Below are 72089 nucleotides of genomic sequence, written 5' to 3'. Positions count from 1 at the left end.
CTCGCGGCTGTACATAACACTTTCCACGTCTCAAATTTGAAGAAATGTTTTGCTAAAGAAAATCTCACTATTCCGTTGGACGAAATCCAAATCAATGAAAAACTTCAATTCATTGATGAACCCGTCGAAATAATGGATCGTGAGGTTAAGAGACTTAAACAAAACAAGATACCGATTGTTAAGGTTCGATGGAATGCTCGTAGAGGACCCGAGTTCACCTGGGAGCGTGAAGATCATATGAAGAAGAAATACCCACATTTATTTCCAGAAGATACGTCAACACCTCCAACTGCTTAAAATTTCGGGACGAAATTTATTTAACGGGTAGGTACTGTAGTGACCCGAACTTTTCCATGTTTTTATATATATTAAATGAAATTTTTATTTACATGATTAAGTGTTTCCAACATGTTAAGCAATCAAACTTGTTAAGACTTGATTAATTGAAATAGGTTTCATATCGACAATTGACCACCCAAGTTGACCGGTGATTCACGAACGTTAAAACTTGTAAAAACTATACGATGACATATATATGGTTATATATATAGTTAACATGATTTTATTATAAGTATGTATCTCATTAGGTATTTTAACAATGAGTTATATACATAAAAATGAGACTATTAATTTAAGAAACTCGAAAACGATATATATAACGATTATCGTTATAACAACGTCTTACTAGGTGCATATGAATCATATTAAGATATTGATACACTTGGTTAATTATATTAAATGATAAGTAAATATATTATAAAGTGTATTAACAATGAAATACATATGTAAAAATAAGACTACTAACTTAATGATTTCGAAACGAGACATATATGTAACGATTATCGTTGTAACGACATTTAACTATATATATCATACTAAGATATATTATATATCATAATATCATGATAATATAACAATTTAACATCTCATTTGTTATAATAAACAATGGGTTAACAACATTCAACAAGATCGTTAACCTAAAGGTTTCAAAACAGCATTTACATGTAACGACTAACGATGACTTAACGACTCAGTTAAAATGTATATATATGTAGTGTTTTAATATGTATTCATACACTTTTGAAAGACTTCAAGACACTTATCAAAATACTTCTACTTAACAAAAATGCTTACAATTACATCCTCGTTCAGTTTCATCAACAATTCTACTCTTATGCACCCGTATTCGTACTCGTACAATACACAGCTTTTAGATGTATGTACTATTGGTATATACACTCCAATGATCAGCTCTTAGCAGCCCATGTGAGTCACCTAACATATGTGGGAACCATCATTTGGCAACTAGCATGAAATATCTCATAAAATTACAAAAATATGAGTAATCATTCATGACTTATTTACATGAAAACAAAATCACATATCCATTATATCTAATCCATACACCAACGACCAAAAACACCTACAAACACTTTCATTCTTCAATTTTCTTCATCTAATTGATCTCTCTCAAGTTCTATCTTCAAGTTCTAAGTGTTCTTCATAAATTCCAAAAGTTCTAGTTTCATAAAATCAAGAATACTTCCAAGATTGCAAGTTTACTTCCAAGTTTTCTAAATCTATTCCAAGTAATCATCCAAGATCAAGAAACCTTTGTTACTTACAGTAGGTTATCTTTCTAATACAAGGTAATAATCATATTCAAACTTTAATTCAATTTCTATAACTATAACAATCTTATTTCGAGTGGAAATCTTACTTGAAATTGTTTTCGTGTCATGATTCTGCTTCAAGAACTTTCAAGCCATCTAAGGATCCTTTTGAAATGTCCCGTTCTTATTGATTAAAAACGTTCCATATTAATTGATTTCGTTGCGAGGTTTTGACCTCTATATGAGACGTTTTTCAAAGACTGCATTCATTTTTAAACAAACCATAACCTTTATTTCATCAATAAAGGTTTAAAAAGCTTTACGTAGATTATCAAATAATGATAATCTAATATATCCTGTTTACACACGACCATTACATAATGGTTTACAATTCAAATATGTTACAACAAAATAAGTTTCTTGAATGCAGTTTTTACACAATATCATACAAGCATGGACTCCAAATCTTGTCCTTATTTAAGTATGCGACAGCGGAAGCTCTTAATAATCACCTGAGAATAAACATGCTTAAAACGTCAACAAAAATGTTGGTGAGTTATAGGTTTAACCTATATATATCAAATCGTAACAATAGACCACAAGATTTCATATTTCAATACACATCCCATACATAGAGATAAAAATCATTCATATGGTGAACACCTGGTAACCGACAATAACAAGATGCATATATAAGAATATCCCCATCATTCCGGGACACCCTTCGGATATGATATAAATTTTGAAGTACTAAAGCATCCGGTACTTTGGATGGGGTTTGTTAGGCCCAATAGATCTATCTTTAGGATTCGCATCAATTAGGGTGTCTGTTCCCTAATTCTTAGATTACCAGACTTAATAAAAAGGGGCATATTCGATTTCGATAATTCAACCATAGAATGTAGTTTCACGTACTTGTGTCTATTTTGTAAATCATTTATAAAACCTGCATGTATTCTCATCCCAAAAATATTAGATTTTAAAAGTGGGACTATAACTCACTTTCACAGATTTTTACTTCGTCGGGAAGTAAGACTTGGCCACTGGTTGATTCACGAACCTATAACAATATATACATATATATCAAAGTATGTTCAAAATATATTTACAACACTTTTAATATATTTTGATGTTTTAAGTTTATTAAGTCAGCTGTCCTCGTTAGTAACCTACAACTAGTTGTCCACAGTTAGATGTACAGAAATAAATCGATAAATATTATCTTGAATCAATCCACGACCCAGTGTATACGTATCTCAGTATTGATCACAACTCAAACTATATATATTTTGGAATCAACCTCAACCCTGTATAGCTAACTCCAACATTCACATATAGAGTGTCTATGGTTGTTCCGAAATATATATAGATGTGTCGACATGATAGGTCGAAACATTGTATACGTGTCTATGGTATCTCAAGATTACATAATATATAATACAAGTTGATTAAGTTATGGTTGGAATAGATTTGTTACCAATTTTCACGTAGCTAAAATGAGTAAAATTATCCAATCTTGTTTTACCCATAACTTCTTCATTTTAAATCCGTTTTGAGTGAATCAAATTGCTATGGTTTCATATTGAACTCTATTTTATGAATCTAAACAAAAAAAGTATAGGTTTCTAGTCGGAAAAATAAGTTACAAGTCGTTTTTGTAAAGGTAGTCATTTCAGTCGAAAGAACGACGTCTAGATGACCATTTTAGAAAACATACTTCCACTTTGAGTTTAACCATAATTTTTGGATATAGTTTCATGTTCATAATAAAAATCATTTTCTCAGAATAACAACTTTTAAATCAAAGTTTATCATAGTTTTTAATTAACTAACCCAAAACAGCCCGCGGTGTTACTACGACGGCGTAAATCCGGTTTTACGGTGTTTTTCGTGTTTCCAGGTTTTAAATCATTAAGTTAGCATATCATATAGATATAGAACATGTGTTTAGTTGATTTTAAAAGTCAAGTTAGAAGGATTAACTTTTGTTTGCGAACAAGTTTAGAATTAACTAAACTATGTTCTAGTGATTACAAGTTTAAACCTTCAAATAAGATAGCTTTATATGTATGAATCGAATGATGTTATGAACATCATTACTACCTTAAGTTCCTTGGATGAACCTACTGGAAAAGATAAAAATGGATCTAGCTTCAATGGATCCTTGGATGGCTCAAAGTTCTTGAAGCAAAATCATGACACGAAAACAAGTTCAAGTAAGATCATCACTTGAAATAAGATTGTTATAGTTATAGAAATTGAACCAAAGTTTGAATATGATTATTACCTTGTATTAGAATGATAACCTACTGTAAGAAACAAAGATTTCTTGAGGTTGGATGATCACCTTACAAGATTGGAAGTGAGCTAGCAAACTTGAAAGTATTCTTGATTTTATGAAACTAGAACTTTTGGAATTTATGAAGAACACTTAGAACTTGAAGATAGAACTTGAGAGAGTTCAATTAGATGAAGAAAATTGAAGAATGAAAGTGTTTTTAGGTGTTTTTGGTCGTTGGTGTATGGATTGGATATAAAGGATATGTAATTTTGTTTTCATGTAAATAAGTCATGAATGATTACTCATATTTTTGTAATCTTATGAGATATTTCATGCTAGTTGCCAAATGATGGTTCCCACATGTGTTAGGTGACTCACATGGGCTGCTAAGAGCTGATCATTGGAGTGTATATACCAATAGTACATACATCTAAAAGCTGTGTATTGTACGAGTACGAATACGGGTGCATACGAGTAGAATTGTTGATGAAACTGAACGAGAATGTAATTGTAAGAATTTTTGTTAAGTAGAAGTATTTTGATAAGTGTATTGAAGTCTTTCAAAAGTGTATAAATACATATTAAAACACTACATGTATATACATTTTAACTGAGTTGTTAAGTCATCGTTAGTCGTTACATGTAAGTGTTGTTTTGAAACCTTTAGGTTAACGATCTTGTTAAATGTTGTTAACCCAATGTTTATAATAACAAAAGAGATTTTAAATTATTATATTATCATGATATTATGATGTACGAATATCTCTTAATATGATATATATACATTAAATGTCGTTACAACGATAAACGTTACATATATGTCTCGTTTCAAAATCATTAAGTTAGTAGTCTTGTTTTCACATATGTAGTTCATTGTTAATATAATTAATGATATGTTTACTTATCATAATATCATGTTAACTATATATATAACCATATATATGTCATCATATAGTTTTTTTTACAAGTTTTAACGTTCGTGAATCACCGGTCAACTTGGGTGGTCAATTGTCTATATGAAACCTATTTCAATTAATCAAGTCTTAACAAGTTTGATTGCTTAACATGTTGGAAACATTTAATCATGTAAACATCAATCTCAATTAATATATATAAACATGGAAAAGTTCGGGTCACTACAGTACCTACCCGTTAAATAAATTTCGTCCCGAAATTTTAAGCTGTTGAAGGTGTTGACGAATCTTCTGGAAATAGATGCGGGTATTTCTTCTTCATCTGATCTTCACGCTCCCAGGTGAACTCGGGTCCTCTACGAGCATTCCATCGAACCTTAACAATTGGTATCTTGTTTTGCTTAAGTCTTTTAACCTCACGATCCATTATTTCGACGGGTTCTTCGATGAATTGGAGTTTTTCGTTGATTTGGATTTCATCTAACGGAATAGTGAGATCTTCTTTAGCAAAACATTTCTTCAAATTTGAGACGTGGAAAGTGTTATGTATAGCCGCGAGTTGTTGAGGTAACTCAAGTCGGTAAGCTACTGGTCCGACACGATCAATAATCTTGAATGGTCCAATATACCTTGGATTTAATTTCCCTCGTTTACCAAATCGAACAACGCCTTTCCAAGGTGAAACTTTAAGCATGACCATCTCTCCAATTTCAAATTCTATATCTTTTCTTTTAATGTCAGCGTAGCTCTTTTGTCGACTTTGGGCGGTTTTCAACCGTTGTTGAATTTGCATGATCTTCTCGGTAGTTTCTTGTATAATCTCCGGACCCGTAATCTGTCTATCCCCCACCTCACTCCAACAAATCGGAGACCTGCACTTTCTACCATAAAGTGCTTCAAACAGCGCCATCTCAATGCTTGAATGGTAGCTGTTGTTGTAGGAAAATTCTGCTAACGGTAGATGTCGATCCCAACTGTTTCCGAAATCAATAACACATGCTCGTAGCATGTCTTCAAGCGTTTGTATCGTCCTTTCGCTCTGCCCATCAGTTTGTGGATGATAGGCAGTACTCATGTCTAGACGAGTTCCTAATGCTTGCTGTAATGTCTGCCAGAATCTTGAAATAAATCTGCCATCCCTATCAGAGATAATAGAGATTGGTATTCCATGTCTGGAGACGACTTCCTTCAAATACAGTCGTGCTAACTTCTCCATCTTGTCATCTTCTCTTATTGGTAGGAAGTGTGCTGATTTGGTGAGACGATCAACTATTACCCAAATAGTATCAAAACCACTTGCAGTCCTTGGCAATTTAGTGATGAAATCCATGGTAATGTTTTCCCATTTCCATTCCGGGATTTCGGGTTGTTGAAGTAGACCTGATGGTTTCTGATGCTCAGCTTTGACCTTAGAACACGTCAAACATTCTCCTACGTATTTAGCAACATCGGCTTTCATACCCGGCCACCAAAAATGTTTCTTGAGATCCTTGTACATCTTCCCCGTTCCAGGATGTATTGAGTATCTGGTTTTATGAGCTTCTCTAAGTACCATTTCTCTCATATCTCCAAATTTTGGTACCCAAATCCTTTCAGCCCTATACCGGGTTCCGTCTTCCCGAATATTAAGATGCTTCTCCGATCCTTTGGGTATTTCATCCTTTAAATTTCCCTCTTTTAAAACTCCTTGTTGCGCCTCCTTTATTTGAGTAGTAATGTTATTATGAATCATTATATTCATAGATTTTACTCGAATGGGTTCTCTATCCTTCCTGCTCAAGGCATCGGCTACCACATTTGCCTTCCCCGGGTGGTAACGAATCTCAAAATCGTAATCATTCAATAATTCAATCCACCTACGCTGCCTCATATTCAGTTGTTTCTGATTAAATATGTGTTGAAGGCTTTTGTGGTCGGTATATATAATACTTTTGACCCCATATAAGTAGTGCCTCCAAGTCTTTAATGCAAAAACAACCGCGCCTAATTCCAAATCATGCGTCGTATAATTTTGTTCGTGAATCTTCAATTGTCTAGACGCATAAGCAATCACCTTCGTTCGTTGCATTAATACACAACCGAGACCTTGCTTTGATGCGTCACAATAAATCACAAAATCATCATTCCCTTCAGGCAATGACAATATAGGTGCCGTAGTTAGCTTTTTCTTCAATAACTGAAACGCTTTCTCTTGTTCATCATTCCATTCAAATTTCTTCCCTTTATGCGTTAATGCAGTCAAGGGTTTTGCTATTCTGGAAAAGTCTTGGATGAACCTTCTGTAGTAACCAGCTAGTCCTAAAAACTGGCGTATGTGTTTCGGAGTTTTCGGGGTTTCCCACTTTTCAACAGTTTCTATCTCTGCTGGATCCACCTTAATACCTTCTTTGTTCACTATGTGACCGAGGAATTGAACTTCTTCCAACCAAAATGCGCACTTTGAAAACTTAGCGTACAATTCTTCCTTCCTCAATACTTCTAACACTTTTCTCAAATGTTCACCGTGTTCTTGGTCATTCTTTGAGTAAATAAGTATGTCATCAATGAAAACAATGACAAACTTGTCAAGGTATGGTCCACACACTCGGTTCATAAGGTCCATGAACACAGCTGGTGCATTAGTTAAACCAAACGGCATGACCATAAACTCGTAATGACCGTAACGTGTTCTGAAAGCAGTCTTTGGAATATCATCTTCTTTCACCCGCATTTGATGATACCCGGAACGTAAGTCAATCTTTGAATAAACAGACGAGCCTTGTAGTTGATCAAATAAGTCGTCGATTCTCGGTAGTGGGTAGCGGTTCTTGATGGTAAGTTTGTTCAACTCTCGGTAGTCGATACACAACCTGAATGTACCATCTTTCTTCTTGACAAACAAAATAGGAGCTCCCCACGGTGATGTGCTTGGTCGAATGAAACCACGCTCTAAAAGTTCTTGTAATTGGCTTTGCAGTTCTTTCATCTCGCTGGGTGCGAGTCTGTAAGGAGCACGAGCTATTGGTGCAGCTCCTGGTACAAGATCTATTTGAAATTCAACGGATCGACGTGGGGGTAATCCCGGTAATTCTTTCGGAAATACATCGGGAAATTCTTTTGCAATGGGAACATCATTGATGCTCTTTTCTTCAGTTTGTACTTTCTCGACGTGTGCTAGAACAGCATAGCAACCTTTTCTTATTAGTTTTTGTGCCTTCAAATTACTAATAAGATGTAGCTTCGTGTTGCCCTTTTCTCCGTACACCATTAAGGGTTTTCCTTTTTCTCGTATAATGCGAATTGCATTTTTGTAACAAACGATCTCCGCTTTCACTTCTTTCAACCAGTCCATACCGATTATCACATCAAAACTCCCTAACTCTACTGGTATCAAATCAATCTTAAATATTTCGCTAACCAGTTTAATTTCTCGATTCCGACATATATTATCTGCTGAAATTAATTTACCATTTGCTAATTCGAGTAAAAATTTACTATCCAAAGGCGTCAATGGACAACTTAATTTAGCACAAAAATCTCTACTCATATAGCTTCTATCCGCACCCGAATCAAATAAAACGTAAGCAGATTTATTGTCAATAAGAAACGTACCCGTAACAAGCTCCGGGTCTTCCTGTGCCTCTACCGCATTAATATTGAAAACTCTTCCACGACCTTGTCCATTCGTGTTCTCCTGGTTCGGGCAATTTCTAATAATGTGGCCTGGTTTTCCACATTTATAACAAACTACATTGGCATAACTTGCTCCGACACTACTTGCTCCGCCATTACTCGTTCCGACACCATTTGTTCCTTTCGTTCTATTAACCCCTGGTCCGTAGACCTCACACTTCGCCGCGCTATGACCATTTCTTTTACACTTGTTGCAAAATTTGGTGCAGAACCCCGAGTGATTCTTTTCACACCTTTGGCATAGCTGCTTCTGATTGTTGTTGTTGTTGCGGTTATTATTGTTGTTGGGATGATTGTTGTAGTTGTTGTTGTTGTTGTTGTTGTTGTTGTTGTTGTTGTTGGGCCGTTTGTTGTAGTTGCGATTGATGTTGCGATTGTTGGGATAATTGTTGCGATTATTGTTGTAATTGCTGTTGTTGTTGTATTGGTGATTTTTATCACCGTTTTCCTCCCACTTTCTTTTGACTTGCTTCACATTGGCCTCGTCAGCAGTCTGTTCTTTAATTCTTTCTTCAATCTGGTTCACTAGTTTGTGAGCCATTCTACATGCCTGTTGTATGGAGGCGGGCTCGTGTGAACTTATATCTTCTTGGATTCTTTCCGGTAATCCTTTCACAAACGCGTCGATCTTCTCTTCCTCATCTTCGAATGCTCCCGGACACAATAGGCACAATTCTATGAATCGTCTTTCGTACGTGGTAATATCAAATCCTTGGGTTCGTAACCCTCTAAGTTCTGTCTTGAGCTTATTGACCTCGGTTCTGGGACGGTACTTCTCGTTCATCAAGTGCTTGAATGCTGACCACGGTAGTGCGTACGCATCATCTTGTCCCACTTTCTCTAGATAGGTATTCCACCATGTTAACGCAGAACCTGTGAAGGTATGCGTAGCGTACTTCACTTTGTCCTCTTCAGTACACTTACTTATGGCAAACACTGATTCAACCTTCTCGGTCCACCATTTCAATCCGATCGGTCCTTCGGTTCCATCAAATTCCAAAGGTTTGCAGGCAGTGAATTCTTTGTAGGTGCACCCTACACGATTTCCTGTACTGCTAGATCCAAGGTTATTGTTGGTATGTAGCGCAGCCTGTACTGCGGCTATGTTTGAAGCTAGAAAAGTACGGAATTCCTCTTCATTCATATTCACGGTGTGTCGAGTAGTCGGTGCCATTTCCTTCAAAATAGTTAAATGGAACAAGTTAATCATACAGAATATTAAGAGTAGTTAATAGTATTTCGTAGCATAATATGAACTCATTTATAAAAGCTTTTTCTTCATATTAGCGTTTTATAAGTTTAAATTCGGGTAGTACCTACCCGTTAAGTTCATACTTAGTAGCTAATATACAATTCAACTACTACAATTCTATATGAAAAACTGATTATAATAATATTTCGCGTTCAAACTTTTATACAATATTTTACAAACTTACAATACCGCTTATTTTACATAAAGCATGAAATATAGCACACAATAACTTTGATACAAGATAGTTGTGAAGACAATTCTAGCTAGTACACAAGTCGTTCAGCAAAGGCAATAAATACACGTAATTCATACGTCCAGAAATAAGTCATGCATTCTGGTTTTACTAGGACTACTTCCCATCCTTGGTCTTGTGCAACATAACCGTTATGGCCGTTGATAAGACAGCGTGTTGTAACGTCATCAAAGGGACGAGGGTTACGTAATGTCCAACAGTCCCGTAATAATCTAAAAACCTCATTTCTTACCCCAATTACCGACTCCGTCACTTGTGGAAACGTTTTGTTTAATAGTTGTAGCCCGATGTTCTTGTTCTCACTTTGGTGAGAAGCGAACATTACTAATCCGTAAGCATAACATGCTTCTTTATGTTGCATGTTAGCCGCTTTTTCTAAATCACGAAGTCCAATATTCGGATATATTGAGTCAAAATAATTTCTTAACCCGTTGCGTAAAATAGCATTTGGGTTCCCCGCAATATATGCGTCAAAGTAAACACATCGTAACTTATGGGTTTCCCAATGTGATATCCCCCATCTTTCAAACGAAAGTCTCTTATAAACCAAGACATTCTTGGAACGTTCTTCGAATGTCTTACAAACTGATCTCGCCTTAAATAGTTGTGCCGAAGAATTCTGGCCGACTCTAGACAAGATTTCATCAATCATGTCTCCGGGTAGGTCTCTTAAAATATTGGGTTGTCTATCCATTTTGTGTTTTTAAACTGTAAAATAGACAAGAGTTAGATTCATAAAAAAATACTTATTAATACAAGCAATTTTTACATATATCATAAAGCATAAGAACACTATATTCCATATATTACACCACACGAATACAACTATCTTATTCCGACTCGCTCGTTTCTTCTTCTTCGGTTTTGGTTCGTTTTGCCAAGTTTCTAGGGATATATGATGTTCCCCTAATACGAGCCGTCGTTGTCCACATTGGTTTAGAAAAACCTGGTGGTTTAGAGGTTCCCGGGTCATTGTTACAACTTAAGGACTTCGGGGGTTGACGATACATATAAAGTTCATCGGGGTTGGAATTAGATTTCTCTATTTTTATGCCCTTTCCCTATATTATTTTCTTTTGCCTTTTTAAATTCAGTTGGGGTAATTTCTATAACATCATCGGAATTCTCGTCGAAATCCGATTCATCGGAGAATTGGTAATCCTCCCAATATTTTGCTTCCTTGGCGGAAACACCATTGACCATAATTAACTTTGGTCGGTTGGTTGAGGATTTTCTTTTACTTAACCGTTTTATTATTTCCCCCACCGGTTCTATTTCTTCATCCGGTTCCGATTCTTCTTCCGGTTCCGATTCTTCTTCCGGTTCCGACTCTTCTTCCGGTTCCTCTTCGGGAACTTGTGAATCAGTCCACAAATCATTCCAATTTACATTTGACTCTTCATTATTATTAGGTGAGTCAATGGGACTTGTTCTAGAGGTAGACATCTATCACATAATATCAAACACGTTAAGAGATTAATATATCACATAATATTCATATGTTAAAAATATATAGTTTCCAACAAAAATGTTAAGCAATCATTTTTAAAGAAAACACGGTCGAAGTCCAGACTCACTAATGCATCCTAACAAACTCGATAAGACACACTAATGCAAATTTTCTGGTTCTCTAAGACCAACGCTCGGATACCAACTGAAATGTCCCGTTCTTATTGATTAAAAACGTTCCATATTAATTGATTTCGTTGCGAGGTTTTGACCTCTATATGAGACGTTTTTCAAAGACTGCATTCATTTTTAAACAAACCATAACCTTTATTTCATCAATAAAGGTTTAAAAAGCTTTACGTAGATTATCAAATAATGATAATCTAATATATCCTGTTTACACACGACCATTACATAATGGTTTACAATACAAATATGTTACAACAAAATAAGTTTCTTGAATGCAGTTTTTACACAATATCATACAAGCATGGACTCCAAATCTTGTCCTTATTTAAGTATGCGACAGCGGAAGCTCTTAATAATCACCTGAGAATAAACATGCTTAAAACGTCAACAAAAATGTTGGTGAGTTATAGGTTTAACCTATATATATCAAATCGTAACAATAGACCACAAGATTTCATATTTCAATACACATCCCATACATAGAGATAAAAATCATTCATATGGTGAACACCTGGTAACCGACAATAACAAGATGCATATATAAGAATATCCCCATCATTCCGGGACACCCTTCGGATATGATATAAATTTCGAAGTACTAAAGCATCCGGTACTTTGGATGGGGTTTGTTAGGCCCAATAGATCTATCTTTAGGATTCGCGTCAATTAGGGTGTCTGTTCCCTAATTCTTAGATTACCAGACTTAATAAAAAGGGGCATATTCGATTTCGATAATTCAACCATAGAATGTAGTTTCACGTACTTGTGTCTATTTTGTAAATCATTTATAAAACCTGCATGTATTCTCATCCCAAAAATATTAGATTTTAAAAGTGGGACTATAACTCACTTTCACAGATTTTTACTTCGTCGGGAAGTAAGACTTGGCCACTGGTTGATTCACGAACCTATAACAATATATACATATATATCAAAGTATGTTCAAAATATATTTACAACACTTTTAATATATTTTGATGTTTTAAGTTTATTAAGTCAGCTGTCCTCGTTAGTAACCTACAACTAGTTGTCCACAGTTAGATGTACAGAAATAAATCGATAAATATTATCTTGAATCAATCCACGACCCAGTGTATACGTATCTCAGTATTGATCACAACTCAAACTATATATATTTTGGAATCAACCTCAACCCTGTATAGCTAACTCCAACATTCACATATAGAGTGTCTATGGTTGTTCCGAAATATATATAGATGTGTCGACATGATAGGTCGAAACATTGTATACGTGTCTATGGTATCTCAAGATTACATAATATATAATACAAGTTGATTAAGTTATGGTTGGAATAGATTTGTTACCAATTTTCACGTAGCTAAAATGAGTAAAATTATCCAATCTTGTTTTACCCATAACTTCTTCATTTTAAATCCGTTTTGAGTGAATCAAATTGCTATGGTTTCATATTGAACTCTATTTTATGAATCTAAACAAAAAAAGTATAGGTTTCTAGTCGGAAAAATAAGTTACAAGTCGTTTTTGTAAAGGTAGTCATTTCAGTCGAAAGAACGACGTCTAGATGACCATTTTAGAAAACATACTTCCACTTTGAGTTTAACCATAATTTTTGGATATAGTTTCATGTTCATAATAAAAATCATTTTCTCAGAATAACAACTTTTAAATCAAAGTTTATCATAGTTTTTAATTAACTAACCCAAAACAGCCCGCGGTGTTACTACGACGGCGTAAATCCGGTTTTACGGTGTTTTTCGTGTTTCCAGGTTTTAAATCATTAAGTTAGCATATCATATAGATATAGAACATGTGTTTAGTTGATTTTAAAAGTCAAGTTAGAAGGATTAACTTTTGTTTGCGAACAAGTTTAGAATTAACTAAACTATGTTCTAGTGATTACAAGTTTAAACCTTCAAATAAGATAGCTTTATATGTATGAATCGAATGATGTTATGAACATCATTACTACCTTAAGTTCCTTGGATGAACCTACTGGAAAAGATAAAAATGGATCTAGCTTCAATGGATCCTTGGATGGCTCAAAGTTCTTGAAGCAAAATCATGACACGAAAACAAGTTCAAGTAAGATCATCACTTGAAATAAGATTGTTATAGTTATAGAAATTGAACCAAAGTTTGAATATGATTATTACCTTGTATTAGAATGATAACCTACTGTAAGAAACAAAGATTTCTTGAGGTTGGATGATCACCTTACAAGATTGGAAGTGAGCTAGCAAACTTGAAAGTATTCTTGATTTTATGAAACTAGAACTTTTGGAATTTATGAAGAACACTTAGAACTTGAAGATAGAACTTGAGAGAGTTCAATTAGATGAAGAAAATTGAAGAATGAAAGTGTTTGTAGGTGTTTTTGGTCGTTGGTGTATGGATTGGATATAAAGGATATGTAATTTTGTTTTCATGTAAATAAGTCATGAATGATTACTCATATTTTTGTAATCTTATGAGATATTTCATGCTAGTTTCCAAATGATGGTTCCCACATGTGTTAGGTGACTCACATGGGCTGCTAAGAGCTGATCATTGGAGTGTATATACCAATAGTACATACATCTAAAAGCTGTGTATTGTACGAGTACGAATACGGGTGCATACGAGTAGAATTGTTGATGAAACTGAACGAGAATGTAATTGTAAGAATTTTTGTTAAGTAGAAGTATTTTGATAAGTGTATTGAAGTCTTTCAAAAGTGTATAAATACATATTAAAACACTACATGTATATACATTTTAACTGAGTTGTTAAGTCATCGTTAGTCGTTACATGTAAGTGTTGTTTTGAAACCTTTAGGTTAACGATCTTGTTAAATGTTGTTAACCCAATGTTTATAATAACAAAAGAGATTTTAAATTATTATATTATCATGATATTATGATGTACGAATATCTCTTAATATGATATATATACATTAAATGTCGTTACAACGATAAACGTTACATATATGTCTCGTTTCAAAATCATTAAGTTAGTAGTCTTGTTTTCACATATGTAGTTCATTGTTAATATAATTAATGATATGTTTACTTATCATAATATCATGTTAACTATATATATAACCATATATATGTCATCATATAGTTTTTTTTACAAGTTTTAACGTTCGTGAATCACCGGTCAACTTGGGTGGTCAATTGTCTATATGAAACCTATTTCAATTAATCAAGTCTTAACAAGTTTGATTGCTTAACATGTTGGAAACATTTAATCATGTAAACATCAATCTCAATTAATATATATAAACATGGAAAAGTTCGGGTCACTACACCTTTGAAGCTAGATCTATTTTTCTCATTTCCAGTAGGTTTATCCAAGAAACTTGAGGTAGTAATGATATTCATAACATCATTCGATTCATACATATAAAGCTATCTTATTCGAAGGTTTAAACTTGTAATCACTAGAACATAGTTTAGTTAATTCTAAACTTGTTCGCAAATAAAAGTTAATCCTTCTAACTTGACTTTTAAAATCAACTAAACACATGTTCTATATCTATATGATATGCTAACTTAATGATTTAAAACCTGGAAACACGAAAAACACCGTAAAACCGGATTTACGCCGTCGTAGTAACACCGCGGGCTGTTTTGGGTTAGTTAATTAAAAACTATGATAAACTTTGATTTAAAAGTTGTTATTCTAGGAAAATGATTTTTATTATGAACATGAAACTATATCCAAAAATTATGGTTAAACTCAAAGTGGAAGTATGTTTTCTAAAATAGTCATCTAGACGTCGTTCTTTCGACTTAAATGACTACCTTTACAAAAACGACTTGTAACTTATTTTTCTGACTGTAAACCTATACTTTTTCTGTTTAGATTCATAAAATAGAGTTCAATATGAAACCATAGCAATTTGATTCACTCAAAACGGATTTAAAATGAAGAAGTTATGGGTAAAACAAGATTGGATAATTTTTCTCATTTTAGCTACGTGAAAATTGGTAACAAATCTATTCCAACCATAACTTAATCAACTTGTATTGTATATTATGTAATCTTGAGATACCATAGACATGTATACAATGTTTCGACCTATCATGTCAACATATCTATATATATTTCAGAACAACCATAGACACTCTATATGTGAATGTTGGAGTTAGCTATACAGGGTTGAGGTTGATTCCAAAATATATATAGTTTGAGTTGTGATCAAAACTGAGATACGTATACACTAGGTCGTGGATTGATTCAAGATAATATTTATCGATTTATTTCTGTACATCTAACTGTGGACAACTAGTTGTAGGTTACTAACGAGGACAGCTGACTTAATAAACTTAAAATATTAAAATATATTAAAAGTGTTGTAAATATATTTTGAACATACTTTGATATATATGTATATATTGTTATAGGTTCGTGAATCAACCAGTGGCCAAGTCTTACTTCCCGACGAAGTAAAAATCTGTGAAAGTGAGTTATAGTCCTACTTTTAAAATCTAATATTTTTGGGATGAGAATACATGCAGGTTTTATAAATGATTTACAAAATAGACACAAGTACATGAAACTACATTATATGGTTGAATTATCGAAATCGAATATGCCCCTTTTTATTTAGTCTGGAAATCTAAGAATTAGGGAACAGACACCTTAATTGACGCGAATTCTAAAGATAGATCTATTGGGCCTAACAAACCCCATCCAAAGTACCAGATGCTTTAGTACTTCGAAATTTATATCATATCCGAAGGGTGTCCCGGAATGATGGGGATATTCTTATATATGCATCTTGTTAATGTCGGTTACCAGGTGTTCACCATATGAATGATTTTTATCTCTATGTATGGGATGTGTATTGAAATATGAAATCTTGTGGTCTATTGTTACGATTTGATATATATAGGTTAAACCTATAACTCACCAACATTTTTGTTGACGTTTAAAGCATGTTTATTCTCAGGTGAATACTAAGAGCTTCCGCTGTTGCATACTAAAATAAGGACAAGATTTGGAGTCCATGTTTGTATGATATTGTGTAAAAACTGCATTCAAGAAACTGATTTCGATGTAACATATTTGTATTGTAAACCATTATGTAATGGTCGTGTATAAACAGGATATTTTAGATTATCATTATTTGATAATCTACGCAAAGCTTTTTAAACCTTTATTTATGAAATAAAGGTTATGGTTTGTTTTAAAATGAATGCAGTCTTTGAAAAATGTCTCATATAGAGGTCAAAACCTCGCAACGAAATCAATTAATATGGAACGTTTTTAATCAATAAGAACGGGACATTTCACGCACCATGAGCGCCATCACCCAAGACACCATTTTTATTTTTCGGCGATTATGTAATGTCAAAAGTTTTAGAAATTATTCATCCCGATCCCGACCACAAATCAAGCGAGATTAATAAGATTGTAATTCATTATTTCTGTCTGAAGAAAATATATATTTATATATATGAGGATCGAAATAAAAATCATTTTCATATTAGCTATGACGTGTGAATTTATAATGGGTAGGTCATACCCGAGAAATATCTAAGTTCACATGAATATGTTACACTGTACATTCTTCAATTCTGATTCAGTAAGTCATTAACTATCCTACTTACATCCACCGATATATGTATCTGTTTACCGAAGAACAAATATTTCTTCAAATTTTGCCACTTGATTTCATCTTAAACAATCTTTTATATCTTGACGATTACAATCTGCTTTCAAGTCTTTCGAAATTCTTGAAACACCTCGGATTCATAACCAGTGATTCAGTTATGATGTTGATGAAGCAGCAAAACTGTAGATGGTCTTAATGACCAAAAGTTTGATGATAAAGAGTAGAGTGTTGGAAACACTCAATAGAAAATTGGTACTGGAAAACAGATTGAACAAACCATGAAAGAGACTGTGGAATAATTTTGTATCTGCTGAAACCTTTAAACGAATAATTTTGCTCCTATTTATTCTAAGTCATACGGAAGTTCTAATGAAACTTGAGAATGATAAGACTTGATCGACTTTACCATCACCATATGCCATATTACATGACTCTGTCATTCTATTTAACCTCTGAACATATCAAGAAAATATATTCATGATAGTTCTATCCTCCGTGATTTTGGTAATTTACCAAATCAAATCATGCCATTACCTTTCCTTTCTGCTTAGAACATTAGGTTCATTCGAAACTTCATATCTACGAATTCTGGACCATTATAGGTGAAAACGGATACTATGACGATGAACTGCGAATGTTTCTGCATCATCACCAGCTATTGATCCGTATTATTTGACCATGTATAGAAGAACAAGTTGAAGATCTTCTTGGATAAAAAGCATGAGCCTTCGAAAAATAGGTCATAATATAAAAGACAACAAACATGGAAGATCATAAACCATTTATATCAATATGTATTGAAAAACAGAGGAGTGGTAGAATTAAAAATACTGTCACCCCTAGAGCATTAGAGAAGAACAAATATTCTTCTGGTGGTAGACTAAAAAGAAGGATAACTGCGTACATGGTTGAAATGGTAACAAAGATCAAGAGTGGATGGAGCATTTTCACAAAATACTCGAAAACCAAAATTTAAAATAAGAAGATTGGAGTTGAGAAAATGAGGAAACAGGGACGTTTGATTTATATCAAAACTTTAAGTAATAGCAACACGTCAATCGATGCATATTGATGCATTAAATTGAAAAGGATCCTAATATCCTTAAAGATCTAAAGAGATTTTCAAAACCCTTAAATTTCAAAAATCACTCGTGAATATATTTAAAAGTCAAGGCGAACAATTATTATCTTATCACAATTATTGGTGACAACTTTTTTCCATACATTCCGCGTAATCTCTATAGTTTCATCCACAAATAATTTTTTTTAGCAACTTTACACTTAAACCTAACATCATCGCTCATTAAATCTCCTTAATAGCGACAAATTTAAATCTCACTCGATTTGTATGCATTACAAAACTGATGGGCATTTGAAAATCCTTTCCGTGTATCAATTTTGAAGAAATAATTACTCTTATTAAACTCTGTTATGGTTCTAGTAAAGAATTCAATTTCACACTAAATCTATTGATACAAGAATAATTTTTTTTCATTACCGACTACCATCAGCCAAATTTCGGGACGAAATTTTCTGTAACGGTTGGGTAATGTAACAACCCAACTTTTTCCATTAAATACTTAACGACTATTAGTTAAAGTTCTATAATTTTCTACGCCAATTTTTTTTTCTTTCTTTCTCTACACATTTTGATATGTGTTAATTTTCCCTAGAAAATTTTGAAGCCTAATAATAATTCGAAAACTAAATTATTGAGTTAATAATTCAAACTAATATTTAGCTTAATAATTCAAACCAATAATAAATTTTATTATTATTATTATTGTTATTATTATTATTATTATTATTATTATTATTATTATTATTATTATTATTATTATTATTATTATTCTTATTATTATATTATTATTATTATTATTATTATTACTACTACTTTAATTATTATTATTTTTTAGCAATAGCATTATGTACTTCTAAATAAATAAGGATAATTATATGTGGTGATTATAATAGTTTCATATTAATACTACCAAACTATATTAAAGCCACAACCTAATTTATATAATGCTAGTATTATTTAATGCACAAGACAAATTTTGAGTAGTTATGTAGTCTTAGGATATAAATTAGTCAAATTAAGTATGCTATATAACTATTAGTATTAATTAATAATTATACCATCCTTAATTAAAATATAGTACCATAAGTAATGAGTAAGTTGAAATGTCCCGTTCTTATTGATTAAAAACGTTCCATATTAATTGATTTCGTTGCGAGGTTTTGACCTCTATATGAGACGTTTTTCAAAGACTGCATTCATTTTTAAACAAACCATAACCTTTATTTCATCAATAAAGGTTTAAAAAGCTTTACGTAGATTATCAAATAATGATAATCTAAAATATCCTGTTTACACACGACCATTACATAATGGTTTACAATACAAATATGTTACAACAAAATAAGTTTCTTGAATGCAGTTTTTACACAATATCATACAAGCATGGACTCCAAATCTTGTCCTTATTTAAGTATGCGACAGCGGAAGCTCTTAATAATCACCTGAGAATAAACATGCTTAAAACGTCAACAAAAATGTTGGTGAGTTATAGGTTTAACCTATATATATCAAATCGTAACAATAGACCACAAGATTTCATATTTCAATACACATCCCATACATAGAGATAAAAATCATTCATATGGTGAACACCTGGTAACCGACAATAACAAGATGCATATATAAGAATATCCCCATCATTCCGGGACACCCTTCGGATATGATATAAATTTCGAAGTACTAAAGCATCCGGTACTTTGGATGGGGTTTGTTAGGCCCAATAGATCTATCTTTAGGATTCGCGTCAATTAGGGTGTCTGTTCCCTAATTCTTAGATTACCAGACTTAATAAAAAGGGGCATATTCGATTTCGATAATTCAACCATAGAATGTAGTTTCACGTACTTGTGTCTATTTTGTAAATCATTTATAAAACCTGCATGTATTCTCATCCCAAAAATAATAGATTTTAAAAATGGGACTATAACTCACTTTCACAGATTTTTACTTCGTCGGGAAGTAAGACTTGGCCACTGGTTGATTCACGAACCTATAACAATATATACATATATATCAAAGTATGTTCAAAATATATTTACAACACTTTTAATATATTTTGATGTTTTAAGTTTATTAAGTCAGCTGTCCTCGTTAGTAACCTACAACTAGTTGTCCACAGTTAGATGTACAGAAATAAATCGATAAATATTATCTTGAATCAATCCACGACCCAGTGTATACGTATCTCAGTATTGATCACAACTCAAACTATATATATTTTGGAATCAACCTCAACCCTGTATAGCTAACTCCAACATTCACATATAGAGTGTCCATGGTTGTTCCGAAATATATATAGATGTGTCGACATGATAGGTCGAAACATTGTATACGTGTCTATGGTATCTCAAGATTACATAATATATAATACAAGTTGATTAAGTTATGGTTGGAATAGATTTGTTACCAATTTTCACGTAGCTAAAATGAGAAAAATTATCCAATCTTGTTTTACCCATAACTTCTTCATTTTAAATCCGTTTTGAGTGAATCAAATTGCTATGGTTTCATATTGAACTCTATTTTATGAATCTAAACAGAAAAAGTATAGGTTTATAGTCGGAAAAATAAGTTACAAGTCGTTTTTGTAAAGGTAGTCATTTCAGTCGAAAGAACGACGTCTAGATGACCATTTTAGAAAACATACTTCCACTTTGAGTTTAACCATAATTTTTGGATATAGTTTCATGTTCATAATAAAAATCATTTTCTCAGAATAACAACTTTTAAATCAAAGTTTATCATAGTTTTTAATTAACTAACCCAAAACAGCCCGCGGTGTTACTACGACGGCGTAAATCCGGTTTTACGGTGTTTTTCGTGTTTCCAGGTTTTAAATCATTAAGTTAGCATATCATATAGATATAGATCATGTGTTTAGTTGATTTTAAAAGTCAAGTTAGAAGGATTAACTTTTATTTGCGAACAAGTTTAGAATTAACTAAACTATGTTCTAGTGATTACAAGTTTAAACCTTCGAATAAGATAGCTTTATATGTATGAATCGAATGATGTTATGAACATCATTACTACCTTAAGTTCCTTGGATGAACCTACTGGAAAAGAGAAAAATGGATCTAGCTTCAATGGATCCTTGGATGGCTCAAAGTTCTTGAAGCAGAATCATGACACGAAAACAAGTTCAAGTAAGATCATCACTTGAAATAAGATTGTTATAGTTATAGAAATTGAACCAAAGTTTGAATATGATTATTACCTTGTATTAGAATGATAACCTACTGTAAGAAACAAAGATTTCTTGAGGTTGGATGATCACCTTACAAGATTGGAAGTGAGCTAGCAAACTTGAAAGTATTCTTGATTTTATGAAACTAGAACTTTTGGAATTTATGAAGAACACTTAGAACTTGAAGATAGAACTTGAGAGAGTTCAATTAGATGAAGAAAATTGAAGAATGAAAGTGTTTGTAGGTGTTTTTGGTCGTTGGTGTATGGATTAGATATAAAGGATATGTAATTTTGTTTTCATGTAAATAAGTCATGAATGATTACTCATATTTTTGTAATCTTATGAGATATTTCATGCTAGTTGCCAAATGATGGTTCCCACATGTGTTAGGTGACTCACATGGGCTGCTAAGAGCTGATCATTGGAGTGTATATACCAATAGTACATACATCTAAAAGCTGTGTATTGTACGAGTATGAATACGGGTGCATACGAGTAGAATTGTTGATGAAACTGAACGAGAATGTAATTGTAAGCATTTTTTTTAAGTAGAAGTATTTTGATAAGTGTATTGAAGTCTTTCAAAAGTGTATAAATACATATTAAAACACTACATGTATATACATTTTAACTGAGTCGTTAAGTCATCGTTAGTCGTTACATGTAAGTGTTGTTTTGAAACCTTTAGGTTAACGATCTTGTTAAATGTTGTTAACCCAATGTTTATAATATCAAAAGAGATTTTAAATTATTATATTATCATGATATTATGATGTACGAATATCTCTTAATATGATATATATACATTAAATGTCGTTACAACGATAAACGTTACATATATGTCTCGTTTCAAAATCATTAAGTTAGTAGTCTTGTTTTTACATATGTAGTTCATTGTTAATATAATTAATGATATGTTTACTTATCATAATATCATGTTAACTATATATATAACCATATATATGTCATCATATAGTTTTTTTACAAGTTTTAACGTTCGTGAATCACCGGTCAACTTGGGGGGTCAATTGTCTATATGAAACCTATTTCAATTAATCAAGTCTTAACAAGTTTGATTGCTTAACATGTTGGAAACATTTAATCATGTAAACATCAATCTCAATTAATGTATATAAACATGGAAAAGTTCGGGTCACTACAGTACCTACCCGTTAAATAAATTTCGTCCCGAAATTTTAAGCTGTTGAAGGTGTTGACAAATCTTCTGGAAATAGATGCGGGTATTTCTTCTTCATCTGATCTTCACGCTCCCAGGTGAACTCGGGTCCTCTACGAGCATTCCATCGAACCTTAACAATTGGTATCTTGTTTTGCTTAAGTCTTTTAACCTCACGATCCATTATTTCGACGGGTTCTTCGATGAATTGAAGTTTTTCGTTGATTTGGATTTCATCTAACGGAATAGTGAGATCTTCTTTAGCAAAACATTTCTTTAAATTCGAGACGTGGAAAGTGTTATGTACAGCCGCGAGTTGTTGAGGTAACTCTAGTCGGTAAGCTACTGGTCCGACACGATCAATAATCTTGAATGGTCCAATATACCTTGGATTTAATTTCCCTCGTTTACCAAATCGAACAACGCCTTTCCAAGGTGCAACTTTAAGCATGACCATCTCTCCAATTTCAAATTCTATATCTTTTCTTTTAATGTCAGCGTAGCTCTTTTGTCGACTTTGGGCAGTTTTCAACCGTTGTTGAATTTGGATGATCTTCTCGGTAGTTTCTTGTATAATCTCCGGACCCGTAATCTGTCTATCCCCCACTTCACTCCAACAAATCGGAGACCTGCACTTTCTACCATAAAGTGCTTCAAACGGTGCCATCTCAATGCTTGAATGGTAGCTGTTGTTGTAGGAAAATTCTGCTAACGGTAGATGTCGATCCCAACTGTTTCCGAAATCAATAACACATGCTCGTAGCATGTCTTCAAGCGTTTGTATCGTCCTTTCGCTCTGCCCATCAGTTTGTGGATGATAGGCAGTACTCATGTCTAGACGAGTTCCTAATGCTTGCTGTAATGTCTGCCAGAATCTTGAAATAAATCTGCCATCCCTATCAGAGATAATAGAGATTGGTATTCCATGTCTGGAGACGACTTCCTTCAAATACAGTCGTGCTAACTTCTCCATCTTGTCATCTTCTCTTATTGGTAGGAAGTATGCTGATTTGGTGAGACGATCAACTATTACCCAAATAGTATCAAAACCACTTGCAGTCCTTGGCAATTTAGTGATGAAATCCATGGTAATGTTTTCCCATTTCCATTCTGGGATTTCGGGTTGTTGAAGTAGACCTGATGGTTTCTGATGCTCAGCTTTGACCTTAGAACACGTCAAACATTCTCCTACGTATTTAGCAACATCGGCTTTCATACCCGGCCACCAAAAATGTTTCTTGAGATCCTTGTACATCTTCCCCGTTCCAGGATGTATTGAGTATCTGGTTTTATGAGCTTCTCTAAGTACCATTTCTCTCATATCTCCAAATTTTGGTACCCAAATCCTTTCAGCCCTATACCGGGTTCCGTCTTCCCGAATATTAAGATGCTTCTCCGATCCTTTGGGTATTTCATCCTTTAAATTTCCCTCTTTTAAAACTCCTTGTTGCGCCTCCTTTATTTGAGTAGTAATGTTATTATGAATCATTATATTCATAAATTTTACTCGAATGGGTTCTCTGTCCTTCCTGCTCAAGGCATCGGCTACCACATTTGCCTTCCCCGGGTGGTAACGAATCTCAAAGTCGTAATCATTCAATAATTCAATCCACCTACGCTGCCTCATATTCAGTTGTTTCTGATTAAATATGTGTTGAAGACTTTTGTGGTCGGTATATATAATACTTTTGACCCCATATAAGTAGTGCCTCCAAGTCTTTAATGCAAAAACAACCGCGCCTAATTCCAAATCATGCGTCGTATAATTTTGTTCGTGAATCTTCAATTGTCTAGACGCATAAGCAATCACCTTCGTTCGTTGCATTAATACACAACCGAGACCTTGCTTTGATGCATCACAATAAATCACAAAATCATCATTCCCTTCAGGCAATGACAATATAGGTGCCGTAGTTAGCTTTTTCTTCAATAACTGAAACGCTTTCTCTTGTTCATCATTCCATTCAAATTTCTTCCCTTTATGCGTTAATGCAGTCAAGGGTTTTGCTATTCTGGAAAAGTCTTGGATGAACCTTCTATAGTAACCAGCTAGTCCTAAAAACTGGCGTATGTGTTTCGGAGTTTTCGGGGTTTCCCACTTTTCAACAGTTTCTATCTTTGCCGGATCCACCTTAATACCTTCTTTGTTCACTATGTGACCGAGGAATTGAACTTCTTCCAACCAAAATGCACACTTTGAAAACTTAGCGTACAATTCTTCCTTCCTCAATACTTCTAACACCTTTCTCAAATGTTCACCGTGTTCTTGGTCATTCTTTGAGTAAATAAGTATGTCATCAATGAAAACAATGACAAACTTGTCAAGGTATGGTCCACACACTCGGTTCATAAGGTCCATGAACACAGCTGGTGCATTAGTTAAACCAAACGGCATGACCATAAACTCGTAATGACCGTAACGTGTTCTGAAAGCAGTCTTTGGAATATCATCTTCTTTCACCCGCATTTGATGATACCCGGAACGTAAGTCAATCTTTGAATAAACAGACGAGCCTTGTAGTTGATCAAATAAGTCGTCGATTCTCGGTAGTGGGTAGCGGTTCTTGATGGTAAGTTTGTTCAACTCTCGGTAGTCGATACACAACCTGAATGTACCATCTTTCTTCTTGACAAACAAAACAGGAGCTCCCCACGGTGATGTGCTTGGTCGAATGAAACCACGCTCCAAAAGTTCTTGTAATTGGCTTTGCAGTTCTTTCATCTCGCTGGGTGCGAGTCTGTAAGGAGCACGAGCTATTGGTGCAGCTCCTGGTACAAGATCTATTTGAAATTCAACGGATCGATGTGGGGGTAATCCCGGTAATTCTTTCGGAAATACATCGGGAAATTCTTTTGCAATGGGAACATCATTGATGCTCTTTTCTTCAGTTTGTACTTTCTCGACGTGTGCTAGAACAGCATAGCAACCTTTTCTTATTAGTTTTTGTGCCTTCAAATTACTAATAAGATGTAGCTTCGTGTTGCCCTTTTCTCCGTACACCATTAAGGGTTTTCCTTTTTCTCGTATAATGCGAATTGCATTTTTGTAACAAACGATCTCCGCTTTCACTTCTTTCAACCAGTCCATACCGATTATCACATCAAAACTCCCTAACTCTACTGGTATCAAATCAATCTTAAATGTTTCGCTAACCAGTTTAATTTCTCGATTCCGACATATATTATCTGCTGAAATTAATTTACCATTTGCTAATTCGAGTAAAAATTTACTATCCAAAGGCGTCAATGGACAACTTAATTTAGCACAAAAATCTCTACTCATATAGCTTCTATCCGCACCCGAATCAAATAAAACGTAAGCAGATTTATTGTCAATAAGAAACGTACCCGTAACAAGCTCCGGGTCTTCTTGTGCCTCTGCCGCATTAATATTGAAAACTCTTCCGCGGCCTTGTCCATTCGTGTTCTCCTGGTTCGGGCAATTTCTAATAATGTGGCCCGGTTTTCCACATTTATAACAAACTAGATTGGCATAACTTGCTCCGACACTACTTGCTCCGACATTACTCGTTCCGACACCATTTGTTCCTTTTGTTCTATTAACCCCTGGTCCGTAGACCTCACACTTCGCCGCACTATGACCATTTCTTTTACACTTGTTGCAAAATTTGGTGCAGAACCCCGAGTGATTCTTTTCACACCTTTGGCATAGCTGCTTCTGATTGTTGTTGTTGTTGCGGTTATTATTGTTGTTGGGATGATTGTTGTAGTTGTTGTTGTTGTTGTTGGGCCGTTTGTTGTAGTTGCGATTGATGTTGCGATTGTTGGGATAATTGTTGCGATTATTGTTGTAATTGCTGTTGTTGTTGTATTGGTGATTCTTATCACCGTTTTCCTCCCACTTTCTTTTGACTTGCTTCACATTGGCCTCTTCAGCAGTCTGTTCTTTAATTCTTTCTTCAATCTGGTTCACTAGTTTGTGAGCCATTCTACATGCCTGTTGTATGGAGGCGGGCTCGTGTGAACTTATATCTTCTTGGATTCTTTTCGGTAATCCTTTCACAAACGCGTCGATCTTCTCTTCCTCATCTTCGAACGCTCCCGGACACAATAGGCACAATTCTGTGAATCGTCTTTCATACGTGGTAATATCAAATCCTTGGGTTCGTAACCCTCTAAGTTCTGTCTTGAGCTTATTGACCTCGGTCCTGGGATGGTACTTCTCGTTCATCAAGTGCTTGAATGCTGACCACGGTAGTGCGTACGCATCGTCTTGTCCCACTTGCTCTAGATAGGTATTCCACCATGTTAACGCAGAACCTGTGAAGGTATGCGTAGCGTACTTCACTTTGTCCTCTTCAGTACACTTACTTATGGCAAACACCGATTCAACCTTCTCGGTCCACCGTTTCAATCCGATTGGTCCTTCGGTTCCATCAAATTCCAAAGGTTTGCAGGCAGTGAATTCTTTGTAGGTGCATCCTACACGATTTCCTGTACTGCTAGATCCAAGGTTATTGTTGGTATGTAGCGCAGCCTGTACTGCGGCTATGTTTGAAGCTAGAAAAGTACGGAATTCCTCTTCATTCATATTCACGGTGTGTCGAGTAGTCGGTGCCATTTCCTTCAAAATAGTTAAATGGAACAAGTTAATCATACAGAATATTAAGAGTAGTTAATAGTATTTCGTAGCATAATATGAACTCATTTATAAAAGCTTTTTCTTCATATTAGCGTTTTATAAGTTTAAATTCGGGTAGTACCTACCCGTTAAGTTCATACTTAGTAGCTAATATACAATTCAACTACTACAATTCTATATGAAAAACTGATTGTAATAATATTTCACGTTCAAACTTTTATACAATATTTTACAAACTTACAATACCGCTTATTTTACATAAAGCATGAAATATAGCACACAATAACTTTGATACAAGATAGTTGTGAAGACAATTCTAGCTAGTACACAAGTCGTTCGGCAAAGGCAATAAAGACACGTAATTCATACGTCCAGAAACAAGTCATGCATTCTGGTTTTACTAGGACTACTTCCCATCCTTGGTCTTGTGCAACATAACCGTTATGGCCGTTGATAAGACAGCGTGTTGTAACGTCATCAAAGGGACGAGGGTTACGTAATGTCCAACAGTCCCGTAATAATCTAAAAACCTCATTTCTTACCCCAATTACCGACTCCGTCACTTGTGGAAACGTTTTGTTTAATAGTTGTAGCCCGATGTTCTTGTTCTCACTTTGGTGAGAAGCGAACATTACTAATCCGTAAGCATAACATGCTTCTTTATGTTGCATGTTAGCCGCTTTTTCTAAATCACGAAGTCCAATATTCGGATATATTGAGTCAAAATAATTTCTTAACCCGTTGCGTAAAATAGCATTTGGGTTCCCCGCAATATATGCGTCAAAGTAAACACATCGTAACTTATGGGTTTCCCAATGTGATATCCCCCATCTTTCAAACGAAAGTCTCTTATAAACCAAGACATTCTTGGAACGTTCTTCGAATGTCTTACAAACTGATCTCGCCTTAAATAGTTGTGCCGAAGAATTCTGGCCGACTCTAGACAAGATTTCATCAATCATGTCTCCGGGTAGGTCTCTTAAAATATTGGGTTGTCTATCCATTTTGTATTTTTAAACTGTAAAATAGACAAGAGTTAGATTCATAAAAAAAATACTTATTAATACAAGCAATTTTTACATATATCATAAAGCATAAGAACACTATATTCCATATATTACACCACACGAATACAACTATCTTATTCCGACTCGCTCGTTTCTTCTTCTTCGGTTTTGGTTCGTTTTGCCAAGTTTCTAGGGATATATGATGTTCCCCTAATACGAACCGTCGTTGTCCACATTGGTTTAGAAAAACCTGGTGGTTTAGAGGTTCCCGGGTCATTGTTACAACTTAAGGACTTCGGGGGTTGACGATACATATAAAGTTCATCGGGGTTGGAATTAGATTTCTCTATTTTTATGCCCTTTCCCTTATTATTTTCTTTTGCCTTTTTAAATTCAGTTGGGGTAATTTCTATAACATCATCGGAATTCTCGTCGGAATCCGATTCATCAGAGAATTGGTAATCCTCCCAATATTTTGCTTCCTTGGCGGAAACACCATTGACCATAATTAACTTTGGTCGGTTGGTTGAGGATTTTCTTTTACTTAACCGTTTTATTATTTCCCCCACCGGTTCTATTTCTTCATCCGGTTCCGATTCTTCTTCCGGTTCCGATTCTTCTTCCGGTTCCGACTCTTCTTCCGGTTCCTCTTCGGGAACTTGTGAATCAGTCCACAAATTATTCCAATTTACATTTGACTCTTCATTATTATTAGGTGAGTCAATGGGACTTGTTCTAGAGGTAGACATCTATCACATAATATCAAACACGTTAAGAGATTAATATATCACATAATATTCATATGTTAAAAATATATAGTTTCCAACAAAAATGTTAAGCAATCATTTTTAAAGAAAACACGGTCGAAGTCCAGACTCACTAATGCATCCTAACAAACTCGATAAAACACACTAATGCAAATTTTCTGGTTCTCTAAGACCAACGCTCGGATACCAACTGAAATGTCCCGTTCTTATTGATTAAAAACGTTCCATATTAATTGATTTCGTTGCGAGGTTTTGACCTCTATATGAGACGTTTATCAAAGACTGCATTCATTTTTAAACAAACCATAACCTTTATTTCATCAATAAAGGTTTAAAAAGCTTTACGTAGATTATCAAATAATGATAATCTAAAATATCCTGTTTACACACGACCATTACATAATGGTTTACAATACAAATATGTTACAACAAAATAAGTTTCTTGAATGCAGTTTTTACACAATATCATACAAGCATGGACTCCAAATCTTGTCCTTATTTAAGTATGCGACAGCGGAAGCTCTTAATAATCACCTGAGAATAAACATGCTTAAAATGTCAACAAAAATGTTGGTGAGTTATAGGTTTAACCTATATATATCAAATCGTAACAATAGACCACAAGATTTCATATTTCAATACACATCCCATACATAGAGATAAAAATCATTCATATGGTGAACACCTGGTAACCGACAATAACAAGATGCATATATAAGAATATCCCCATCATTCCGGGACACCCTTCGGATATGATATAAATTTCGAAGTACTAAAGCATCCGGTACTTTGGATGGGGTTTGTTAGGCCCAATAGATCTATCTTTAGGATTCGCGTCAATTAGGGTGTCTGTTCCCTAATTCTTAGATTACCAGACTTAATAAAAAGGGGCATATTCGATTTCGATAATTCAACCATAGAATGTAGTTTCACGTACTTGTGTCTATTTTGTAAATCATTTATAAAACCTGCATGTATTCTCATCCCAAAAATAATAGATTTTAAAAATGGGACTATAACTCACTTTCACAGATTTTTACTTCGTCGGGAAGTAAGACTTGGCCACTGGTTGATTCACGAACCTATAACAATATATACATATATATCAAAGTATGTTCAAAATATATTTACAACACTTTTAATATATTTTGATGTTTTAAGTTTATTAAGTCAGCTGTCCTCGTTAGTAACCTACAACTAGTTGTCCACAGTTAGATGTACAGAAATAAATCGATAAATATTATCTTGAATCAATCCACGACCCAGTGTATACGTATCTCAGTATTGATCACAACTCAAACTATATATATTTTGGAATCAACCTCAACCCTGTATAGCTAACTCCAACATTCACATATAGAGTGTCCATGGTTGTTCCGAAATATATATAGATGTGTCGACATGATAGGTCGAAACATTGTATACGTGTCTATGGTATCTCAAGATTACATAATATATAATACAAGTTGATTAAGTTATGGTTGGAATAGATTTGTTACCAATTTTCACGTAGCTAAAATGAGAAAAATTATCCAATCTTGTTTTACCCATAACTTCTTCATTTTAAATCCGTTTTGAGTGAATCAAATTGCTATGGTTTCATATTGAACTCTATTTTATGAATCTAAACAGAAAAAGTATAGGTTTATAGTCGGAAAAATAAGTTACAAGTCGTTTTTGTAAAGGTAGTCATTTCAGTCGAAAGAACGACGTCTAGATGACCATTTTAGAAAACATACTTCCACTTTGAGTTTAACCATAATTTTTGGATATAGTTTCATGTTCATAATAAAAATCATTTTCTCAGAATAACAACTTTTAAATCAAAGTTTATCATAGTTTTTAATTAACTAACCCAAAACAGCCCGCGGTGTTACTACGACGGCGTAAATCCGGTTTTACGGTGTTTTTCGTGTTTCCAGGTTTTAAATCATTAAGTTAGCATATCATATAGATATAGATCATGTGTTTAGTTGATTTTAAAAGTCAAGTTAGAAGGATTAACTTTTATTTGCGAACAAGTTTAGAATTAACTAAACTATGTTCTAGTGATTACAAGTTTAAACCTTCGAATAAGATAGCTTTATATGTATGAATCGAATGATGTTATGAACATCATTACTACCTTAAGTTCCTTGGATGAACCTACTGGAAAAGAGAAAAATGGATCTAGCTTCAATGGATCCTTGGATGGCTCAAAGTTCTTGAAGCAGAATCATGACACGAAAACAAGTTCAAGTAAGATCATCACTTGAAATAAGATTGTTATAGTTATAGAAATTGAACCAAAGTTTGAATATGATTATTACCTTGTATTAGAATGATAACCTACTGTAAGAAACAAAGATTTCTTGAGGTTGGATGATCACCTTACAAGATTGGAAGTGAGCTAGCAAACTTGAAAGTATTCTTGATTTTATGAAACTAGAACTTTTGGAATTTATGAAGAACACTTAGAACTTGAAGATAGAACTTGAGAGAGTTCAATTAGATGAAGAAAATTGAAGAATGAAAGTGTTTGTAGGTGTTTTTGGTCGTTGGTGTATGGATTAGATATAAAGGATATGTAATTTTGTTTTCATGTAAATAAGTCATGAATGATTACTCATATTTTTGTAATCTTATGAGATATTTCATGCTAGTTGCCAAATGATGGTTCCCACATGTGTTAGGTGACTCACATGGGCTGCTAAGAGCTGATCATTGGAGTGTATATACCAATAGTACATACATCTAAAAGCTGTGTATTGTACGAGTATGAATACGGGTGCATACGAGTAGAATTGTTGATGAAACTGAACGAGAATGTAATTGTAAGCATTTTTGTTAAGTAGAAGTATTTTGATAAGTGTATTGAAGTCTTTCAAAAGTGTATAAATACATATTAAAACACTACATGTATATACATTTTAACTGAGTCGTTAAGTCATCGTTAGTCGTTACATGTAAGTGTTGTTTTGAAACCTTTAGGTTAACGATCTTGTTAAATGTTGTTAACCCAATGTTTATAATATCAAAAGAGATTTTAAATTATTATATTATCATGATATTATGATGTACGAATATCTCTTAATATGATATATATACATTAAATGTCGTTACAACGATAAACGTTACATATATGTCTCGTTTCAAAATCATTAAGTTAGTAGTCTTGTTTTTACATATGTAGTTCATTGTTAATATAATTAATGATATGTTTACTTATCATAATATCATGTTAACTATATATATAACCATATATATGTCATCATATAGTTTTTTTACAAGTTTTAACGTTCGTGAATCACCGGTCAACTTGGGGGGTCAATTGTCTATATGAAACCTATTTCAATTAATCAAGTCTTAACAAGTTTGATTGCTTAACATGTTGGAAACATTTAATCATGTAAACATCAATCTCAATTAATGTATATAAACATGGAAAAGTTCGGGTCACTACATAAGTAAAGGTAACTAATATATTAATTATATTTTTATGATATGTAGTCTTCAACTACAAATAAAAATCAAGGTGAATAATTATAAGTTTACCAAGTTGATGTTGGAAGAGTAGATAAAGTTTGTTGATGTACAGTCAAACAAAATCATTTTAAAAGATGTGTTATAAGGACTAAACTAATAACTATTAACTAGTTTAAATAAAAAATGTAGATACTTATATGTGAAATAATATAATCGAAAAATATTAATTGATAGCTCACTTAGACTTTCTAATGATAACAATAATTATAATTACCATTGTTATGAAACATACATAACCAACTTATATAATCCATACGAGTAACAAAAATAATAGAATGAAATCCACATGTGGCATTGATTTAAATTGAAAGCTCAAGGCTTTAGCCATCATTTATTTATTTATTTACCCATGTATAATTAAATTAGCTAGATAATATGGAATTAGGTATTTAGTTCATTTAGCACAATAAAATAAAAAAAAATCACATCTCACGAATGGTACTAGTACCATCATCAAAGCATCATCATCATCATAATCATCATCATCATCTTAATCTCAAAGCATCATCATCTTCATCAAACAAAAACATCATCAATTAACCATCATCAAGCTTCTTTCCTAGCAATTAAATTACATATTTGGATTCCTTTCATCAAGCTCTACACATCCATACCAACAATTTATTGATTAGGGTATGATTATTAAAAACTCTATTTTTCCAAATTTAATTGTTAATCATAATATTTAGATGTTCTATTGCTCAGTTGGTCGTGTTTGTACATGTAATTAGTCGTTATATTGTCTGAATTGCGAATTAGGGTTTTATCACGAATTGTATTGCTATGCTACTGGTTTTGTGACTTGGTTTTCTGTAAATGAAAAGTGTTTAGATGGATAGCTAATGAAAAACTATTGAATTTGCTCACTTGAATCACATGATTTCGTTTAGTATAGCCTAAGTTATGATCGTTTGAAGTTTCGGTATGTAATTATGCAACAAAACGAAAACTGCAATTTGTGTGTTATGAATTGGCTTATGAACTGATGTTGGTTGGATAGAGAACTGAAAAACACATAAAACGGACTAGGATATCATAGTAAACGGATTTGTAAAAATCATTTTATTATTACTTGAATGTTCGTGCTACAACGTGTTGACTAGAAATTTGTTTATGAACCAAACGACCATTTAACATTGTTTTTGATGACCAAGCTTTTATATTATGTAAAGTACATGATTAGTAATTGATAATTCATGTAGACTTCATATGATAAATGTTTCTAGATATTCGTATATTTAACTCCGAAAACGACTACCTGAATAGGAACAAATCTGTTTATTTTGCACAAATAAATGTCTAACATGAAGTAGGTGTTGAATTGGACTTTATGCTTCTGGTATGTAGTAGTATATGTATTACTTAGCATATCTTGTTTGCATGTTAAGCTCTGAATGCTTTGTTTTCTATGTGCTACATGCGCGCCGAAACCGATTGTCTGAATTCTGTCTAAATCAGAAAGTCTGTCAAGTTGGTCAAAACTGTACAAATTTGCTACATGAAATTCTTTGATTATTTTACCACTGATAATTTGAGGTGTTTAGAGTCATCTCCAATTAGCCGTTCATTAATTACAATTTTCTAAATTAAATGAGAATTTTTACAAAACTGATACGCAAACAGAAACTGAACTTGATTGTGTTGCATGCTACGTGAGTTCTAGGAATCGTATGATAGTGTGCTTAGACTTTTTAGAAAGTTTATAAGATGTACTTATGATATGGAGTTTGCCATGTTTGCATGAATTTTGTACTATAAGATAATATGCTAAGTTTGCTACATGTACATGAACTTTGTGCACAACGATAAACTGAAATTGTGAAATTGACCATTCATGATCTAAAACGTGTTGTTTGACTTAGGTTTGACATGTTGACCGACATTTGACATGAACCTACTGATGTTGACCTTAGTTGACTACTTTGACCAAGTTTGACTTTGGTTTGACTTTGGTTGACTTCGTTTGACTTGCATGATCTAGTTGACTATATGTTGACTTTTACTTTGAAACGCGTCGAGTCGAGCAATAAGACAACTTATACTATGAAACCACATTTGTTTAGGACATATTTATTGACCAACCTAAATACGTATACTTAGGTTGCATTACTTGGCTATAATCCGTACAAGTTAATTGTCCACTTTTCAATCCGAGCTGTATTCAAAGGTGAGTCTACAGTCCCGCTTTTTACATGTTTTTAGGGATGAGAATACACGCTGTTGCACTTACATTATCAAATGCTTTTTGTATTGACACGAGTACTATATATGCATACTGAGTTTGTTCACAAAGCCTCTAGCTTGAATACTTTTAATACCATCAGAGTAAGCACAATTTAGATGGACAGATTTTAGGTTAACAACCTCACCCTACAATATTAACTGTGCTGCATTTACTTTAAACATTAAATACACTCGAACAATTGTATAACATTTTATGAGTTAAAGGCGAGTGTAGTGGTTTTTTATACTCGGGTCATTGCTAGTATTCAGGTGCTCATAGATCAAATGTTTTGCAACTCGAAGTTGTACTTGTAAAATCTCGTGGTCAAGGAACTTAAACTATTTTCTGATAACTGTTTTTTTGATACTATACAATGTTATTTAAAACTGTGATTTACAAACATTTGAAACTAGACATGGTAATGTCTACAAATACATGAAGTGAAACTATTTTTGATGTCACACACATTTGAAACTTGACATCGCTGATTACGAACAGTTAACACTTGACATTGTTTTATGTAACTTTTGACATCAAACTTTGGTGGTCTTCCACAACTAAACATTTTCTGAAAATCGTTTCCTAAACATACTGAATTGTTTACCTAAAACCTGTAGATTCACTCAACATTATTGTTGATCTGTTTTGCGTGTTTTATTCTCAGGTATTAATTGCTTCTACTGTAGAATATTGTTGTTACGTTTCAATCCAAGCACTGGGACCAGAGTTAACATTCCGTTAAAGGGATTTTTGACGGGTTGTTAAATCATATTTTACCATTATTAATACAACCTACTTGTTTAGGTCAAGACTAGCATTCGTTCTTGCACACGTTTACTTTGTGGACTACCTTTTTACTCGTGCACTCAAGGTGAGATCATAGTCCCACTTTTACTCTTTTACACTTATACTTGGGATGAGAAAACATAAACGTTTCATTTTACAAAGTGAACACAAGTACGAAAACAAACATTCTACGTACGAGTTAGAACGAAAAGCCTCAATTCAATTATCATTAGTTACACTTGTAGTGTGTGGATCCATACGGGTTTGACAATCCCTCATTCGGACGGTTAGCTACCGTTGGTGGATGAAATGTAATTTTGAGTATAGTGTAGTTCTAACACTATGATGCTGAGGTTTGTATACAGTTAAGCCGTGATAATTGGGTACTCGTGATACAACAACTTTTAGAATGGTTTACTTCTATTTCAACGTTATAAATCTTGTGGTTCAATATAACATACTTACTCCTATGATTTCACCAACATTTTCGTTGACAGATTTTCTATGTTTTTCTCATGTCCTTGAATGCTAAGTGGTACATGCTTCCGCACACTATTTTGATACTTGCTTGGATGTTGAGTATACATACATACATGGAGTGTCTTTTGACTTTATTTAAAATGTGTCGCATAGGTTTCATTTGTACTTAAACGTTGTAACATAACTAGTTGTCGAACTACTTTTGTAAACCTTGAAACATCCTTACATTTAAAATGAATGCGACATATTTTGGTCAAACTTTGTTTCAAAGACTTATGACCACGTAACGAGACCTAAGTTGACGGCGCCGTCAATAGTAATTTTGGCGGGTCGTCACAGTCTATATGTTACTGATATGCTAATCTTTGGGACTAACCAAATGGAGGTTGTCTTAACAAAAGAGTTTTTATCATCAAAGTTCTGCACGAAGGATATGGGGGAGGCTGACGTTATCCTTGGTATTATGGTCAAACCTGAAAGCAAAGGAATTTTGATTTCTCAAACTCATTATATTGAGAAGGTGTTAAAGAAGTCCAATTGCTTTGATTGGACACCTGTGAGTACACATGTGGATCTCAGTGAGAAGGTTATGCCTAAAAAAGGAGAAGTTGTATCAGAACTTGAGTATTTTCAGGTGATTGGCTGTTTGATGTATGCCATAACTTGTACAAGGTCAATATTGCTTTTATCTGTGGGAAAATTGAGTAGATATACTAGTAATCCTATTATTCAATATTGGAAAGCAATTAGGCGGGTATTGAAGTATTTGATAAACACTATGGACTATAATTTATCTTATAGTGTGAAACACCCTGTCAAATTCCATTTAACGAAATGTTACCATTCGGTCCCACAACATAATGATTACGCCCTATATATGAGATGTTTTCCCAAAATATTTGCATTTATTATAACAATGTTTCCCAAAATAGAAAGTTACCGTAAAAAGTAATCATTTAAAAGTAATATGGTACGCTTTTTAGTAACAATAGTTAAAATCAATGCTAATAAGATAAAGTGCTTTTAAAACAACAACTGGATCTCCAGTTATGCAGCATGCGACATTTAAGAAAACAGCGAAAGCAAATCATCTAGTACCTGCGAATAAGACATGCTAAAGGTCAGCATAAAGTTGATGAGTTATAGGCTAAATTTCACAATAGTAATAAAGATAGGCCATAAAACTTTCGTAGTTTAAATGTTTATAGACAACAAAACGTCATAGTTCAAATTTTTGTAGACAACAAAATGTCATAGTTCCAATGTTTGTGGAGAATAAAATATCATAGTTCAAATGTTTGTAGACCACAAATGTCATCACTCAAATGTTTGTAGACCACGATATTTATCAACAATATTTTCTGAAGTGTATGCATCTCATGAGAACTCAAAATATGAAGCTTAACACTACGTGTTGTTTCCTATGCCATTTCCTTTACCCTATACTTTTGCATACACGAACTAGGTGTAGAGTTTACGAAGTAATAAGCACCACAATATGTAGCAGTGAGGCGTCAAACCTAACAGGTCTGTCCATATGATTCGCGCTTACATAAGTAATTTAACATATTCGAACTAAGGTATTTTTAGTCTGTAAGTCATGCAATGCGAAGTTTGTTTCTACATCATCGTGTCTAGTTGTAAAATCTTCTTCAAACAGTATGTATTCACATTCCAAGTATAAACGGTAAACAGTGAATGATCGAGCCGAGATCCGTCTTCCTTAAGGAATTGGATCAAGGATCGAGTGCAATGAGGAGGATTGGGGTGTTGTTGTTTGTTTTGGGCCCCGATGATCGTCTTTCACTTTAGCAATCAAGTGATCAACCACCCCGACCCGGTCTTGATTATTGATTTGCATAATTCACGCTAACACAATGTAAAGATTCCTTGGGCAAGGTCACAAGTGAAAATTACAAAGGCTAGAGCAAATGGCAGAGAATCAACAACCTATAAATGAGAGGCCTGAAATGTCCCGTTCATATTGATTATAAACGTTCCATATTAATTGATTTCATCGCGAGGTTTTGACCTCTATATGAGACGTTTTTCAAAGACTGCATTCATTTTTAAAACAACCATAACCTTTATTTTATCAATAAAGGTTTAAAAAGCATTACGTAGATTATCAAATAATGATAATCTAAAATATACCGTTTACACACGACCATTACATGATGGTTTACAATAAGAATATATTACATCAAAAATAAGTTTCTTGAATGCAGTTTTTACATAATATCATACAAGCATGGACTCCAAATCTTGTCCTTATTTTAGTATGCAACAGCGGAAGCTCTTAATAATCACCTGAGAATAAACATGCTTAAAACGTCAACAAAAATGTTGGTGAGTTATAGGTTTAACCTATATATTATCAAATCATAATAGTAGACCACAAGATTTCATATTTCAATATACATCCCATACATAGAGATAAAATTCATTCATATGGTGAACACCTGGTAAACGACATTAATAAGATGCATATAAGAATATCCCCTATCATTCCGGGAAATCCTTCGGACATGATATAAACGAATTCGAAGTACTAAAGCATCCGGTACTTTGGATGGGGTTCGTTAGGCCCAATAGATCTATCTTTAGGATTCACGTGCATTAGTAGATCGGTTTACTAATTCTTAGGTTACCAAGCAAAAGGGGCATATTCGGCTTCGATCATTCACCCATATAATGTAGTTTCAATTACTTGTGTCTATTTCATAAAACATTTATAAAACTGCATGTATTCTCATTCCAAAATATTAGATTTTAAAAGTGGGACTATAACTCACTTTCACAGATTTTTACTTCGTCGGGAAGTAAGACTTGGCCACTGGTCGATTCACGAACCTATAACAAATATATACATATATATCAAAGTATGTTCAAACTATATTTACAACATTTTTAATACTTTTTTTACTATTTTAAGTTTATTAAGTCAGCTGTCCTCGTTAGTAACCTACAACTAGTTGTCCACAGTTAGATGTAAAGAAATAAATCGATATATATTATCTTGAATCAATCCACGACCCAGTGTATACACGTCTCAGGCTAGATCACAACTCAAAGTATATAGTTTTGGAATCAACCTCAACCCTATATAGCTAACTCCAACATTACTGCATAGAGAGTGTCTATGGTTGTTCCAAATAATATATATACATGGGTCGATATGATATGTCAAAACATTTGCATACGTGTCTATGGTATCCCAAGATTACATAATATATTAGAATACATGTATAATACAATATAAGTTAGCTAGGATATGATTTGTATAGAATTGTTACAATATTTCCCGTAGCTAAAACAATCAAAAAAAATATCCAATCTTGTTTTGCCCATAACTTCTTCGTTTTAAATCCGTTTTGAGTGAATCAAATTGCTATGGTTTCATATTGAACTCTATTTTATGAATCTAAACAGAAAAAGTATAGGTTTATAGTCGGAAATATAAGTTACAAGTCGTTTTAATAAGAGGTAGTCATTTCAGTCGAAAGAACGACGTCTTGATGACCATTTTGAAAAACATACTTCCACTTTGAGTTTAACCATGATTTTTGGATATAGTTTCATGTTCATAAGAAAAATCATTTTTCCAGAAGAACAACTTTTAAATCAAAGTTTATCATAGTTTTTAATTAACTAACCCAAAACAGCCCGCGATGTTACTACGACGGCGTATATCCGATTTTACGGTGTTTTTCGTGTTTTCCGATTTTAAATCATTAAGTTAGCATATCATATAGATATAGAAAATGTGTTTAGTTGATTTTAAAAGTCAAGTTAGAAGGATTAACTTTTGTTTGCGAATAAGTTTAGAATTAACTAAACTATGTTCTAGTGATTACATGTTCAAATCTTCGAATAAGATAGTTTTATATGTATGAATCGAATGATGTTATGAACATCATTACTACCTCAAGTTTAGTAGGTAAACCTACTGGAAGTGACAAGAAATGATCTAGCTTCAAAGGATCTTGGATGGCTTGAAAGTTCTTGAAGTAGAATCATGACACGAAAACAAGTTCAAGTAAGATTATAACTCGAATTAAGATAGTTATAGTTATAGGAACTGAATCAAAGTTTGCATATGAGTATTACCTTGATTTAGAATGATATCTTACTGTAAACAACAAGGATTTCTTGAGGTTGGATGATCACTTTACAAGATTGGAAGTGAGCTAGTAAACTTGGAAGTATTCTTGATTTTATGAAACTAGAACTTGTAGAATTTATGAAGAACACTTAGAACTTGAAGATGGAACATGAGAGAGATAAATTAGATGAAGAAAATTGAAGAATGAAAGTGTTTGTAGGTGTTTTTGGTCGTTGGTATATGGATTAGATATAAAGGATATGTAATTTTGTTTTCATGTAAATAAGTCATGAATGATTACTAATATTTTTGTAATTTTATGAGATATTTCATGCTAGTTGCCAAATGATGGTTCCCACATGTGTTAGGTGACTCACATGGGCTGCTAAGAGTTGATAATTGGAGTGTATATACCAATAGTACATACATTTAGAAGCTGTGTATTGTACGAGTACAAATACGGGTGCATACGAGTAGAATTGTTGATGAAACTGAACGAGGATGTAATTGTAAGCATTTTTGTTAAGTAGAAGTATTTTGATAAGTGTATTTAAGTCTTTAAAAAGTGTATGAATACATATTAAAACACTACATGTGTATACATTTTAACTGAGTCGTTAAGTCATCGTTAGTCGTTACATGTAAATGTTGATTTGAAACCTTTAAGTTAACGATCTTGTTAAATGTTGTTAACTCAATGTTTATTATCTCTAATGAGATGTTAAATTATTATATTATCATGATATTTTGATATATTAATATATCTTAATATGAAATATATACATTTAAATGTCGTTACAACGATAATCGTTACATATATGTCTCGTTTCGAAATCCTTAAGTTAGTAGTCTTGTTTTTACATATGTAGTTCATTGTTAATATACATAATGACATGTTTACTTATCATTTATTATGATTAAACATAGTGTAACAATATCTTAATATGATTCATATGTAATTAGTAAGACGTTGTTATAACGATAATCGTTATATATATCATTTCGAGTTTCTTAGTTCAATAAACACAATTTTATGTATATAACTCATTGTTAAAATACCTAATGAGATACTTACTTATAATAATATCATGTTAACTATATATATATAATCATATATATGTCATCATATAGTTTTTACAAGTTTTAACGTTCGTGAATCACCGGTCAACTTGGGTGGTCAATTGTCTATATGAAACCTATTTCAATTAATCAAGTCTTAACAAGTTTGATTGCTTAACATGTTGGAAACACTTAATCATGTAAATATCAATTTCATTTAATATATATAAACATGGAAAAGTTCGGGTCACTACAGTACCTATCCGTTAAATAAATTTCGTCCCGAAATTTTAAGCAGTTGGAGGTGTTGACGTATCTTCTGGAAATAAGTGCGGGTATTTCTTCTTCATCTGATCTTCTCGTTCCCAGGTGAACTCGGGTCCTCTACGAGCATTCCATCGAACCTTAACAATTGGTATCTTGTTTTGTTTAAGTCTTTTAACCTCACGATCCATTATTTCGAAGGGTTCTTCGATGAATTGAAGTTTTTTGTTGATTTGGATTTCGTCTAACGGAATAGTGAGATCTTCTTTAGCAAAAAAATTCTTCAAATTCGAGACGTGGTAAGTGTTATGTACAGCCGTGAGTTGTTGAGGTAACTCAAGTCAGTAAGCTACTGGTCTGACACGATCAATAATGTTGAATGGTCCAATATACCTTGGATTTAGTTTCCCTCGTTTACCAAATCGAACAACGCCTTTCCAAGGTGCAACCTTAAGCATGACCATCTCTCTAATTTCAAATTCTATATCTTTTCTTTTAATGTCGGTGTAGCTCTTTTGTCGACTTTGGGCGGTTTTCAACCGTTGTTGAATTTGGATGATCTTCTCGGTAGTTTCTTGTATTATCTCCGGATCCGTAATCTGTCTATCCCCCACTTCACTCTAATAAATCGGAGACCTGCACTTTCTACCATAAAGTGGTTCAAACGGCGCCATCTCAATGCTTGAATGGTAGCTGTTGTTGTAGGAAAATTCTGCTAACGGTAGATGTCGATCCCAACTGTTTCCGAAATCAATAACACATGATTGTAGCATGTCTTCAAGCGTTTGTATCTTCCTTTCGCTCTGCCCATCAGTTTGTGGATGATAGGCAGTACTCATATCTAGACGAGTTCCTAATGCTTGCTGTAATGTCTGCCAGAATCTTGAAATAAATCTGACATCCCTATCAGAGATAATAGAGATTGGTATTCCATGTCTGGAGACGACTTCCTTTAAATACAGTCGTGCAAACTTCTCCATCTTGTCATCTTCTCTTATTAGCAGGAAGTGTTCTGATTTGGTGAGACGATCAACTATTACCCAAATAGTATCAAAACCACTTGCAGTCCTTGGCAATTTAGTGATGAAATCCATGGTAATGTTTTCCCATTTCCATTCCGGGATCTCGGGTTATTGAAGTAGACCTGATGGTTTCTGATGCTCCGCTTTAACCTTAGATCACGTCAAACATTCCCCTACGTATTTAGCAAAATCAGCTTTCATACCTGGCCACCAAAAATATTTTTTGAGATCCTTGTACATCTTCCCCGTTCCAGGATTTATTGAGTATCTAGTTTTATGAGCTTCTCTAAGTACCATTTCTCTCATATCTTCAAATTTTAGTACCCAAATTCTTTCAGCCCTATACCGGGTTCCGTCTTCCCGAATATTAAGATGCTTCTCCGATCCTTTGGGTATTTCATCCTTTAAATTTCCCTCTTTTAAAACTCCTTGTTACGCCTCCTTTATTTGAGTAGTAAGGTTAGTGTGAATCATTATATTCATAGCTTTTACTCGAATGGGTTCTCTATCCTTTCTGCTCAAGGCGTCGGCTACCACATTTGCCTTCCCCGGGTGGTAACGAATCTCAAAGTCGTAATCATTCAATAATTCAATCCACCTACGCTTCCTCGTATTCAGTTGTTTCTGATTAAATATGTGTTGAAGACTTTTGTGGTCGGTATATATAATACTTTTGACCCCATATAAGTAGTGCCTCCAAGTCTTTAATGCAAAAACAACAGCGCCTAATTCCAAATCATGCGTCGTATAATTCTGTTCGTGAATCTTCAATTGTCTAGATGCATAAGCAATTACTTTCGTTCGTTGCATTAATACACAACCGAGACCTTGCTTTGAGGCATCACAATATATCACAAAATCATCATTCCCTTCATGTAATGGCAATATAGGTGCCGTAGTTAACTTTTTCTTTAACAATTGAAATGCTTTCTCTTGTTCATTTTTCCATTCAAATTTCTTCCCTTTATGCGTTAATGCAGTCAAGGGTTTTGATATTCTGGAAAAGTCTTGGATGAACCTTCTATAGTAACCAGTTAGTCCTAAAAACTGGCGTATGTGTTTCGGAGTTTTCGAGGTTTCCCACTTTTCAACGGTTTCAATCTTTGCTGGATCCACCTGAATACCTTCTTTGTTCACTATGTGACCGAGGAATTGAACTTCTTCCAACCAAAATGCACACTTTGAAAACTTAGCGTACAGTTTTTCTTTTCTCAGCAACTCTAGCACTTTTCTCAAATGTTTTTCGTGCTCTTGATCATTCTTCAAGTAAATAAGTATGTCATCGATGAAAACAATGACAAACTTGTTAAGATATGGCCCACACACTCGGTTCATGAGGTCCATGAACACAGCTGGTGCGTTAGTCAATCCAAACAGCATAACCATAAACTCGTAATGACCGTAACGCGTCCTAAAAGCAGTCTTTGGAATATCAGCCTCCTTCACCTGCATTTGATGATATCCAGAACGTAAATCGATCTTCGAATAAACAGACGAGCCTTGTAGTTGATCAAATAAGTCGTCGATTCTCGGTAGTGGGTAGCGGTTCTTGATGGTAAGTTTGTTCAACTCTCGGTAGTCGATACACAACCTAAATGTACCATATTTCTTCTTGACAAACAAAACAAGAGCTCCCCATGGTGATGTGCTTGGTCGAATGAAACCACGCTCTAAAAGTTCCTGTAACTGACTTTGTAATTCTTTCATTTTGCTGGGTGCGAGTCTGTATGGAGCACGAGCTATTGGTGCAGCTCCTGGTACAAGGTCTATTTGAAATTCAACGGATCAATGTGGGGGTAATCCCGATAATTCTTTCAGAAATACATCGGAAAATTTTTTTGCGACGGGAACATCACTGATGTTCTTTTCTTCAGGTTTAACTTCCTCAATGTGTGCTAGAATGACGTAACAACCTTTTCTTATTAGTTTTTGTGCCTTCAAACTACTAATAAGATTTAATTTCGCGTTGTTCTTTTCTCCGTACACCATTAAAGGTTTTCCTTTTTCACGCATAATGCGAATCGCATTTTTGTAACAAACGACCTCTGCTCTCACCTTTTTCAACCAGTCCATGCCAATTATTACATCAAAACTCCCTAACTCGACTGGTATTAAATCAATTTTAAACGTTTCATCCCCCAGTTTAATTTCTCTCTCCCGACATATTTTATCTGCTGAAATTAATTTACCGTTTGCTAATTCGAGTAAAAATTTACTATCCAAAGGCGTCAATGGGCAACTTAATTTAGCACAAAATTCTCTACTCATATAGCTTCTATCCGCACCCGAATCAAATAAAACATAAGCAGATTTATCGTCATTAAGAAACATACCCGTAACAAGCTCCGGGTCTTCCTGTGCTTCTACCGCATTAATATTGAAAACTCTTCCACGGCCCTGCCCATTAGTATTCCCCTTATTCGGGCAATTTCTAATAATGTGGCCCGGTTTTCCACATTTATAACAAACAGCATTGGTATTACTTGCTCCGACACTATTCGTTTCGGCATTACTTGTTCCGACATTATTTGTTCCTTTAGTTCTGTTAAACTTTAGTCCGTTGACCTCACACTTTTTCGCGCTATGACCATTTCTTTTACACCTGCTGCAAAATGTCGTGCAAAACCCCTGATGATTTTCTTCACACCTTTGTCATGGCTGTTTTTGGTTTTTGTTGCCGCTGCTGTTATTGAGGTTATTGTTGGGATTGTTATTTTTTTTAAACGGTTGTTGTAGTAGTTGTTGTTGTTGGGATGTTTGTTGTAGTTATTGTTAGGATTGCGGTTATTGTTGTGATTGTTGTTGCAGTTGTTGGGATAGTTGTTGCGATTGTGGTTGTAATTGTTGTTATTGTACTGGTGACTCTTGTCACTGTTTTCCTCCCACTTCCTCTTGAGTTGTTTCGTGTTGGCTTCTTCGGCCGCCTACTCTTTAATTCTTCCCTCAATCTGATTTATGAGTTTATGAGCCATTCGACTTGCCTTCTGTATAGAAGCGGGCTCGTGTGAACTCACATCTTCTTGAATCCTTACTGGTAACCCTTTTATAAACGCGTCGATCTTCTCTTCTCCATCTTCGAATGCTCCCGGACACAATAGGCACAACTCTGTGAATCGTCGTTCATATGTGGTAACGTCGAACCCTTGTGTTCATAACTCTCTAAGTTCTGCCTTGAATTTATTGACTTTGTTTCTAGAACAGTACTGCTCGTTCATCAATTGCTTGAATGCCGACCACGGTAGTGCGTAAGCAGCATTTTGTCCTACCTGTTCAAGATAGGTGTTCCACCACATTAACGCAGTACCTGTGAAGGTATGCGTAGCGTACTTAACTTTGTCCTCTTCAGTACACTTACTTATGGCAAACACCGATTCGAATTTCTCGTTCCACCGTTTCAATCCAATTGGTCCTTCGGTTAAATCAAATTCCAAAGGTTTGCAAGCAGTGAATTCTTTGTAGGAGCATCCTACATGATTTCTTGCGCCGTTAGCTGCATTGCTAGATTCAGAGTTATTGTTTGTATGTAGCGCAGCCTGTACTGTGGCTATGTTTGCAACAAGAAAGGTACGAAATTCCTCTTCGCTCATATTCATGGTGTGTCGAGTAGTCGGTGCCATTTCCTTCAAAATAGCCAACTGAATCGAGTTAATCATACAGAATATTAAGAGTAGTCAATAGTATTTCGTAGCATAATATGAACTCATTTATAAAAGCTTTTTCTTCATATTAGCGTTTTATAAGTTTAAATTCGGATACTACCTACCCGTTAAGTTCATACTTAGTAGCTAATATACAATTCAACTACTACAATTCCATGTGAAAAACTGATTATAATAATATATCACATACGAATATTCTTCAAACTTACAACTTCGTTATATTACATATAACATGAAATATAGTACACTATGATACAGGACAGTTTTGAAGATAAATCTAGTTAATACGCAAGTTGTTCAGCAAAGGAAATAAAGACACGTAATTCATAAGTCCAGAAACAAGTCATGCATTCTGGTTTTACTAAGACGAATTCCCATCCTTGGTCTTATGGAAAATAACCATTATGACCATTGGCTAGGCAGCATGTTGTAATGTCGTCAAAAGGACGAGGGTTTCGTAATGTCCAACAACCCCGTAATAATCTAAAGACCTTGTTTCTCACCCCAACTACTGAATCCGTCACTTGTGAGAAGGTTTTATTTAAAAGTTGCAATCTAATGGTGTATCCTAGGAGATACACGCATAAAAACATCATTTTTATACAGAAAACTCGATCAAAGAGCACAAGACATAATGAAATTTGGCAGTTTTCAGAGTTGCCGCCCAGCGTTTAGCAGGCTGCCCAGCGTCAAGCGTAAGCCCTACAGGCAGCTTCTATGCATAAGCCCTTTAACTCAGCGCGTGAACGGCACGCAGCCACGTCAGTACACGCCACCGACATTTCAGATGCTTCATGTAACAGAACCATTCAGTGATTGACACGTGTATCCCGTGAATTTCGGACATTCTACGCCTATAAATAGACCCCCTGGGTCACCACATTTGACATCATTCTAATCTGAACTTCAGTTAGAGAGAAGTACACTTTCTCTCTCACATAGTTCTTTCTCACTCTAAAATAATATTAGCCGCTTAGCAGTAGTGCGCTAGACGGATCATTACAGAGTGATCCACAGATTGATTGAGGCCACCCCACCGATCCAATATCTGTGTTCCGGGTCTGCAGAGATTATTTCTCAAGGGAAAACAACAATCAACAGTATACGCCACACGCTGAGCAGCTAATTTTCTGTACTAGTACCTTACAGCCGCTATACGGAAAATCGTACTAACAGATGGCGCCACCAGTCTCAAAGACCACCAAAACCACCTAGAGTACGAAGGCAACTGAAACAACCTCATCAAAAAAAAACACTTGAACCAATCGATGAAAATCTCATTGAAAACATACCAGTTGATCAATTAACTCTTGAAGAGACTTCTGTTGAAGAAGAAGATCATTTGAACACTGACACAGCAGATGATCAAGTTCATGAAACCATACCATGGTCGAGAAAACCATTGATAGGAGGTTCCAGCACAGGAATATGGAAGGCCAGACGAGGAACACACAATGTCTCTTTCAAGAAGACTTTTGATGTGAACGCTAGGCATAACAGCAAAGGAAAGTCAATTTCTAAATCACAATTGTCAAAGCTATTCAATTAGTTGAATGCTTTAGTTGATGATGCAGATAAACAACACAATGATGAAGGTTTTTTGGATGATGATTGGAATTTTGAAGACGAAGGTGAACAATTCTTTATGACTGAAAAAATGGCAAGCAAGTTACTGAATGGAATTTTAACTAAAATAGCGCCATCACGATTTAAACAAAAGTTAGCATAACCAACCATCCTAGCAACAGCTATGGATAATTTGTTTGCTTTGATCACTGGTGATGAAGCTATCAAACCACCAGCAATGGCAGAATCAATACAGTTTTTTATTCCTCGAATTGCAGATTATCCATTACCAAGAAATTTGGGAATTTCATCAATTGGTGTTTATGATGGTACAACAGATCCGGAGGATTTTTTGACTATGTTTGTGTAGTGACCCGAACTTTTCCATGTTTATATATATTAATTGAGATTGATATTTACATGATTAAATGTTTCCAACATGTTAAGCAATCAAACTTGTTAAGACTTGATTAATTGAAATATGTTTCATATAGACAATTGACCACCCAAGTTGACCGGCGATTCACGAACGTTAAAACTTGTAAAAATGACATGACGATATATATATGGATATACATATGGTTAACATGAGATTATGATAAGTAAGTATCTCCATAAGTATATTAACAATGAGTTATATACATATAAACAAGACTACTAACTTAAGGATTTCGAAACGAGACATATATGTAACGATTATCGTTGTAACGACATTTAAATGTATATATATCATATTAAGATATATTAATATATCATAATATCATGATAATATAATAATTTAACATCTCATTAGATATAATAAACAATGGGTTAACAACATTAATTGAGATCGTTAACTTAAAGGTTTCAAAACAACACTTACATGTAACGACTAACGATGACTTAACAACTCAGTTAAAATGTATATACATGTAGTGTATTTAGATGTATTAAAATACTTTTGGAAGACTTCAAGACATATATCAAAACACTCATACTTAACGAAAATGGTTACAGTTACTTTTCCATTCTTTTCTTTCATCAAGAATTCTAGTCGTATTCTTACCCGTATTATACACAGCTTCAAAACGTACTTACTATGAGTATATACCAATAGGAACTAGCATGAGATTCCACTCTTGATTATGTCATGTATGACTAATCAATTTTAACTTCTACCATGAGCTAGTCAACTAACTAGAACTCCTTTTAACCCCACTCACCACTCACCAATTACCACTCATCATTCACTCCATTTCACTTCCAATTCTCTTTCTAATTCTCTCTCAACCCACACACACTATTATGAACGTATTTTTCCAGTAGTTAATCATCATCTTCATCAAAAATCACTTCAAGAATCAAGCTATAATCAACATAGGAAGAACACTTCAAAAATCCCTTCAAGTTTACTAATTTACTTCCAAGCTTTCTAATCCATTCCAAGTAATCATATAAGATCAAGAAACCTTTGTTATATATAGTAGGTTATCTTTCTTATTCAAGGTAATATTCATATTCAAACTTTGATTCAATTTCTATAACTATAAACTATCTTAATTCGAGTAAAAATCTTACTTGAACTTGTTTTTGTGTCATGATCCTACTTCAAGAACTTTCAAGCCATCCAAGATCCTTTGAAGCTAGATCATTTCTTGTCACTTCCAGTAGGTTTACCTACTAAACTTGAAGTAGTAATGATGTTCATAACATCATTCGATTCATATATATAAAACTATCTTATTCGAAGGTTTAAACTCGTAATCACTAGAACATAGTTTAGTTAATTCTAAACTTGTTCGCAAACAAAAGTTAATCCTTCTAACTTGACTTTTAAAATTAACTACACACATGTTCTATATCTATATGATATGCTAACTTAATGATTTAAAACCTGGAAACACGAAAAACACCGTAAAACCGGATTTACGCCGTCGTAGTAACACCGCGGGCTATTTTGGATAAGTTAATTAAAAACTATGATAAACTTTGATTTAAAAGTTGTTATTCTGAGAAAATGATTTTTATTATGAACATGAAACTATATCCAAAAATTATGGTTAAACTCAAAGTGAAAGTATGTTTTCTAAAATGGTCATCTAGACGTCGTTCTTTCGATGAAATGACTACCTTTACAAAAACGACTTGTAACTTATTTTTCAGACTATAAACCAATAATTTTCTGTTTAGATTCATAAAATAGAGTTCAATATGAAACCATAGCAATTTGATTCACTCAAAACGGATTTAAAATGAAGAAGTTATGGGTAAAACAAGATTGGATAATTTTTCTCATTTTAGCTACGTGAAAATTGGTAACAAATCTATTCCAACCATAACTTAATCAACTTGTATTGTATATTATGTAATCTTGAGATACCATAGACACGTATACAATGTTTCGACCTATCATGTCGACACATCTATATATATTTCGGAACAACCATAGACACTCTATATGTGAATGTTGGAGTTAGCTATACAGGGTTGAGGTTGATTCCAAAATATATATAGTTTGAGTTGTGATCAATACTGAGATACGTATACACTGGGTCGTGGATTGATTCAAGATAATATTTATCGATTTATTTCTGTACATCTAACTGTGGACAACTAGTTGTAGGTTACTAACGAGGACAGCTGACTTAATAAACTTAAAACATCAAAATATATTAAAAGTGTTGTAAATATATTTTAAACATACTTTGATATATATGTATATATTGTTATAGGTTCGTGAATCAACCAGTGGCCAAGTCTACTTCCCGACGAAGTAAAAATCTGTGAACGTGAGTTATAGTCCCACTTTTAAAATCTAATATTTTTGGGATGATAATACATGCAGGTTTTATAAATGATTTACAAAATAGACACAAGTACGTGAAACTACATTCTATGGTTGAATTATCGAAATCGAATATGCCCCTTTTTATTAAGTCTGGTAATCTAAGAATTAGGGAACAGACACCCTAATTGACGCGAATCCTAAAGATAGATCTATTGGGCCTAACAAACCCCATCCAAAGTACCGGATGCTTTAGTACTTCAAAATTTATATCATATCCGAAGGGTGTCCCGGAATGATGGGGATATTCTTATATATATGCATCTTGTTAATGTCGGTTACCAGGTGTTCACCATATGAATGATTTTTATCTCTATGTATGGGATGTGTATTGAAATATGAAATCTTGTGGTCTATTGTTACGATTTGATATATATAGGTTAAACCTATAACTCACCAACATTTTTGTTGACGTTTAAAGCATGTTTATTCTCAGGTGAATACTAAGAGCTTCCGCTGTTGCATACTAAAATAAGGACATGATTTGGAGTCCATGTTTGTATGATATTGTGTAAAAACTGCATTCAAGAAACTGATTTCGATGTAACATATTTGTATTGTAAACCATTATGTAATGGTCGTGTGTAAACAGGATATTTTAGATTATCATTATTTGATAATCTATGTAAAGCTTTTTAAACCTTTATTTATGAAATAAAGGTTATGGTTTGTTTTAAAAATGAATGCAGTCTTTGAAAAACGTCTCATATAGAGGTCAAAACCTCGCAACGAAATCAATTAATATGGAACGTTTTTAATCAATAAGAACGGGACATTTCAGTTTGAAGGTGTTATGAGGTTACAGCATTGGGAAGATGAAACTGCGTGCCATATGTTTCCAATGGTATTGCAGAAAATGGCAAGAGAGTGGTTTGCTAGCTTGCCACCAAGGAGTATTACCAGTTTCCTTGATTTGAGTGCAAAATTTGTGATGCAATATCAGAGTTTGAGAAGCTGCACGTTGTCACATCTTGATGCACATGAGATAACGATGCGTCAGAATGAATCATTGAGTGATTTCATGAAGCGTTATACCATTGAATGTCAGAAAATACCAGACATACCAGAGTCTCAGCTTGTTTTAGGATTTATATTTTGTCTCGATCAGCGACATTTTGGGAGACTAATTCATGCTTTGCGTTATGATATTCCAAAGACATTACATCAAGCGTTGGGTATTGCTCAGAAGCATTTACGAGCAGGTGAAATGGGATATCCAAGAGTGGATAATTATCAGAGAAACTTCAGGCAGCAAGGCGAAGAGCGGAATAGGAATGACAATTATCAGAGACAATGGGGTTATGATAATAATTACCAGCAACAGCAGAGCGGTTAGAGAGGAAATAATCATCCAAATGATAATTATCACCATCGAAAGCCATTAGAAAGGCATCCACTTATTATGGCATTAACAAAAACTCCAAAGGAAATCTTGTTCACAGAACCAATTAAGGAATCATTTCACCCTCCACCGCCGATGGAAGAGCGTCAGGGACCACAGAGTGACAAGTGGTGTGACTTTCATGAGGCGTATGGACATGAAACAGATAATTGCAAGTCATTAATGAGAGAGATCATTGCAAAGATCAAGGCTGGCGAGCTCAATCATCTATTTCCAAGAAAAAAGTATCGGCGAAATGATCCAAACAAACGTTTTGCTTGGCAGGGAAAAATGCGTCACGGTGGACGACGGGATTGGAACAGAAGGGAAGAACGAAATGATGAAAGGGATCCAACTCCAGAAATGCACATCAAGGTCATATGGAATGAGAAGCAGGAAAATGAAGCAGATGGAGAACGCAAAACGGAGAGCTGGATGTATGCTCCAATCATATTTCATACCATTCTAAATTGACGCCTGTCAGAAGAGCCTGTGGTCATTTCAGCTGTCAAAGCAAACAGAAACATTACTCGCATTTATACTGACACAGGTAGTGAAGCAGATATTTTGTATTTTCATTATTTTAAGGAGTATCCATTCAGCGTGAAGGATCGACTACGCTACACAAACTTAAAGATTGCTGGTATTACGGGTGAGTCAATAAGAGCAGTTGGTAAAGTAAAACTGGATGTCACTCTAGGAACACACCCTTTGGTCTGTACAGAAATTGTGGACTTTACAGTTATTGATGACAGATCACGGTTCAGTGCGTTGTTCGGTAGGCGGACCCTTCGCAAATTCGGAGCAATTACTTCTACACCGCATGCAGAATTGCGGTTCCCAACACCAAACGGTGTAACAGTGATACACTCTGAATTTGTTGAACCACCAAGGGAGAGATCAGTTGTTCATGAGGCTCCAGGAAATTTTTTCAGGGGGGAATCATCATGGCAGTTGTTCAGTAGAGATGATGTGAACGGGTACTTCAAACCACCTAAATTGTGGCAACATTGAAAACAGGACGAAACACGGTACACGAAAGACCGTATAACAGCCTCCGTTTATAATGTGGCAACATTGGCAACATTGAATCTCGCAGAACAGTTTTTATCACATTTTTAATTTTCATCAGTTCAGTCAACAACACAATACACTTTTTGTAATTTTCTAATTGGGACTTGATCACCCCATGCGAAGATATTACACAAAAATGTTGTATGTGTGACAGTATTATCAATAAAATTTTAAATTTTTCTTACGCATAGCATTACGCGTTACGAATGTAAAGCATGGCATTCATTCCTACCCACATAAGGCAATGCATTTTTATGTCCCCAATGGTAGAAGCTCTTGTGTCAAAATTATAGACACAAGGGATCGGCTAGCGTAAAGTATTTACTTCGCTAGAGGGCACCGAGGCAAAACTAAAGATCTCATAATGTCATGACATACAGAATGGTTTATCACAACGGCATAAATCCATTTATAACTTGTAACCAGAATACATTAAATACAAGTGTATTTTATAAAGCCGCACAAAACCTAAGCGCAACACGCTGGACGGAACATTGCTAGTTCCATAAACAGAATTTTCTCAAACACAATTATCAATTTTTATAACATACAGACAGAGCACTATCATTATGATTCATTCATATCCTATTTCAGAAGTTATCAAAAGACTTCTCGATATTTCTTCATAACATAATTCAGCTAATGCAGAATGGAGAATGAATAAATTGTTTATGCAGCAATCATAGAATTATATTTGTTTTACTCAAAACAAATCAGATATACAAATTTTAAACTGAAAACACAATAGCATTTAAGTAGCAGTATACTTTAGACTCATAAAGACGAATGTTGTGATGGGTATCACGAACAACGGATGACGGATTGCAGTTCAATGCATAATCAGAAATCAGTTTAAGACAAACATCATTTTATATGACATGCTATATGAATTTAAATGCACATAGCGGCAACATAATAATAAGAATAGCAAAATATGCTAACATTAAGCATAATGGCAATATACACAAATTATCAGTATCAAGTTATTACACATTGTTATTACAGAGAAAATATGTTCTTAAATGGGCACATCCAAAATATCCTTCACTGACACCTCCTCCCTAGCACAAACCTCACTTACAGAATCAATTTTCAAGGATGTTACTTCAGTAATGGCCAACTGCAGCTTGGCATCAGTATATGGTTTCATGTGTTTTGAAATAGCATCTGGTAAAGGGTCAGGTTTTGCAGGCAGGGCATTCAAAATTTCTTCCATTGCATCTGCAAGATCACATTCTGTAGATGCCACTAAATACCTGTTGAAAGTTTCACCCACAAGTTTAGAACCCAACACCCTATGCACAAGATCAGGGATACCAGTTTTTAAATCAATAAAGTCCTTCTTAACATCAGCAGCAGCAGCAATCTTCTCCTTTAACAATTGATTCTTCTCATCAAGCAACTTCTTCAACTCTTTATTTTCCTTCACCAGCTTATCCTTCTCTTCCATGCATTTTTCTTTTTCTACCCTCTCTGCAACACATTTTGTTTCCACTACTTCCAACAGCTTATCCTTTTTCTCTACAGTCTCCATCGAAGTTTTCAATTTCATGTTGATATCCTTTAAATCAAGCTCAAGCTTATTCACTCTAGTAGCATTGTGCACAGCATTGGCAATGATAGTCTCATGAGCATTCTGCATCTTAAGGTCATGAATCATATGTTGATTTAGAAGCACCAATGCCGCAGCAGACTGATAACTTTGTTTAAAGGTCATGGTGGATAGAGAGGAAGATAAATCAGCAACATTGTTTGCCTACATTAAATACAATGGACAAGATAAGAATTCAATTAACAATAAAGTGATGATTGATAAATCATAAAGTATAAAAAAGAGTTACCTTCAAAAACTCAGCAAAATCATCAGATTTGTTATTGGGATCATCAAGAAAGGCTTGTAGTCCGCTTAATGGAATGGATGGTGGTTGAGTGGAAGCAGAGGATTGTGTGGTATCAGTCCCTTTTGATGTATGTAGAGTTCTGAATGGAGGAGTTTCAAACGAATCAACATTATCCGTTTCCTCATTATCATCATCAGTGTCATCCTCAACATCAACAGTTTTATTGCTTTCAAGATCCTTCCAAGCAGAAGCATCAACTACATCATCTGGAAGAACCAATCCTATATAATGAAAAAGCAAATGAACATACAATAGAACTTCAACATCAAATTATTAATCTACTTATGCAGGCACATTGAAGATATATACTTCTCTTCTTTGGTTTGTCAGCAGTTTCACCTATTGGACGTTTCCCCTCTCGCTTTGAACTTTTACCAGCCTTCTTGGCGCTGGACGGATCAGGGGTGACATCAACAATTTCAACATCAAGAGATGGTTGAACAGTGCCACCTTCTCCACCCTCAGCAGATCACTCTGGGCTTTTCAGTTGTTGTTCAAAAGCAGCATCTTGGGCTTTCTCTGCCTCAATTTCAGCAGGGGTTTTGGGCCGTTCAGACACAATCAAAGGATCAAGATTGGTCTTCTTGAAGGTTCTGTAAACCTGCATGACTTCTTCTGCAATCAGATAATATACAAAAAAAAAAAAAACAGAAACATATATAAGAACATGCACAACTCAGAACAGCATAACAAATAACAGAATATATCAATAAAGGTGCCTACCACGGCCTTCCCAGTGCAGCAACAGCGTATATCCAGAACGCCAGTTGTTACTCATTTTACAGAGAACCAATATGGCTTCGTAATCATCATATCACCTTTGTGGAAATTTAAATGTCTTCAAAGTACTAAGAATAAACCTTTCATCATCAGATAATGTGGTGGATTTGCTAACTCCTATGGTAGTTTTTCTCCAATCACGAACACATGCCCAAGCATCTTGAATAACCCTTTCATTAACAAAGAAATTGTGATGACCCAAAAATTTTCAATCAAATTTAAACTTTAATCTTTATATGTTTCCGACACGATAAGCAAAGTCTGTAAGGTGAGTCTCAAAAAGTTTGAACCGTTTCATATATACAATTGACCTTCGACTGCTCTCGACGATTCACGAACAATTTTTTTTTTTTGTAAATAAATATGTAGATATAAATGTGAGTATTTATAATAAATAGAAATTATAAAATACGTAGTATAATTTAAACATTAAAATTAAATGAGTGCAATAAGGTATAAAGTAATTAAGTTGTATTTAAAATGAATTTTTCATATAAATATATGATTATTAATATCTTAATTGCATCATTGTTATTTATTGTCACTTTTGTTAATAAAATTATTGATATTATTTTTATTATTATTATTATTATTATTATTATTATTATTATTATTATTAGTATTTATATTGTTATTAATATAACTATAATTATTAATTATTAATTATTAATATATCCTTTATATAAAATCGTATATATATAAATATAAGTTCAGAATCTTTTTAGGTAACAATCAAACTTTATGTGATTGTGTTTACATCACAAAATTCTGTTTCATAACATTTTCAAACTGTAGTAATTGATATTTGATGATCCAATTCGTACCAATCAAGTGTACCAACACACACAAGTATCCAAATTCGGTTGAGGGTCATACTCAACTTTTATTTAACCCTGATTGAATGATTACTATTATTGCATCTTTAAACTATAAGTAATCATACATAAGCCTCTACAATTGAACTTATCACTTGGAATCACAACAACTAATTTCACTTCATCACCTCTACAACACACCACCAATACTTGTTTTCTCTTGTTTGTTGTTCGATAGATACTATATCCAGCTCATTTAACCATCCAATACAAAACACAATCGACACCCTTTTGATTCATATCCAAAACATCATCATCATCATATTTTCACCATTCAAAACATAAATCCCTCATCCTATTATAACTAAGACATATATAGGTACATATACACCAAAACATAAATTATATATTTCTTTTGCTATTAAACTCCTCACCAATTCCTTAATCCTTGCTTCTGTTGATCGAAGACACAAGAATCACTACCGAATCATAATGAGCCTAACTCGAGTACCATCACTACTTGTTTCCTGCTTTTAGGTCCATCCTCAAATCCTCACCATAACGACAACACCATGAAATCCACCACCACTATTACAATCAAAACATCATCATCGCCTTTACTACTTTTGTTTCTCTTTATTCGTTCCTATGACCTCCTTATGTCTCGTTTCTATTTCTGTCTACAACTACACCCCAAACACCACCTAAACGTTTCATATTCCTTGTTCCTGTAACCAAAACCACCGGCTACCACCTCATAAGCTATCAGCTACCCCCACCTTGATCATCGCCACCATCTCTCTCACCTATTACTTTCTCTCTCTCCACGTGTTTTTTTTTTCTTTCTTCTTCGCAAGACATAACATCACCCAACAAAAAAAACCCGTTTACCCAAATCAAGCCACCATTAAATAACCACCATTACTATAGTGAAACAACCAACCACCACCTTCATTCTCAAAAACCACAACGAACCACCACCATCATGTTTCACCGGTAACCACCATAGTTCCATCACCTTCACCATTTCACCCTCTCAATTCATTACCCTGACCCATGACAAACAACCACAAACTGCGTTTTAAGATTTATTTTTTTTCTTTTCTTCTTCTGCCATGCATGACAACCATCACCTTCACATTTATATTGCTACTGCCACGGTTGTATTCTGTTATGTTTCTATTCATCATGTCACCCAAAAACAGCCACATATTATTTATTTTTTTCGGTTTAATCGACACAAAGAAACAAGAGAATAAGAAGAAAGAGATACCACCTACTTGTCTACTTGAAAAAGGGAAAAGAAAGATAGAATTGGGTTACGTTCCAAGCTTGCCAACCACTATGATACATATAAATGGCTTCTTTTTTTTTAGCAAGTGGGATGGATAAAGAGTGATGGCCTACAAAGACAAAGACAAAGACAAAGAACATAATCTCACTCAAGTGCCCACTAATATTTGTTGTGTGTTGATACTTTTAATAGAAAAAGGAACCGTCCCATTAAAATTAATCAAGAACAGAATCCTATGTTAGGTGATTGGGCCGTATATTTATGATTTGCATTGGGTACCGATTTTATAGTTAAGCCATGATCCAATTTATGATGCTCTATTGGGCCGAGACACAAACCAAATTTCAAAATGATGAAAAGGGTTATGTGATGATAATCGGGTTCTAAATTTAATTGAAGGAGAAACAGTAAACGTGTTATATTAAGTAGTTTGGGTATTAATTCAAAAAGGACTCAGACATAGAGATGGTTAAGGGTGTTTGTGCTTTAGCGTGAGGTCGTGGGTTCGAGCCCGGTCCAGGGCATTTCTTTTTAGGAAAAGCTTTTAAGGGGTATACACTCTTATTTTTATTTCTATTATTGTTATTATTATTATTATTAATATTATTATTATTATTAATATTAATTATTGTTATGATTACTAGCTATTATTATTATTATTACTAAGCTAAGTATTGATTATCATTTATCATTATTATGATTATAATTAAAAATATGATTACAAATATTATTAACGTTATAACTAATATTATTATCATCGTTTAAATATGTAACTTTATCATTTTATTACTAGTATAAGTATTATTGATATTACTATGATTATGAGTATTATTATTATTATCAGTATCATTTTAGACGTATTATTATTATTAACAAAAGTATTACCATTAAGATTACTATTTGTAAAAAGATTGTTATAATTATTAATAGGCATTAAGTATTAACAACAAAATTATTATTTTTATAGTCATTATTGTTATTAAAATTTCTATTTCTACTATCATTATTAATATTATCCTTAATCTAGTATCACTACAATTATTAATTTTTGCAAAACAAAAGATATATATATTTATATATATAAAAATATATTTATCACATAAAGTATACTAATATTACATAAAATTATATTTTAACTAATATTATTGATATAACATTAATTAAATATTAAATAAGTATCATAAGGTATTATAAGTACTAATAAAATTATATACAAGAATATTATTCTTAATACATAACAAACTATATAAAATTTAATTGATTTATATTATATGAGTTGATATATATACAAATGATATAGGTTCGTGAATCCGAGGCCAACCCCGCATTTGTTCAATATCGTTATATGTATTTTTACTACAAAATACAATAGGTGAGTTTCATTTGCCCCTTTTACTCTTTACGTTTTTGGGCTGAGAATACATGCAAATGCTTTATGAACTGTTTTACAATATTTATATGTGTGAGTTTCATTTGATTACCTTTTTACTCTTTACATTTTTGGGACTGAGAATACATGCGGTTTTATAAATGTTTGACGCAATAGACACAAGTGCCTTAACTGTATTCTATGACACGCATTAGCCCCCGGTTTCCGTTAGAGCGTATGAGCTCCCGAGCCGGGTGGATGGTTTATTATTTACGACATTTTGGCACCGGTTGTACTATATTTTATAAACATGTGTTCAGCCGTGGGGTGTAAAGACCGGCACAGAGGTTCTATATTTTGAAGGCACGTGTATTCAGCCGTGGGGTGAAAGACCGGCACAGATGGTTACTATTATATTTTGAATCCTCACCAGGTGTTCTTCATATGAAAGATATTTTATTTTGTGCAGTTGGAATGGGACTTCTGCACGTTTTATAATATTTAAAATCTTGTGGTCTATTAAAATGATGAAAATGAAATGATTACTATAAGCTAATGAACTCACCAACCTTTTGGTTGACACTTTAAAGCATGTTTATTCTCAGGTTTGAAAGAAATCTTCCGCTGTGCATTAACTCATTTTAAAGATATTACTTGGAGTCATTTATGACATATTTCAAAAGACGTTGAATTCGAGTCGTTGAAGTTCATTAGAGATTATTATTAAGTAAATGACGGATTAGGTCATTTATAGTTTGGATATTATGAAATGGTATGCATACCGGTTAACTTTCGATGAAATGAAAGTTTGTCTTTTAAAAACGAATGCAATGTTCGTAAAATGTATCATTTAGAGGTCAAGTACCTCGCGATGTAATCAAATGTAATGTTCTCGTCCATATGGATTTGGTCGGGGCACTACAGGTGGTATCAGAGCGGTGGTCTTAGCGATCCAGGTCTTGCATTAGTGTGTCTAACTGATAGTCGTTAGAATGCATTAGTGAGTCTGGACTTTGACCGTGTCTGCATGTCAAAAGTTTTGCTTATCATTTTTGTCGGAAATCATCTGCTTATCATCCTTAGGAAATTACCTGCTTATCATTCTTAGTCTAGACACATCTTACTGCAATGATTGCATGAATAGTGTATAGACAAAATTCGTATCTTAGCGTATTTGCTAATTCATATCCCCGCATATCTGTTACTGTAGACTTTATCTGACACGTTTCCTTAATTCCCTTCATAATCTACGGGATCTTCTGTACTATGCATAGGTATTCTATGTAATTAGAATATCATCCGATATCCAAAAATCATTTCATATCGAAAAATTCTTTATTCAATCGTACGCAATGGAACTCACCACTAGTTCAAGTCCCTCGGATTCCGATATGGAGTCCCACTTCAGCTCCAAAAACAGCGTCACCAGAATGAATCAATCAATCAGCCATCCCCAATTCATCTGATGGATTCGTAGTCGACTTAATCAATGGAGACGAGAAGAAGGCGATCCTTTTCACCAACCATATTTCCCTCTTTGCGATGAACCTGAAGCACTCACCGGCGAACCAATACGAAACACCATTTTCACTCTCGTTGCCCGAATATCTCGCCACGATTATATTCTATCCACAATTCTAAACCTTATTCATCCGCTTATTTCGACAGACAATCATTCCGGAGTAATAAGTCAACGAGCTTCGCACCCGAGTTGTAGCTTTGAAAAATATAGTGCAAAATGTACCAGCTTCAGCAACATTGCCGGCACCAATAGTACCACCAACAACAACATCCGCATCCCAAGCCTAAATATCACAATATGTTCCACGAACATCAACATCATACGCACCATGAATACCAAGGAATACCAACAGCAATTAACAATGAAGTATTGAACCATAACTTCATTAATATTCTTCGAAGAATATGTGGTTCCTAATAGTTTCAGAGATTACTTATTCTAGCTCAAACCGAAAATCAAATGAGTCTAATATTATATTGACTCATTAAATCCATAATTACATCTGAAGAAAATATATTTGTAAATATATTTTCATAAAAGATGTAATTAAAAATTCTTTCGTACAAACTGAAATGGTAAAAATATTTTAACGGGTAGGTAATACCCGAGGAATATTTAGATTTCACATTAATAAGTTACACTGTACATTCTTCAATTTAGATTCAGCAGTCATTAACAACACTACTCAAATTCACACATATACGTATCCGTTCACCAAAGAACAACTATTTTCATCCAAGTCTAATTTCATATTCGGATTTTGATTGATCAGAATCCAACAAGTGGCATACTGAAGAAAACATTTGACGGAATAAAATTTGTTAGAAACAAACAAATTAACTATGAGAAATTTTATTAAGAATCCACGCTAACAAAATCCTAGCTAACTGTTCCTAGCTAACTGTGGACTAATCAACTGAGGACTACCAACAGTGGACAATTAAAATGAATTAAAATATTGATTATAACATATGAAACTAAACAATACTTCAAGTTTGCCACTTGATTTTCATCTTAAACCTCATTTGTATCTTGACGATTACAATCTGCGTTCAAACCTTTCGTGACTCTTGAAAACACTTCAATCGGGAGGGTGAATCAACTGCAACTTCATCTATGGAAGAAAAGATTTACGCATATAGTTATGCACCTGAAATATTCTCGGAACCTGTATAAATGTTTAACACATATCTGTGCTAGCTTATTTAGCATTGTTATTTTCGAAAATAACAACGCAATTTATTTTCAAATTAGCCAATTTTGTAACAGCTCCAGCAAATCAAGTTCAAGTTATTTATCCAAATAAACCCTATTATAAAGATTACCCCTTCATCATCGTTATCGGGGAACCGTTTACATCCCATCACATTATTAGTAAACTTATCAACAACTTCATTTCTCATTGGCTTAAGTCTCTCCGAAGAATCATTATATTTGTTCATTAAAACCCTATCATATACTTATCTGCGTCTTATAACGAGAGTGGTCATATCAATTACCGACAATTAGCAATCAGTATTTTGAATCTCGCAGCATTTCTACATCAGTAGTTATATGTATACATATAACATTTATCTTTTAGAACTATGATCTTCTAGTCTGAAATTCTGAAAAAGCTGAATACAACAGCAAAAACTATACACGACTTAACCGTCGAAAGTTGATGATAAGGAATGGAGTATTGGAAACACTCAATAGAAAATTTAGTACCGAAAAGCGGATTATGAGAAACTATGAAGGAAGCCGTGGACGAATCACAAAGAATAGGTTTGACTTCAAAGAATCCAAATAATTCAATGTCTGCTGAAGTCTTTAGCGAATATCTTGCTCCTTACTCTAAACCCTTGCGGACAATAGTCTCCATAATCCTCTGATCTTAGATATTCAAAGATATTATCTTATCTTTTATTATAAATATCCTCGATATTTCTGAATATATTTTCATAACTAATCTTATCTGAAATCATTTATCTCTTTGAGCTATCAGTGTTACATCATATGAGAAACTATTAGTTTCTATATTCTGCGAACCTTCGAATTTAAAATATGAATGATTTTGAAGTGGTGTTGGGAACTGATGGATGAGTTAGTATAATATAATGACACTTGATCAATGTGATTATATTACAGTAATTCATACTGAGTTTCTAATGGAACGTGATGATTCACAGAACATACCGTCATCATGTGCCATTTACATGACTCTTACATTCTACCCAATCTCCAAACATAATAGGAACATATTTTCTTGATAGTTCTATCTTTCCGGATATTCTGGTAATTTACCAAATCAAAATCGCGCCATTACGATTTCCCTCCTAGAACATTTACTATGTTCATTCTAAAATCCATACCTACGAATTCCGGACCATTATTCGCTTGACTTGATGTCGGGAAGAGGAGACAACAGTGTGGAACTCTTGAATATAAAAGAAAATATAAGCTCGACAACAACACATAAATTACAAACCGTGCATATCAATACGTATTGCCACGTAAAGGTACGGGAAAAATTAAAAACACTATAACCCCAAGGAAATAGTAGAAGTAAATAAAATCCACCGGTGGTAGATGAAAAAGAAGAATGACAGATATGAAAGTTAAGAGGGTATCAAGGATCAGAATGGGGTGGAGCATATTGATAAATGTTTTAAAGTATGAATTGAGGAGAAAAAATAAAAGATGTGAGATATGGAAAATAAGGAAACGAATGAGGTAGATTTATAGTGAAATATCCGACAGAACAATCGAAACAAATTATTGCATTTAATCAAAGAAGATCCTAATTTTCTTAATCGCCGAAGAACCAAATCTTATTATAAAGATTTTCTCTAAATTCCTTGAATTTCGGAAATCAATCGTAACTACGTCATCGGTTAAAACGAATATACATTTACTCATTTCACACTCTTGTGATAACTTCACTTATACTCTTCGCGTAATCAAATTGTTTTATCCATATTACTCGATGCTGATAAAACTCTGTTTATCAACTCATATTCGTCATGAAAACATTTTTATAAGTTAGCCATGACGACCTCACTCAAATTTCGGGACGAAATTTCTTTAACGGGTAGGTACTGTGATGACCCGAAAATTTTCGATCAAATTTAAACTTTAATCTTTATATGTTTCCAACACGATAAGCAAAGTCTGTAAGGTGAGTCTCAAAAAGTTTGAACCGTTTCATATATACAATTGACCTTCGACTGCTCTCGACGATTCACGAACAATTATTTTTTTTGTAAATAAATATGTAGATATAAATGTGAGTATTTATAATAAATAGAAATTATAAAATACGTAGTATAATTTAAACATTAAAATTAAATGAATGCAATAAGGTATAAAGTAATTAAGTTGTATTTAAAATGAATTTTTCATATAAATATATGATTATTAATATCTTAATTGCATCATTGTTATTTATTGTCACTTTTGTTAATAAAATTATTGATATTATTATTATTATTATTATTATTATTATTATTATTATTATTATTATTAGTATTTATATTGTTATTAATATAACTATAATTATTAATTATTAATATATCCTTTATATAAAATCGTATATATATAAATATAAGATCAGAATCTGTTTAGGTAACAATCAAACTTTATGTGATTTTGTTTACATCACAAAATTCTGTTTCATAACATTTTCAAACTGTAGTAATTGATATTTGATGATCCAATTCGTACCAATCAAGTGTACCAACACACACAACTATCCAAATTCAGTTGAGGGTCATACTCAACTTTTATTTAACCCTGATTGAATGATTATTATTATTGCATCTTTAAACTATAAGTAATCATACATAAGCCTCTGCAATTGAACTTATCACTTGGAATCACAACAACTAATTTCACTTCATCACCTCTACAACCCACCACCAATACTTGTTTTCTCTTGTTTGTTGTTCGATAGATACCATATCCAACTCATTTAACCATCCAATATAAAACACAATCGACACCCTTTTGATTCATATCCAACACATCATCATCATCATATTTTCACCATTTAAAACATAAATCCCTCATCCTATTATAACTAAGAAATATATAGGTACATATACACCAAAACATAAATTATATATTTCTTTTGCTATTAAACTCCTCACCAATTCCTTAATCCTTGCTTCTGTTGATCGAAGACACAAGAATCACTACCGAATCATAATGAGCCTAACTCGAGTACCATCACTACTTGTTTCCTGATTTTAGGTCCATCCTCAAATCCTCACCATAACCACAACACCATGAAATATACCACCACTATTACAATCAAACCATCATCATCGCCTTTACTACTTTTGTTTCTCTTTATTCGTTCCTATGACCTCCTCCTGTCTCGTTTCTATTTCTGTCTACAACTACACCCCAAACACCACCTAAACGTTTCATATTCCTTGTTCCTGTAACCAAAACCACCGGCTACCACCTCATAAGCTATCAGCTACCCCCACCTTGATCATCGCCACCATTTCTCTCACCTATAACTCTCTCTTTCCACGTCTTTTTTTTCTTTCTTCTTCGCAAGACATAACATCACCCAACAAAAACAAAAAACCCCGTTTACCCAAATCAAGCCACCATTAAACAACCACCATTACTATAGTGAAACAACCAACCACCACCTTCATTCTCGAAAACCACAACGAACCACCACCATCATGTTTCACTGGCAACCACCATAGTTCCATCACCTTCACCATTTCACCCTCTCAATTCATTACCCTGACCCATGACAAACAACCACAAACTGCGTTTTAAGATTTATTTTTTTTCTTTTCTTCTTCTGCCATGCACGACAACCATCACCTTCACATTTATATTGCTACTGCCACGGTTGTATTCTGTTATGTTTCTATTCATCATGTCACCCAAAAACAGCCACATATTATTTATTTTTTTCGGTTTAATCGACACAAAGAAACAAGAGAATAAGAAGAAAGAGATACCACCTACTTGTCTACTTGAAAAAGGGAAAAGAAAGATAGAATTGGGTTACGTTCCAAGCTTGCCAACCACTATGATACATATAAATGGCGTTTTTTTTAGCAAGTGGGATGGATAAAGAGTGATGGCCTACAAAGACAAAGACAAAGAACATAATCTCACTCAAGTGCCCACTAATATTTGTTGTGTGTTGATACTTTTAATAGAAAAAGGAACCGTCCCATTAAAATTAATCAAGAACAGAATCCTATGTTAGGTGATTGGGCCGTATATTTATGATTTGCATTGGGTACCGATTTTATAGTTAAGCCATGATCCAGTTTATGATGCTCTATTGGGCCGAGACACAAACCAAATTTCAAAATGATGAAAAGGGTTATGTGATGATAATCGGGTTCTAAATTTAATTGAAGGAGAAACAGTAAACGTGTTATATTAAGTAGTTTGGGTAGTAATTCAGAAAGGACTCAGACATAGAGATGGTTAAGGGTGTTTGTGCTTTAGCGTGAGGTCGTGGGTTCGAGCCCGGTCAAGGGCATTTCTTTTTAAGAAAAGCTTTTAAGGGGTATACACTCTTCTTTTTATTTCTATTATTGTTATTATTATTATTATTATTATATTATTGTTATTATTATTATTATTATTATTAATATTAATTATTGTTATGATTACTAGCTATTATTATTATTATTATTATTACTAAGCTAAGTATTGATTATCATTTATCATTATTATGATTATAATTAAAAATATGATTACAAATATTATTAACGTTATAACCAATATTATTATCATCGTTTAAATATGTAACTTTATCATTTTATTACTAGTATAAGTATTATTGGTATTACTATGATTATGAGTATTATTATTATTATCAGTATCATTTTAGACGTATTATTATTATTAACAAAAGTATTACCATTAAGATTACTATTTGTAAAAAGATTGTTATAATTATTAATAGGCATTAAGTATTAACAACAAAATTATTATTTTTATAGTCATTATTGTTATTAAAATTTCTATTTCTACTATCATTATTAATATTATCCTTAATCTAGTATCACTACAATTATTAATTTTTGCAAAACAAAAGATATATATATTTATATATATAAAAATATATTTATCACATAAAGTATACTAATATTACATAAAATTATATTTTAACTAATATTGTTGATATAACATTAATTAAATATTAAATAAGTATCATAAGGTATTATAAGTACTAATAAAATTATATACAAGAATATTATTCTTAATACATAACAAACTATATAAAATTTAATTGATTTATATTATATGAGTTAATATATATACAAATGATATAGGTTCGTGAATCCGAGGCCAACCCTGCATTTGTTCAATATCGTTATATGTATTTTTACTACAAAATACAATAGGTGAGTTTCATTTGCCCCTTTTACTCTTTACGTTTTTGGGCTGAGAATACATACCAATGCTTTATGAACTGTTTTACAATATTTATATGTGTGAGTTTCATTTGATTCCCTTTCTACTCTTTACATTTTTGGGTCTGAGAATACATGCGGTTTTATAAATGTTTGACGCAATAGACACAAGTGCCTTAACTGTATTCTATGATAGAATTATCTGGGATTGGGTTTGATTATTATGACACGCATTAGCCCCCGGTTTCTGTTAGAGCGTATGAGCTCCCGAGCCGGGTGGATGGTTTATTATTTACGACATTTTGGCACCGGTTGTCCTATATTTTATAAACATGTGTTCAGCCGTGGGGTGTAAAGACCGGCACAGAGGTTCTATATTTTGAAGGCACATGTATTCAGCCGTGGGGTGAAAGACCGGCACAGATGGTTACTATTATATTTTGAATCCTCACCAGGTGTTCTTCATATGAAAGATATTTTATTTTGTGCAGTTGGAATGGGACTTCTGCACGTTTTATAATATTTAAAATCTTGTGGTCTATTAAAATGATGAAAATGAAATGATTACTATAAACTAATGAACTCACCAACCTTTTGGTTGACACTTTAAAGCATGTTTATTCTCAGGTTTGAAAGAAATCTTCCGCTGTGCATTAGCTCATTTTAAAGATATTACTTGGAGTCATTTATGACATATTTCAAAAGACGTTGAATTCGAGTCGTTGAAGTTCATTAGAGATTATTATTAAGTAAATGACGGATTAGGTCATTTATAGTTTGGATATTATGAAATGGTATGCATACCGGTCAACTTTCGATGAAATGAAAGTTTGTCTTTTAAAAACGAATGCAATGTTTGTAAAATGTATCATTTAGAGGTCAAGTACCTCGCGATGTAATCAAATGTAATGTTCTCGTCCATATGGATTTGGTCGGGGCACTACAGAAATATGGATCTTTCCAGTTCTTTAAAGAACTTTCTTTCACCCTAGTAAACGCCTTGTTCGGCTTACAATCAAATGTATACCAGCATTTGCTAACTAATCTAGTTCTAAATAATTCATGGAAAATATTCACATTGGGAGCTTCTCCTACAGAATTACAGTACATTTCAAAAAGAATAATTTTCTGTAAACCTAATGGATGAACTTTACTAATACCTATCCCATAGTGGGCAAGAATTTGTTGAAGAAAGGAAGAAAGAGGAATACGGAGATTTCCTACAGTTAATTGCAATTTATAGAGGGTAATCATCTTTTTTGGCGGTTTATTGGCCCTATCGTTAGGTGAAGGAACAATAGGATTCTACAATCCAAGATATCTGTGTTTCTTACATAATTGCTCAATATCGGCTTCCGTGATACTAGAAGGGATGGTGCTTGTGACGACCCGGGAATTTCCGACCAAATTTAAACTTAATCTTATTATGATTTCGAGACGATAAGCAAAGTCTGTAACGTTGAAGTCTCAAAAACTATGAACTGTGTTTATGTATTCATTTGATCTTTGACTGTTCCCGACGATTCACGAACGATTGCTGTAAATAGATATGTGTGTATATATATATATAAATAATAATTCGAAATATAATTTGAAGTATTATATGTTGTTGTTATTAAAAATTAATAAAATAAAAAATAGGATATTATAATAATTATTAATTAAAATATATCTCTATATATAAATAAAGTATATTAAAAATAAATATTAAAAGATTGTAATACTCGTTTGATGTCCGATTGATATTAAGCAAGTTAAATTCAAACTTATGTAATTTTAAAATAAACGGTGATCTGAAAATGTGTTATATAAACTACAGGCTTATTAAAAGTATAATTAGGAACTATTTATTTAATTTTAAACTTTGTATATTTTACTTAGGGGTTGGGAGTAAATAATTAATGTAATAATTATTTAATAAATTAATGATCGAATTTTAATACCATAATGACTAAAATAAATAAATATTGTTAATTTAAAATTTTGGTATTTTCTAAAGACTTTTATACGTCAACGTTTAAGAACAGCGCACGAGATATCATTCCGTGAAAATTTGTCAATAGAAAGAAACCAAGATAGGCTGCATACATACAAGTTTGTAATATTATTAAATTTGGCTTCTTTTTAAAAGTGGAGATCATTTAATGGAGATTACTATTGTTGATTGGCTGTTATATGTTGACTACATCTACATTCATGCATGTACGTGAAACCAGACAAATTCCTCTATTGTTTTCCCTAACTCACAAGACCCATATTACTACGGATTAATATGTTTACCGTTTTTTTTTAAACAATTGTTATTAAAGATTGATAGAGATATGACTCAATTACAAGAGACGGTGTCCCACTCTTTTTGCATCAGTCCACAATAATATCATTAACAATGATTTTATGTTATAAAAAGGAGAGAGTATTGTCGTATATCCACATTCATGCATTTACTTTCCCTCACTTGCAAAACAATAACACACTTATCATCTCTAACTTGTAACTAATACTGCTGCTTTCATCTTGTTGATCACCAACACAAATCACGAATTAAACTCAACCCAAAACCACACAAGCTTTCCTTTAATCAAAACCAATCACCACCTTAATCGCTCATTTTTTTTACTAGATGAAGAATAAACAACTTGTTAATATCATTTATGTTTTCCTGTTTTGAACAACACTCACTTGCGGTTATCAAAACCCAACCATGTACATCGTAACCCACTCGAGACCACCACCAACAAACTGTTGTTTGTTTTCGCTGTTGGACCGGATCACCATCTCAACCGTTACCATCGAAGACACCATCAATGGAATGGTTGTTACTACTCGTGAATACCAACAGTCACCATTAATTTCATGATGTTCAATCACCACCTGCTTCGGTTTTTAGTTACGAGAACCATGAACCACGGTAAACCACCATCACTACTATTTTATTTTTATTTTTATTTTTTTTCCTTTTCTTCCTAATCGAAATCACCCATTTAAACCATCATAAGAAAATTGTGCTGCTCGATTAACTGCTTCCATGTTCTGCTCGGTTTCAGCCGTGAACCACCATAGACACACAACTCTCATCATCATCTCCCTCTCATCTCTTTCTCTCTCTCCTAATCGTGTACAAAGAAACCATCATTACCATCCCATCAACACAACATGTTGTTGCTACCATTCTATTTTGATCAACCAATACACCACTACAACCATCACTATGGTCACCGTGAACACTCACCATAGCCATCACCCAAGCCATCAATCACTGTCACCCTATATCGGTTACCATCACCATTAATTCCTTTTTCTGCAAAAACCACGACAACCTACTTCTGCCGCTGCCACAACAGTGTTTATTGCTGCTGTTTTTCTTCTGTATATGCACCATGTTACCGAGTAAAGATATTGATGATGAATATAATAATGTTAATAAAAATATGATGATGGGTTTCTAGGATTTAAAGCCGTAATATATGGATGTTATTGAATTAAAATTAGTGGGAGGTTAAAGTTGTGGTGGGGTTTGAAGTGACGAGTCTGGTTCCTTTTACCAGCGAACACAAACAGGAGGGAGTTGAAACAATCTAGCATGTGTTTTTTTTTTTTATGATTTGCTAAATGGATTACTAAGTTGTTGGGCCGATTATGGACTGATTGGACTAGTGTACATATGTGTTTATTAGAATGCTGTTGGGCCGAGTTATAAATCCTTTGTGATTGGGCCGAATTGACATGTTGGTAATTACACCATGGTTACAATTTGATCTTGTTAAGATAATACAATGATGCTGAATTAATACTACAGCTATACGTTACAAATTCGATAACAGTAATGATGATGAAATGTTGGTGACAGTAATTAATAATAATCCGTAAGATAATGAACGATGAAGTTCACGATAACGATGTTTAACATGAGGGTGGTGGATGATAACCGTGAAGTCGTAAATGATGATGATGATGAATTTAAGATGAACTAAGATTATGATAAAGATAATAAAACCTGTGATGATAGATGAAGAGCTTTAATGATGATAAAATTAAGAATATATGGATGAAAACAGTTAAAAGGATTAATAGATTTAAGATATGAATTATTTCAGAAAATCATGTAACAGCTCAATGGGTTAGGCGTGTGATATGGGAACGAGAGGTTGCGGGTTCGATCCCTGCTCGAGGCATTTTATTTTTAGGAAAGCTTTAAAGGTTCGTAAATCCGAGGCCAACCCTGCATTGTTCAAAATTGTCATATGTATGTTTACTACAAAATACATTACTGTGAGTTTCATTTGCTCCCTTTTTAAATGCTTTTGCAATATATATTTTTGGGACTGAGAATACATGCGTAATTTTTATAACTGTTTTACGAAATAGACACAAGTAATCGAAATTACGTTCTATGGTTGAATGATCGAAACTGAATATGCCCCTTTTTATTTAAGTATGGTAATCTAAGAATTAGGGAACAGACACCCTAATTGACGCGAACTCTAAAGATAGATCTATCGGGCCCAACAAGCCCCATCCAAAGTACTGGATCCTTTAGTACTTCGAAATTTATATCATGTCCGAAGGAGGATCCCGGAATGATGGGGATATTCTAATATGCATATTGTGAATGTCGGTTACCAGGTGTTCAATCCATATGAATGATTATTTTGTCTCTATGTACGGGACGTATGTTTATGAGAAATGGAAATATGAAATCTTGTGGTCTATTAAAAGTTATGAAATGATTATTTATGATAAACTAATGAACTCACCAACCTTTTGGTTGACACTTTAAAGCATGTTTATGAAATGTCCCGTTCTTATTGATTAAAAACGTTCCATATTAATTGATTTCGTTGCGAGGTTTTGACCTCTATATGAGACGTTTTTTAAAGACTGCATTCATTTTTTAAAACAAACCATAACCTTTATTTCATAAATAAAGGTTTAAAAAGCTTTATGTAGATTATCAAATAATGATAATCCAAAATATCCTGTTTACACACGACCATTACATAATGGTTTACAATACAAATATG

This window comes from Rutidosis leptorrhynchoides, chromosome 11 (genome assembly GCF_046630445.1).
Source record: "Rutidosis leptorrhynchoides isolate AG116_Rl617_1_P2 chromosome 11, CSIRO_AGI_Rlap_v1, whole genome shotgun sequence".
In the NCBI taxonomy this organism is placed as follows: Eukaryota; Viridiplantae; Streptophyta; class Magnoliopsida; order Asterales; family Asteraceae; genus Rutidosis; species Rutidosis leptorrhynchoides.
The sequence above is the reverse complement of the archived record's forward strand: the minus strand, read 5'-3'. Positions refer to the sequence as shown.